General features: G+C 35.3%; 1 protein-coding gene across 1 annotated transcript; it reads left to right on the forward strand.

Annotated features, from left to right (window-relative positions):
* Nucleotides 1-6,406: 6,406 nt before the first annotated feature.
* Nucleotides 6,407-55,181, forward strand: SP3 (Sp3 transcription factor). Its single transcript, XM_074215688.1, has 7 exons — nt 6,407-6,642; nt 7,104-7,243; nt 7,586-7,699; nt 15,145-16,519; nt 46,882-47,074; nt 50,525-50,721; nt 53,433-55,181. The coding sequence occupies exons 1-7, from the start codon at nt 6,636-6,638 to the stop codon at nt 53,747-53,749; spliced, it is 2,343 nt and encodes a 780-aa protein (XP_074071789.1). The 5' UTR covers nt 6,407-6,635; the 3' UTR covers nt 53,750-55,181.
* Nucleotides 55,182-72,089: the final 16,908 nt, after the last annotated feature.

Genomic DNA, 72,089 nt, shown 5'->3' on the forward strand with positions numbered 1-72,089 from the left:
GCATACTGGTACATTATATTAGATACTGTGAGGAAAAGCAGCAAGTGACATGATATCTGCTCTCAATATCTACAATACAGTTGGGAAGAAAAAAAAGCACAATATGCATGAGATCACATAACAATAATAATAATAAGCAAATCATTGTTAAATTGTGTAGTACAGAGGGTAAATAATGTAGAAGTTCAGAGCAAGGGAGATTGGTGAGGACTGGAATAACTCAGGCAAATCTTCAAGGTTGAAGGGTGAAATCTTCAAGGGGTGAAGGAAGTATATTTCAGGAGAGAAAAAATGGTTCAGAGGCTCAAATTATTTTTTGTGGGAAATCAGGAACTTGGTTTTTGGAAGTTAGGAGCAAGGTAAGTTGGCATTGAATTATAGAGGGCCTTTAAAGTCAGGTACAATCCCAGAATAGGGTAAAAGAATCATGTTCTAACATGAAAAATTACTTCTGGGCCCACAGAGAATAGGGTTCTGCTCCCACTCCCTACTCTGTCCTTAAGCACATGGTTTGGACCAAGTTCAAGTCACTGAAAATTGATCTCTAATGTGGATAGGGTGGAGCTGGTTCCCTATTTTCAAACTCTTAAGCTCATTAAATCATGAACTCTGATGCCAATTTTATTTATAACCTAGGTTTTGGTTCATGTCCAGGGATTTCCCCCCCCAAGTAGGGAGGAAAAAAGTGGTGCTCAATGCATAGTTTGAATTAGGTATGAACAGATGTTTTATTCCAAATACAAAAGAAATGTTAAACATAAAATTGCACATTAATAGAACAACTTAAAAATAGTATTGAGTAAATTAACTTTTAACTTACCCTTCAATCTTCTGGGAGGCTAGATACTTAAACCTTATGCCAATTGGGCATTTTACATTGGCTTCTAAGAGATCAATGAACTTTTTAATGCAAATGATTCTTACACCTTTCTACCACCAATTACCTCTTGGACACCTCAAACTGGATGTCCTGTGGTCATCTCAAAATTGACCATGCCCCAAACAGAGTTCATTATTATTTTTCTCCCTAGCCCTTCCCTGTTCCCAACTTTCTTCTTCCTATTGAAGGCACAACCATTCTTCCAGCCACTCAGTCTCAGTCACTCTATTTGAACTCATTTTACATAATCAATCTGTTGCCATCTTATCTTTTCAACCTTTATAACCTCTCTTCAGTACATTTCCTCCCTACTTATCCAACTGCCACCTGACTTCAGGTTCTTATCACCTCATCCCTGGATATTTGCAAGTTTCCTTGCCCCAAGTTTCTCCCCACTGATTTGCCTCCCCATTCAGCTCCCAAAGTGATTTTTCCTCAGTCAATATAGTCAATTTATTAAAGACCTTGTAGGAGTCAGGCACTGTGCATTGGGGACTAAAAACAAAAAAAAGGCAAGACAGACTCAGCCCTAATGAAGTAGACAATAAATAAACATCACTATAAACTTTATACAGAATAAGAAATCATTTTTTTTTTAGGTTTTTGCAAGGCAAATGGGATTAAGTGGCTTGCCCAAGGCCACACAGCTAGGTAATTATTAAGTGTCTGAGACATAAGAAATCATTAAAAGAGGGAAAATATCAGAATGAAGAGGGCCTGAGAAAGGATTTTTGTGGGACTTAAAGGAAACCACAAAGTCAAAAGGTGGAGATGAAGAGAGAGAACATTCCAGATAAGGGGGACAAGCAAAGAAAATGCTTGAAGTAGAGTCAGAAGTGTCTTGTTCAAGGAATCTCTAGGAGGCCATTGCTACCTACCGGATTGAAGTAAGGTGTAAGGCAGAAAAGGTAGGAGAGTGGTTGGATTATGAAGGGCTTTGAATGCTAGAGTTTAGAGATGAGCAGAGAGAGACTAGAGGCTGGTCGACCTACTAGTAGGCTATTTAATAGTCCAGTCAAGAGGTGAGAAAAGGGGCTGTATTTGAGAGATGTTGCAAAGTAACAACAGACCAGATAGATAAATATATGTGGATGGAGAGTGAGAAACAGTGAAGAGTAAAGCATGAGAGCTAGATAGTGAGCCTGAGGAAGGGTGGTAGTACCTTTGATAGTAATAGGGAAGTTTGAAAGGGGAAAGAGGAGTTCTGTTTTGGCTATGTTGAATTAAAGAAGTCTATTGGACATTTGGAAAGGCAGTTGGAGATTTGAAACTGCCTCACTATCTTCAATTATAAAAGGGGATACAAATGTCGGTGAAGATTTTATCAGGCATTTTTAAAAGTGTATAGCAAAGCATCTGAGACATAGTAGGTACTTAATGTATTTTTCTTTTCTCTTTCTCCACTACTCAATAAACTTAAGTGGCTCCCTCTGACTTTCAGGGTCAGATATAACATACCATTTACCCATATAAAATCCTTCATAACCTGACCTTTCTACTTTTCCAGTCTTTATACTTTACAGACCTCCACATATCCTAGAATTCCTCCAGGATTGGCCTATTTGCAGTTCCTTACATACAACATTCCATTGTCTTTTAATAGGCTGTCACCCATTTCTGGAATGCTTTCCTGTCTTACCTGGTTTCCTTGGCCTCCTTTTAAGACCAATTCAACTATGTCCAAAGAGCATTAAAACTGATCAAACTCTTTGACCCAGTAATACCAATATTAGGTTTATAAAAGAAATCATAAAAAGTGGGTAAAATCTCACATGTTTAAAATTATTTAAAGCAGCTCTATTTTACAGAGGCAAAGAATTGGAAATTGAGGGGGGGGGAACAAGTTATGGCATATGAGTATTATTAAGTACTAGTTTTCTATGAGAAACCATGGTCTGAATTCAGAGAAGAATAGAAAGAATTACATGAACCGATGTTGATTGAAGGGAGCAGAACCAAGGGAACATTGTTATACATTTACACACTGTGAGTTGACCAACTATGATGAATGCAGCTCCTCTCAGCAGTTCAGACCTAGGATAGTCCTGGGACACCTGTTATGGACAATGCTATCCACATCCAAAGGAAAAGACAAAACCAAACCACAGAATCTGAATGTATATTATGCTCACTTTTAAAAAATGTCTCGTTTTTCCTTCCTATCCCCTGGTTTTCTTCCTAATTCTTCATTCAATGACTAATATGTAAATATGCCAAACAAATGTTACATGTACAACTCTTACTTGACTTTACTCCACTGGGGGGTGGTAGTGGAAAAAAATGTTTAACCTATTATTATGCAAGTGGATGAATGTTGAAAAACTTCCACAGCATAAAACTGGAAAAATAAAGTATCAGTTAAAAAAAGACTTTGTTCAAATCTAATGCTAGATGCCTTTTCCAGATTCTCTCCCCCTATCCATTGCTGATGATTGAGATTACTTTGCATTCATACCATATACATCCTGCATATGTATACTACCGTCCCTCCATTTGAATATAAGCTCTTTGAGGCCAAAGACTTTTTTTTTTTTGCCTTTATAGCTGCAGTACAGTGGAACAGAAAGTACTTAACTGTTAACCTACTGATGGGGTGACTGTTCATCGTGGGAGGCCTAGGGAGATGGAAGGAGAAAAGGTAAAGAAAGTTCAACTTTTTTCAGCAAGGAACTAGAATGCTTGTAGGTGATTGCAAGATTAATGATAGATGAAGTAGAGTGGAGGGTCATAGAAAATAACTAGACTGGAGAATTTGGAAGTTAGGATATTTGAGGTGCATTATCCACTGCGCCACCTAGCCGCCCCAATATTTTCTTTTCTTGATAGACTTGACTACTGACTTGATATCAATAGATATTAGCTACTAGAAGAGATGAAGGATTGAAAGATACTGGTTATAGTGAGACCTAAGAGAAAGATATAGTTAAGAGATATAGGGGAATCATTAATCCTAGATAAAATTATTTTAGGATGGGGGTGGATTTAAAGTTGTTGTGCGCCCCCCTCCCCCATGAAGAGAAATAATTAAGGGAAGCTGATGGGGGGGGGCTGACAATTGCTGTTTTGGACAGGTATTAGCCACCTCCCCAGGCAGCCAAGAATTCAATGTAATTATGTAGCTGAAGCTCTAAGGCCACTTGGTAAATTATATATATATTTAAGAGTCATGTGAACAGAAGTGATATCTGAGGCCATGAGAACAGATAAGCAAACAAGAATGTAAAAAGGCAACCAAGACTTCAACTATCAGCATACAGAGAAAAAGGGTTGATGAAGGAGCACCATTATTTTGGGACTTTCTATTTGGGAAGATGAAGATTATGCTAATATTCCAAATCAGAAGGACTTGAGAGCAAATCTTTTCTCTGAACCTCTAATAGTAACTAGCAGAGAGCATTCCTTCAATGTTTTAAATGTGTATTGCAGCAATTATAATTGAAACAGCAGTTTTTTAAAACCACTTGCTATGATTTAACCAGGGTTCTAGAATACTTAATACTTCCAAGGAAAATATATTCTATTCCACACCCTCATTTTCACAGATGAGGAAACTGAAGTTGGGAGAAGTAACTTGCCCTAGGCTGAACAATTGCAATGAGTATTTGAAGTCTGCTCTTCCTGGCACCAGGGCCAGGCACAGAGATATGTTACCTAGCTATTCCAACTGAGTTAGTCTTTGGGACAAACATTCTGGATTCATACAGAGGTACAAGGAGCTCAGCCTAGAAATCTGCAGTTTAGGTTGCATTAGAGAAACTATCCAATTGAATTCAGTTGAACAAGCATTTATTGTCTATTACGTGCCAAGCAAATGCTAAGCACTTGGACTACAATACAAAAACAAAAAAAAGGAAGTCTGTCTTCAAGTTTACATTTGACTCGGTGGGAAAAGAAAAAGACGACTTGTATAAAGATACTAAACAAAAAATAATTTCTGGGGAGAGCATCAAATAACTGAAGGGAATCAGTCTTTATGTATATATTGTACTTTTACTATGCCACTTGTGTTGAAAGCATAAATATCTTTACTTCCTGAAACATGAAAATGAAACCAAAGAAGATAATTCTTCATGCAAAGATGAAAACTCTAACCAGGAAGTCACATTTCAAATGATCATTTCTGTATGCTCATGTTTTTTTTTTAGTGAGGGAGCCATTGAGCCAAGGGAGTGAATCAACTTCCTGTCAGTTGCAGTTTAATGCAACTAAAAAGTCAAGAAGTTAAGACTCCCTTGCTAAATGACAAGTGTTTTGGCGATGAGATGTTCTTTTTAGGAGGGCTCTTTCACCAGTGAAATTAGTGCTTTTGCTAGTCAAATATTATTGAGTTCAGTGCTAATGGCTCTGCGACTTCACAGCCTGGAAGTTTTCTATTGCAGAACTTGATAGTTGGAGCAATAAAGTTTTAGTGCTTCAAAAAAAAAGTGATGGACAGCATTTTTACCTCTTCTAAACCGCTTTTTTTGGGGCAACCAAATGTGGCAGTAATAGGCAGAGACATTTCTTCCAATTGGCACACAAGTTCCCCTCCAGTGACTGAACAAGAGTCAAAGAAGCCAAGTAAGCTACAGCTGGACAAGAATTTAAACTTAAGCACAAAATTCAAAATATTTCAAGGAAACCATCTATTACTGTATGTCACTGACTTAGAAATGTGACTGTTGGAAGATAAGCTTATTTTTAAAAACTCTTTGGCTCAGCACCGAGTGCGGATTAGGAAGCTGGGAAAAACGCGACTTGGTGCAACTAGAGCGCTCCTTGGCTGGGGGCTGGGGGCTGGGCGGCCCGGCACAGGCCGAGGTCTCTGCGCCGCTCCGGATGCCGGACGGGCCGGAGCAGCCCGAGCCCGCGGGGGCCGGGATGCTCCGGGTGGCCATCGCCGCCTCCAGGCAGAGGCGGGCGGCAAAGCCTGAGGAGCACGAGGAGCCCGGGGGCTGGAACAGGCGGAGAGCGGGCGGGCGGGCGGGCACGAGAAGTCCTCCTCCAGCCTCGGAGGGGGTGTCTCCCCCAACACCAGCGCCCTCCCCCCGGGCTCGCGGGGCGGGTCTGGCGGGTGCGGCGGCGGCGGCGGTGGCGGCGACGCGGCGGCGGCAGCAGCGGCCCCGGGGCTCGGCCGCGGCCTCTTGGCAGAGGGACGGCGGAGGCTCGGGCCGAGCGAGGCCCAGGGGAGATCCGGCCGCCGCCAGGATGGAGGCATCGCCGAGCGGGAGCCCGAGCCGCGGGGGGAACGGATTTCCTCTCCAGCTTGCCCTCCCCCCCCCTCCTCCCTCGTCCCGGCGCGGCCCGCGCGGGACCGGCTCCCAGCGCCGGCGAGGCGGGACCCTCGGCCCGGGGAGCGGCAGCCGGCGAGCGAGGCGGGCGCAGCGGGGTAACGGGCGAGCCGGAGCCGCCGCCGCGGCCGCCCATTGTCTCTCCCCTTCCACCCGGGGGGGCAAACAGGAAGCGAGGCGCCCGGGCGAGCGAGCGACGGGCGTCCCGACCAATGAGAGCGTCCGGCGGGGAGCGTGGCGGCGAATGAGCGGGGAGAAGAGGGGCGGGACTTCCGGGCGGGCTGTCACCCTCTTCCCCCCTCTCGGGCTAGAGGCTCCACCTTTTGTGTTTCCCGCACAGTCAATCAAAATAGGAAAAAAAATCCCCCGGACCGCTCCGGCCGTGTCCGCCGCCGCTTCCCGCATCCTCTCCCGCCGCCGCCGCCTCGGCTCCTCGCCATGTGTAAGGCGGCGGGGAGTCCCGCCTGAGGTGCCCTAAACACACTATGACCGGTACGTAGAGCCGAGGGAGCGAGCGCTCCCGCAGCCGGTCCCAGCCCCCGGGGCCGCCGCCGCCGAGCGTGTGTGTGAGTGTGTGCGGCCCGGGCCGCGGCGCAGCCTCCCGCCCCGCCGGCGGCCGCTCCGCACGACCCCGCGTCCCGCCAGCCCCCGAGCGCCGCGCCGAGCCCGGGCCCCGGCTCCCGCCGGGAGCGCGTCCCTGCCGTGTGCGTGTGGGTGGCCGAGCGTGCGAGCGCGAGTGCGAGCGGCGAGGAGGGAAAGGGGAGGAGAGGAGAGGAGAGGGGGCAGGGGCAGCGGGAGGAGGGGGAGGAGGAGGAGGAGGGCGGCGGGCGGCCCCGGCGGGCGGGGGAGCGGGCGGGGGAGGGGAGGCCCGGCCGCCGGGCCCGCGGAGGGCTTCCCAGCGCTCACCGCCCGGCCCCCTCCTTCCCCTCCCCGCCCCCCCGCGGCGCCCACAGCTCCCGAAAAGCCCGTGAAACAGGAGGAAATGGCGGCCTTGGACGTGGACAGCGGCGGCGGCGGCGGCGGCGGCGGCCACGGCGAGTATCTGCAGCACGGGAACGGCGCGGCGGCGGCGGCGGCGGCGGCGGCGGCCCAGGTAAGCAGCGTCTCCGGCCCCGCCGCGCGCCCCGCGCCGCGCTTCTCTCCTCCCCTCGCCTCTCCCCTCCCGCCCCCGCCCCCGCCCGGCCCCCCCCGCCCCGCTCCCCTCCCCTCCCCCTCCCCTCCGCGCGGCCTCCCGGGGGGGGGGGGTCCGGAAGGTGAGGCCCGGGCGCGCGGCTCGCAGCTGGCGGGGTGTGTGCGCGCCCAGAGCGAGAGCGAGAGCGAGAGGGCGGGCGGCCGCCGAGGGGAGGAGGCGCACTTCCTGTGCGAGCCGCGCTCGGCCGTAACCGCCACCCCCCTCCCCTCCTCTCTCCTCTCTGAACCCGCCCACTGGGGGTAGGACACTCAGCCGTCACCGCTCGCTCTGCTGGCCGCTACCTGCAGCAAGATAGGGCCGCCATTGCCCGACGACGAGGAGGAGCCGGCCGCCGCCGGGAATCACCCCGCCGGGGCGGTAAGTCGGGCGCGCTCGGCCCTGCCCCTCCCCCTCCCCGCCCCCCCCCCCCCCCCCCCCGCCCCGGCCCGCCCGGGGCCCCGCCGGCCGGAGGCGCGGAGCCGAGCCGGGCCCGCCGCCGCGCCGCCTCCCGCCCTCCGCCCTCCTCCCTCCATTGTCACCGCGGCACCTCGCCGAGGAGAGCTCCACAAAATGAAGCCCGGCCTCGCTCCAAAATGGATGTGGGAGCCGCGGGCCCGGCCTTTGTTGTGGAGCCGCATTTTTAGCCTTCGGAGCTTTCCCCGCCGGAGATCGGGCCTCTCTCTCAGCGTTGTAATTCCCGAAGGACGGAGAAAGTTAGGGCTTGTTCTTTGTGAGCATTTAGCCAGATTTTTTTTGCCCCCGGGGAGGATCGCCGATTGCTGCTTGGTGATCCAGCCCCTCGTTTAATCCTGCTGTTTACATCCCTGAAACCTCTAAATGAATATTCCCGTGTGAAGGAATGATGAAACCCAAGCCCCGACTCACCAAGAGGATGTGTCCAAAGAGATTTACCTCGGATATCAACAATAAAAGCCAGTTACCACGATCGAGAGTTTTCGCACACATGTTCACGTATAGGTAGCTACGATTTTGTCTGCAAAAACAAATGACCTGTCTAAACCTGGCATTACACTGATCCTTGCGTAGGATCATTCAGATTGCCAGTCTGACAGAGTTGGTTGGACTATTGTAATGTTTTTATAGTATTAGGGAGATGTAAACTGCTAAGTTTAAAATGAAGGCCCACGGTACATACATAGTATTTGAGTTACAACTTTTAAGATCCATGTTGCTACTTTAGTAACTTCTCAGTGTACTCTACTTATTAACATACTGGTATCATCCAATATCTTTCTTTGGCTATATAGTGAGTGTGGCAGCCAGCTTATTTCTTCTTTTTAAAGATATTTTCATTATCCAAATTGCCAATAAATATTTATTTTCTAACATGTTCCTATTTAAGTAAACTGTAAATTTTCAAGTTGAGCTTATGACTTCTGATGATTGAATAGTTTTTAATGTTACCAATTTGCAAACCTATACATTAGAGAGACTTTGAAATACTTGACCAAAGTGAAACAAAGGATTCCATTGTTCTTAAAAAAAAACCACCTACTTCATTTTAATCCAATTAAAGTGAAATTTAAGGGTTTTGCTTTTTTTTTTTAATTATTACAAGAAAAATATTAGATAAATTCTAGCAATACATGTTCTGGCAAACCTAAATGTTATGTGACAAGTTAAATATCAAAAAGCTTCTTTTTGATCAATTTCTAAATACCAATAACTTTGTTCCGTTCTACCATGCCTTTCCAAATGCTAGAAATAAGCGTCCCATGGCTAACAGAAGGTTGTTGTAAAAGTAAAATTGTGAAGTAGATTCTTCTTTTTAATGCACTTTTTTTTTGGGCTGAAACTTAACAAACTTAGTTCACCGACAGGAGGAAGTGAGTGTAAACATAGATATATGTCAGCCATACAAGAAGAGTGCCTGCCAGCCAGTTGTGTCAGGAAAAAAACTGAGTTGCAACCTCTCTTGCTTTAAGTCTTTAAGCTCCTCCCTTGGGCTTCTTGGTGGTGTACTAAACTAAACTTCCCGCCAGGTGAACATAAGACAGCATAGTTTTTGGCACATGGGCCTAAGTTAAATTTTGAGTTAAATTTAAGATTGGTTAGGAAAACTGCTTTTCTAGTTCAGGAATGAACTTCAGACTTTTTTTTTTGTCATAGGAAATAAAAGACTGGTCCATTGGACAGATACATTTTTTTCATTTAACACTTTTATTGTTTAAATACTTTAGTTAATTTCTGTTAGAGCAAAAAGAGCTTATTAATCTATTTTATATATCCATTTGCATAATTTAATTTTCTGTTAAGTTTAGTATTAAACATTTTTTTAGGAGGGGAGGAAGGCATGTAAAAAGCCAGATGGCTAAAGTAGAACTTTGTTTCTGTAGTTTTGTGAAGTTCAGTATAACTTAAAACTCCTGGATTTTCTCCAAAGGATTTAATTACTCATAAATTCTGACTAGAAAATATTGATAGGATCACAAATGTAGAGTTAGAAAGGACCTTGAAAATCCTCTAGTTTCTTCCTTCATTTACTAGATGATGAAAATGAGACCCAGGGAGGAGGGGAGGACTTGGCCAAGGTCACATAGGTGGTAAGTGGCAGAGCTGGGATGAGAACTTGGTATGTCTCATTCAGGATCTGTTGATCCTTATAAAAGTGACCTACAAGTCTCAAAGAAACCACCATAGCAAGAATATGGGATACTTGCATTTTTACTTTGGTACTTCGTTTGAAGCCTTTATTAAAGCTTATAAATCAGAAAGTGGCAAATGTACTCTATAGCTGTGTGTGTGTGTGAAATTTGGGGTTTAACCTCACCTATACTCTATATACATTCAGTACTCTGGACAAGTAAATACTCTAAAGGTTTCCAATTCAATCTTGTTAGCACAGAATTTAGTTCTTCTCTTTGAGTGAAAGCTGGCTAAAGATGCATTTTTAGATAGTTGCTATAAGGCAAGAACTCCAGTACTATCCTGTTAAAAGAGTAGTGATTTTATTATTTAATCATTATAAATTAATATTAAACCAAGCATTTGCATACTCCAATCAGTCCAGGCATTCAGAAGCCAATAAATGAACAAACATTTTATCATGTACTGCTTATTATTCTGTGCCAGGCATTGTGCTTTGGCTGTAGAGAAGCAAAACACCAAAATAGTCACTGACCCCCAGTAGTTTACATTTTGATGGAGACAATATTTCAATTAATATTACATAGGGGATATATCTGATGAAGGAAGGTGATCTTTCTGGGGGAACTGGGAAGACTTCCTGTACAAAGTGGCATTGGCCTCGAAAGAAACCAGAGAATTTTTTGAAAGAATTTCTAAGATTGTAGTTGAATGGAATATATGAAAAATATTTCTCCAATATAACATCTTGCAGATCTAACTTAGGTTTTCATATCCAATTCACCCCCTTTTGTTCTGCTCTTAGCAACTTTTCTAAATCAGTGTGAATGGACAGAGAAGTTAAAACAGTGATTCATTGTAATAGATATTGTAGATAATCCCAGGAGACCGAATACTTACCTACTTACAAATAGTCTATGAGACTTCTCTTGTCTGCAGGGAGAAAATCCATCCCCCATCCCATCTTTTAATGCCTGGTTGCTCTGGAGAATGCAGCTGCAATGAATTGCCATAGCAACCAACCTAACGTTGGTGCCACCTCTGGGCTATCCTAAGCAATGGGTGTCTGGCTGGCTGAGTATTTATGTATTGTGGAAGGATGGATTCCTCATTTAGAATGTTATGAATTGATAGGGTTTCAGAAGTACTACTTTTGAGATATGGCATCTTTCATTGTAGAATTCATTTAAAATTGCTGAAACCCATTTATTGACACAAAACTAGCTGGGAAAGTATATGATAACTTTCCTTTTCAGGCCTTAAAATTGGTAGTTTGGGTTGACCAGCAAGTACATTTTGTGCTTGTGGAGTTCAAAATGCATCCTTTGAAAGTAAACCGAAAAACTACTATTTCTTCCTTTGCCTGGGCATTCTTGAACCTATATCCATTCCCCCCCCCCCCTTCTTTTTTGGCTTATTTCTTATAGTATTTATGTCAGTTTATAAAGCATTACACAAGGATTTGCCAGATGCAATTGGTTTTTCTTCTCTATCTACAAGATAAAGGAATTCTTGGAACAGTAACATTTCCCTTTACCTAGGCTATGACTTAAGTGAATTCCTAGAGCTTGGAGTATGTAGAGGTTAAGTGATCTGTACCTGATTAAGTTGCTAGCAGTATAGTATTACCTTTTAGAGGTATGCATCTTCTAATAAGATTCCTTTTTAAAATGCTTTTAGACTAATACAATTGTATAGTTGCTTTTAAATGCCAAGAGAATTCAATTGATGTATCCAGAAAGTAAACTAATAGTGTTTCATTTTCACAATTTTATGGGATGTTTAATCTCAGTTTGTAGGAAAAGAAATTGAGGTTTAGAGATGTAAGTGACTTGCCTAGGGTTTCATAACCTTGTATTTGAGGAAGATTTGAATCTCCAGGTATTATTGACTTCATTGACTTCAAGGCTATTCTATATGCAATACACTGAATTGATTTAGATTTTTTTTTCTTTTAGGCTGAATCTAAAAAAGCTAAATTTAATAGGAATAAACGAAAAATTTGGGTTCAGAAAAATCAGCTCTCTGAGGTTGAAAAAGTTAGACTATCTCCTTTTAAAAAAAATTAGAGACTTTTAGTGAAGTATTAAGTTCAATAGGAGTAAATAATATGGAAGCTGAGAAAACTAAGCTTCATTAAGAAAAACATAGTGTGAAGGTGAGGGATGGGGATGTGCCTTAAACCACATCTGGAGATTTATATCACGTGTTAAGAAGAACATGCATTTGTTGTTTATTTTGTATGTGTTTTGTATTTACGACTATGCATAGGTATCACTTTCAGTAGAAAGTGAACTTCTTGAGAGCTGGTATTGTTTCATCTGTATTGTGAGTGCCGGGTTTTGCACATGAGAAGACTTGTTAAGTGTTGGATTGATAAACTAGAGAGATCCAGAGAGGTAATCTTGGGAGAAGGGTTTCCTCTTGAGTGCTCTTCTCTAAGCATCTGGGCAGGATTATCTGAGGAGGGGACAATCAGTGGATCCATGCAGAAGAGAAATCAAGCATTTTCTGCTTGGTCCTAAAAGGTCAAGTTAGGAACTATGGGAAGAAGTGATAAGGGACAGATTTAAGTTATCTTAATAAGAAAACCTTGGTAACAATGAGAGCTGTCCAGAAGTGAAGGAGACTTCCTGAAGTGGGTAGTAGGTGGTGAGCTCTCTCTTAACTGCAAATTGGTTGGATGGCCTTTGGTTGGTTGTACTATAGAGAACAATTCTTGTGCAAAGAGATGGTTTGATAATTTTCCAAAGTTGACTTATCAGCATTCTTTGTCTGATTTGTTTCTCATAGTCTCATTTGGAAAAATATATCTATCTTCTCTCCCTGCCCCCCCCCATATGACAGTTGATTTAGTTTTCGAGAAATCTCTTTTTCATCATCATTCTGATGCCAGTGTAAGTTGACATGGGAATAGAATTGGATTATTTGTGTTTATGAGATGGTAAATCTGTAAAAAGAAACACCTCCAATAAGGATGTCCATATTTTTCTCCCACAGAAAAGGAGCAAAAGGAAAGATTTCATAATCAGTAATTTAAAACTACCTTGTTTTTAATAGAATTATTGATGCCCATAATAAATTCTTAAAATTGTATATAAATTTCTTTTGATAAGTGAGGGTAAACTTTGAACATTTGGATTGAAACTGTTCTTCTATAAGTACATTTCATTAAAGCTTTAAAAATTTTCAGTTTATTTAAAACAATTAAAATGAAATATAAACCTGGTATTGCTACAGTAGCATTTGGGAAAAAAGGGAAAGGTAAGTTATATTTGCCATTTAGATACCACATATAAAGTCTGTAGTCTGATACTTCATTTAATTGTTGTCTAAAGGTCTGTATTTTTTGTTTATATCTTTTTAAAATATTTCATGACTTATATTTTTTTATATAATGCATATTCATGTCATAACCCTCACTACTAGACCATGAAAATCATACATGCAAGGATGCCATATCTTAATCTGAACTTGGTACTTCTATAGTACTTAACATAATATTTTGAGTAGAGTGTTTAATAAATGTTTGAATTGATTTTAGAGATCATTGAAAAATATATAATATAATAAATTAGACTCCCTTATGCCAGTTATAAAGATATTCAGATTGATTTTAAGAAATATACTAAACATACATGGGTTCCCTGACTTTCTTTTACTAGTAATCATCAAGTAGTTTGTATTGGGGAAACTGAATAGATGCAAATTCAGTTATTTTAATTTTATGGGAAGCTGTTTCTGACAGGATGATATAGGAATGAGGACACATTAATGTGGATAGGGAGCAATTTTTATGTGTATATATATATAAAATACATACATATATTTGTTTTTTTTCCTCAGGGCCAGGAGATGTCTTCCTTTGCGCTGTTTAGGCTTTCTTTGCTTTTTTTTTTTTTTTTTTTTTTTTGGTTACCACCCTTAAAACTCAGACATCCTTTGGAAAGAAACAAGACTGCCATAGCTCAGATTTTTGTAATATTGTTGCAGATCACTAGTTTTATCATGTGTATTTGGTAATCTACTATAGTCTGCTTTTTATTTTGAAAAACAGGTTATTTATAAAGCAGTAGCCATGTTCCTTATATTCCCTTGGCTTCTTTGGAAACCCTTTGGGGGGAGATGTGTGACTACTATGCAGTAACCTTCTTAATTAATTAAATGGAGTAACTCTAGGTCATTCATACTCTAAATTTGAAAACCCAGTGGAAAAGAAGGTATTTTTATGGATTTCTATTAGAGGAGTTAAGTATGCATTTACTCTAGAACATCATAACACAAATTGTCTTATAGAACTTTGAATCGCATAATATGATTTGGTGACCTATGAGGGAATTTTGATGCCACTGATACTATTCCTTATTCGGTATGAAATTATGTGTGTGTGTGTGTTATTTTCCTCCATAATTACCCCAACCTTTCTATCTTGGGTGTTCTACACATGATTTATGGGCTTGTTTACTTTAGTTAAAAGCTTAAGGTGTATGGCTAGTTAGTTTGGGAAATACTTCTCCACATGTGTGGTACTTTAAAATGAACTTTTATTTTCAAATTTAATCAATTGATAGACTCGAAGGCAAAATTGCAGTAGTACTTTTAATTGTATTACATGTTCAAAAAAAAGTTAGACAGTGAACATTTATTAAATGCTTACTATGTTCTAGACACTCTGCTAAGATTGGGCATACAAAGAAAGGCAAAAAAAAAAAGATAGTCCTGCCCTTCCCAAGCTCTGTCTAATAGAGGAGATGCCATAAACCATGTTCATGTAAAGCTATGTACAGGATTAAATAGGATATAATTAATAGAGGAAAGTTAACACTAGTGATGTTATTAGGGAGATTTGTATTACGAAATTTTTTTTTTCATTATTGATGATAGGCTTTGGGGTTGAATTATTCTTACAGCCCCTCTTTTGATCAGCAGCATGTGATAACATAGACTGGGGATGGGAGATCAGTTTATGGGACACTTTTTTACCCTTGTTGTGCTATTTGTGAAAATTAAGCCTGTGACCTTGGCTTTATTAACACTTCTGGCAGTGGCAATTAAATATCTCACATGTTACTATAATTGATTTTATGTTTTATTGGGATAATGGCATAATAATTTTAATTTCAAGTAGTAGAATTACTACATGTGCTTTAAAGAGTATTGTTTAGATTATTTGATTATATGTGCCATAAAACTTTTTTTTTTTTTTGGGTCCACAGACAGGTGACTTGACTTCTGTACAACTAGGAGAAACTCCAAACAGATGGGAAGTTTTGCCTGCAACATCCACCAATATAAAGGATGAAGCTGGTAATATAGTACAAATTCCAGGTACTACTACAGTAACTTCAAGTGGGCAATATGTCCTTCCCCTTCAGAGTTTGCAGAACCAGCAGATATTTTCAGTTGCATCAGGATCAGATTCATCTAATGGTACAGTGTCCAACGTTCAGTATCAAGTCATACCTCAGATTCAAACAACAGATGGTCAACAGGTCCAAATTGGTTTCACAGGCTCATCAGATAATGGGAGTATAAATCAAGAAAGTGGTCAAATTCAGATCATTCCTGGATCTAATCAAACATTACTTGCTTCTGGAACACCATCTTCTAATATTCAGAATATTTTATCACAGACTGGACAAGTCCAGGTTCAGGGAGTTACAATTGGTGGTTCATCTTTTCCTGGACAAACCCAAGTAGTTGCTAATGTGCCTCTTGGTCTGCCAGGAAATATTACCTTTGTACCGATCAATAGTGTTGATCTAGATTCTTTGGGACTTTCCAGCAGTTCTCAGACAATGACTGCAGGCATTAATGCTGATGGACATTTGATAAATACCGGACAAGCTATGGATAGTTCAGATAATTCAGAAAGGACTGGAGATCGAGTTTCTCCTGAAATTAGTGAAACTAATACTGATACAGATTTATTTGTGCCAACATCCTCTTCATCACAGTTGCCTGTTACTATAGATAGTTCAGGTATATTACCACAGAACACCAATAGCTTGACCACTTCTGGTAGTCAGGTGCACTCTTCTGATCTTCAGGGAAACTACATCCAGTCATCTGTCTCTGATGAGACACAGACTCAGAATATTCAGGTCTCTACAGCACAGCCTATTGTACAACATCTGCAACTCCAAGAGTCTCAGCAGCCAACTAGTCAAGCTCAGATTGTGCAAGGCCTCACACCCCAGACAATCCATGGTGTGCAAGCAGGTGGCCAGAGTATATCCCAACAGGCCTTGCAAAATCTTCAATTGCAGCTGAATCCTGGAACCTTTTTAATTCAGGCACAGACAGTGACCCCTTCTGGACAGATAACCTGGCAGACATTTCAAGTGCAGGGGGTCCAGAACTTACAGAATTTACAGAACTTACAAATACAGAATACTTCTGCCCAACAAATAACTTTGACACCTGTTCAGACTCTCACCCTTGGTCAAGTTGCAGCAGGTGGAGCCTTGACTTCAACTCCAGTTAGTCTAAGCACTGGTCAGTTGCCAAATCTACAGACAGTTACAGTAAATTCTATAGATTCAACTGGCATACAGCTACACTCAGGAGAGAACGCTGATAGCCCTGCAGGTATGTATAATTTAACATTTGAGCAGAATAATTAAAAATGTTGAGACACATTAAAAGCTGTAGTATTTGAATTAATAGACTTGTATTATTATGTTATGCCTAGATATGAGGCAAGTGAGTTGTAGTTTATAGAAAAATTATTTTTGACTTAAATATAATGCTTTTTTAAAAAAAGTTATTTTTTGTACACTTATAAGGAAAATCAATAATTTTCATTTTGTTTTCTGCTTTTTTTTTTTAAGTTTAAAATTTTTTCTCCCTGGGGAAATTTTTAAATAGTTTGCTACTGACATCAACAGTTTTCAGCTTTAATCTGGACTGAAAAGTCTTCACTGTTTTCCTTTATACTTCTGTTGGATACCTTGGAATTGGGTTAGGTATTTTTATGAATTACTCTGTTTTTCATAGAGATAACTGTGGAACCAGTGTGGTATTGGGGAAAGAACATAGGAATGATTGTCAGACACCTGGGTTCTGACCCTATCCCAGTCACTACATAGCAAGCTGTTCACTTCCCAAATGCGCCTCTTTCTTCTAAATTCGGCAAGGTAAAATTAATAGGGATAAGTGTCATGCCCTTAGACTAAAAAGACCATTGTAGAAGTATTATTTGGGGGAACACATGGCCTGAGAATAGTTTTTTTGGTGAAGAGACAGATTTTAGGAATAATCACAAATTTGGTATAAAAAATGCATGACTGTTCAGAAAGTTAATAAACTTTTATATTGATGGAAGTATCATGACCTGAACAAGGTGTATTCTATGCTGGTCACATTATGTTTGTAGGATTATTTTCATTTCTGGGTCACATTTTAAGAAAAGCGATGATGATAATTTGAATGTCTGAAGGAATTGGGATGGTAAGCAGATGCAAGCCCTGTTATGTGAGAAACTGCTGAAGAAATGGGGTGTTTCTAATCTAAAGAAGGATGCTCAATTCAGTGATGTAATTCAGTAAACATTTATTGAATGCCTATTACAGGCAAAGCGCTGGTCTCGGGGTGGCTAGGTGGCACAGTGGATAGAGCACCCGCCCTGGAGTCAGGAGTACCTGAGTTCAAATCCGGCCTCAGACACTTAATAATTACCTAGCTGTGTGGCCTTGGGCAAGCCACTTAACCCCATTTGCCTTGCAAAAAACCTAAAAAAAAAATAAAAAAAAACACTGGTCTCGATGGTGGGGATACAGAAAGAAGCAAAAGACTGTCACTGCTGCATTGAGGTTTGATTTATTTTGGGGGGGGACTTCTGAAGACAAAAACCTAATATATTGTGTAGGAGGCAGATTTCGGAATAACAGAACTATCCGAAAAGAAAATGAACTGCATTGTTAGGTTTCAAGTTCTCCATTCCTGGAGGTGTACTTACAGAGACTGGTCATTTCCCCAGAGATGATCTCAATAAGGTTCATCTGTTAGGCAGAAGAGTGGACTTTTTTTTTTTTTAGTTTTTTTACAAGGCAAATGGGGTTAAGTGGCTTGCCCAAGGCCACACAGCTAGGTAATTATTAAGTGTCTGAGGCTCGGATTTGAACTCAGGTACTCTTGACTCCAGGGTCGGTGCTCTACCCACTGGACCACCTAGCTGCCCCCAAGAGTGGACTTTTTTGACTCTTAAGATTTCAGACGATTAACATTTTATATAAGTGGACTGTTCTGCAGACCTCTACTTAAAGCACATTTGCCCATGAAAGTGGGGAAAGAAGGAATGGAAGGGGCAGGAAGGGAACTGCACTTGTGAAGGGAGGAGGCTGGCCTGGTTTAAGGATATATGGGGGTTGGATATGGACATAGGTGGGACAGGACTAACTATGTGGGGACAGTACCCGAATTTGAAGACAGACATCTATGAACAGGTGGGTAGAATGGAGCAAAGATCTTCAGTGCTTCAAATGCTGGTGTTTCAAACTGAAATTTGGCCTGCTGGTAGTTTCAAGTCAAATCTCCTAACCTTATGTTTTTCAGATTTCACTTGGAGTTTTTAGGATATTTTTTCCAGCGATTTTTTTGAGGGAGTGTGAAACCTTGGAGAATCGTGGGGGGGGTGGGGGAGAGTGAGTGTACAAGTTAGGTGTTTTTTTTGTAATACAGGTTTCTTTCTGAATTCTTAATTTTTTAAAGTCTAATTTGTATAAAGTGAGAACTGTTTACATTGAGTTCTGTGACTTACTACTAAGCTGAGCTTTAATTTTCTCAGGAAGGAGCTGGAATATATTATCTCTAAGGTCTGTCCCAATTTTATGATCTATAATGTCTTATAAACTTGAATTGTGGGGATTATATCTTGATATCTGTTCACTCTAATTGTAATTAATAAATAAGTCACAAAACAAAGTTAAATATTAGCAATGTTATTCTGTCATTTGGATAAAGAATTCTTTTGCCAAGTGTTTTTGAAGCATTACTATCAAGTTCTATACTTTGACTAACCTTCATTGCTTCCACTTCCACTTTGTATTTAAACCTTTATAATAATTGTAATATGATATCCTACTTGTACAGATCAGTGATGATTTTCAGTCATTATCAAAATTAGGGTGACATTAATTTTGATTTAATGGTGGTGCTATATATCATCATTAGAGTGCTGGGGTTATTCTTTTAAATTTTAAATTAATTTTGTTTTGGGAAAAGATTCTTTTGATAATCAGGCACCCTATGGCGGCAGAAGAACTAGGACTAGGATTCATTATTTTACACAAAACACCTTTATTCATTTCAACTGTACCTGGTTAAAAGGGCTTTTAAAGAAATGTAATATGTAATTTTAATATGTAATTTTAATACATAGTTCTTGAAGTCTGTCTTACAAAGTGAGTTCTTTAAGCCTGTCAGAGGAAACTAATCAGTTGTGATCATCTCAGGAGAATTTACTTAAGACTTTATGTATTTATGTTGGTTCTGTAATTGGATTGATACAAAGAACCAAGGCTTTCAGTAAAGTCAGATAATATAGTGGAAGTGCTTTCAGGGTAGTATGATATGAATTGAGTGAAGGGTAGAATTATTTTAGAATAGTAATTCAATAGCTTGAAGAAAAATGGCAATAAAGGTAAAGAACCCTTCTAGCATGCTATTTAAAAAGAGCATGCTGGAATTTGTTTTCTATTTCAAAGGACTGTTGAAAGGATGAGGTTAAAAAATAAATTGATAAAATTCAGATTAAAAAAGAATAGGGATCATACCTATGTTGTCACTGATAGAGGGAACTCCTGAATAATAAAACTCAACTAAGTGACATAATGGGTAAAATACCTATAGTCGGATTTAGGATGACCTGAGTTTGATACTTAATATCCTGCCTTTGACTCTTAGTACTGGATAATCCTTGGCAGGTTATTTGATGTCATTACTTCAATTTATCTATAAAATGAGGGTTAGGAATTGATGACCTCTATTTTAACAAATTTAAATCTGTGTTCCTATGATACCAATGCAAATGGGAAAATTTTTAGAAACTTGGAGTCATGAAGAGTACTAGGAGGTTAAGAACTTAGAGTCAGCTACCTGGTCTCTGAATTGGAGCTTGAATGCTGGTCTTCCTAGTGCCAAAGCCCGCCCTGGAGTCATGAAACAGGGCTTCTGGGGTGATCAAGACTAGTCAATAGAGAGAATTTTCAGTGATATAGGCAACGTGGGATCTTTTAATTTTGAGATTATTTGGAAAATGTTGGAAGGGTGTGTGTGTGTTGTGTGCATGCATGTATATACATAATAGACCTTCACCCAAAAATCGCAAGATAAGATTTTTTTCAGCTGTGATAATAAGACCCAATAAACCACTAAGCATGAGCTACTAAAAACAATATAATACATTATTGGTTTGCGTTTTAATATTTTACAAGTACAGAATTAATGTGAAAATTCTTATTCCAACTCTTGTAGATTTGGGAATTTCTTTGATTTGAAGTTTAACTGCCATCATTTTGCCTATGAGATGTTTTATCAAATAATGTGTCATTTTTTAAAGACTAGACAGATCTGGAATTTGAATATTACAGTTTGAGGCGTGGGGGAGGTGTTTTAAGGTTACCTTTTCTTTTTTTAAGAATTGTATTTTTTAAAAAAAGATAATTTAATCTCTAATTCTTTGCCTATGCAGAATTAAAAGTGAAAACAAGTAGATCTTTAAGTGTATTTACTTGAATTTAACATTTTGAATACTTGATGGTAGTTCTGCTATTCATCTTCCAATCAATTTTTCCCCTATGCCATTTTTGTGTTCCTCCTAGCCTACTTTACTTTGACATCTTCCACTGTAATCAGAGTATCTTTCAAGGTATCTTATTTACATTGAAAAATGGCAGCACGTGTTGATTTTATAAGCTAGACATCCATACCACAGAACTAAGTTGGTTGTGAAAATAAATGATATTTGAGACTGATTTAATTTTTTAAAAAAGAAAACAAAGAGGTGAAGCAAAATAACCATGCATTTGACAGAAAAACAGGGAGTTTGACTCAAGTAGATAGACTCTTTTGTGGTGTTGAGGAAGGAATAAGAAAATGCAAACGGCTTCATGATCAGTAAATCTTGGCAAAAACCCTGGTATACAAAAAAGGGAAACATTTTGGCTTTTGCTTTGCCATATGGAATCTAACTTTTGGTTTTTCTAACACCCCAAAGCCTTGGGGTGTTCTCCTAAACATTTTCTGGAGAATTTTATTTAGAATTGATGAATTGTAATTAGTTATGATTTTTATTATTTGAATCCTTTGTTTCCCTGCATTATGAACTAAAATATTTGCATGTATTCAGGAATAGGTCAGTAAATTTTAAGTGATCACTCTTAATTATTTTGACAAAAATACATCCTAAGGATTCAGATAAGAGCTCTACAAATTTCTTTTCATTCATCTTAGCTTTTACCCCAGTACCTTGCATAATAGTGGGCAACTAAGCAGCACAGTAGGTAGAGAACCTAACCTGGAGTCAAGAATGTGATCTCAGACACTTAATAGTTGTGTAACCCTGGGCAAGTCATGTAAAGTTGGTTATCTCAATTTTCCTTATGTAAAGTCAGTCGGAGATCACTTGAATATCCTTGCTAAGAAACCCCAAAGAGAGGGACACAGACACTGAACAACAACTGGCATATACTTTTAATATTTGATTAATTGATTGGGCCTGTTCTTCTCAGAATGAATTCTTGGGAATTTTCAGATAAACTGAAAAGTTTATTAGCATCCTCTGTGAATCTTTTTTAATTCCTGAGAGATCATCCTAAGTAGCTTTTTTTTTTTAATTTAGATTTTTTTTCCAAGACAATGGGGTTGAGTGGCTTGCCCAGGATCACCCAGCTAGGCAATTATTAAGTGTTTAAGGCCGATTTGAACTCAGATACTCTTGACTCCAGGGCTGGTGCTCTATCCACTGCAGCCACCTAGCAGGCCCCATCCTAAGTAACTTAAAGGGATTTGGGGTCAACTCATACCAGTTTCTCTAGGTTAGATAGATTTTTTTCTCAAATCATTCTAAATAATCAATTCAGAAGGTTCTCTGCAGTCTATATCCTTTTTGTTCTTTTTTAGTTAGACTAATCTTCTAATATCCTTATTTATTTAATGAACTAATTATTATTGTTCCCCCTGACTTTGGTGGTTCTTACTCCTCCAACCCCCATTTCAAAAAGAAAGGAAGGGGGAGAAATGCAAAGAGATTTTTTTTGTGATTAATTTTTTTAAATTTTAAAATAACTTTATTTTTCACAATCTTTATAGACTAATGATTCTTAGGATTTTTGTAACTCATTACCAACAGAATTGTGTGTGTGGGTCTTTTCCTTTCCCTGGTTTCCTCTATGGTCTTAAACTGCCTGAGGAAAGATTGAGTATAAGTGGGACTTAGTATTTTGTTAGTGCTCAAATGTTTATCTTGTGGGTGGATAAAGATCAACTCTTCTTATAAAAAAGATTTCATTTGAACAGATAAAACATTTAAACATAAATAGAAAAACCTATCTGCAGGAAGTCATATTTTAGTTAAATCTTGAGAAATAAATGAATATGAATTATTTCTATTATCTTTTGAATGTTATTTTATTTTTCCCATTTGTATGCAAAGATAGTTTTCAGCATTCATCTTTTTGTAAGCTTTTGATTCTACATTTTCCTACCTGTTTCTTCTCTCCTGCCTCCCTATGACAGTGTGTAATCTGACATAGGTTATACACGTACAATTATGTTTAACATATTTCTGTATTAGTCATATTGTGAAAAGAAGAATCAGTATTTTCTGATAAAGGGAAGAAAAACCATAAAAAAACTTTTAAAAAGAGAAAATAGTATGCTTTAGTCTGCACTTAGACTGCAGTTTTTTCCTTTTGGATATAGAAGGCATTTTCCATCACAGATCTTTTAGAGGAGTCCTTGATCACTGTTGAGAGGAGCTGCATTCATCACAGTTGATCATCACACAATGTTGATGTTAATGTATGGTCCTGCTCACTTCACTCAGCATCACTTCATTCAAGTCTTTCCAGCCTTTTCTGAAGTCTGCTAATGATTTCTTTATTTTTATTTTTGTTTGTGTGTTTTCTGGTTTTTGTGAGGGAATGGGGTTCAGTGGCTTGCCCAAAGTTCCAAGTGAGGTCGGATTTGAATTCAGAACTTCCTACTTCAGGACTGGTGCTCCAGCCACTGTGCCACCTAGCTTACCCTGCTCATGATTTCTTACAGAACACTAGTACTCCATAACATTTATATACCATAACTTGTCCATCCATTCCCCATTTGATGGACCTCTCCTCAATTTCCAGTTCTTTGCCACTACAAAAAAAGCAGCTATAAATATTTTATTACATATAGATCATTTCCCTTTTTTTTTAATGATCTCTTTGGGATACAGGTTTTTTTTTTTTTTTTTGGTTAGGTTTTTTGCAAGGCAAATGGGTTAAGTGGCTTGCCCAAGGCCACACAGCTAGGGTTAGGGTTAGTGTCTGAGGCTGGATACCAGGTACTCCTGACTCCAGGGCCTGTGCTTTATCCACTGTGCCACCTAGCCACCCCAGGATACAGTTTTAAGTAGTGGCATCTAAAATCCTTTTGATAACTCCTTTGTGTTCTTTTTTAGGAAATCTTTATAAATAGCACATAGCAAATCTGTGAATTATTAGAAGATTAGTCTAATTGAGAAGGACAAGGAGGATATAGGAATTCAAAGTACATTCTGAATTGGTTATTTAGAATGATTTGAGAAAATCTATTTAATCTATTGGCAATTATTGAGTCTAGTAGACTAACTTAAGCTTAATAAGATGATATATGTTCTTTTCTTTAATTTTCTTTATTTAAGGCAATGGGTTTAAGTGACTTGCCCAGGGTCTCATAGTTAGGGAATTATTTAAAGTGTCTGAGGTCAGATCTGAATTCAGATCCTCTTGACTCCAGGGTCAGTGCTCTATCCACTGTGCAGTTTTAAGTTTTTCCTGATTTCCATTGATTTGCAGTCTAATAAAGGCAAATGACTCTAAAAGAAACTTTTACTGAAGTTCTTTAACTTGTGAAAAAATAGCCATAAAACATGAACTTCCTCAATTTTATTTAAATGAAGTTATTTTTTTCAAATATAGAACTAATTTTGCTACTATATATTTTGGATTAAATGTATCTAAAATGTTTTATTAGTTTGTTGATTTGAGAGAATTTTCTCCCCACTGACTTACCTAATAAAATTGAAAAAAGCATCAGAATTTAGATTCAGAGACCACCTTTGAAAACTTAATAACTTATGTGACCTTGGGTACAGCATTTAAAATGCTTCGGGACCTCCATTTTCTCATCTGTGAAATGAAGGGGTTAGACAAAAAGACCTCTGAGAGATCTTTTAGCACTAGGTTCTATATGAAATTTGGTAAAAAAAAAAAAATGACAAAATCAACATTTGTTTCACTGCAGTCATACAAGTAGTCTGAAATCACAATAAAGCATTGATGCTGAATATATAAATTGTAATTCTGAAAATGAAATCTATAGTTAGGTTGTGAAGGCAAATATAATTTTACCAAAATAATAATAATACTGCTAAAAAATTTGAATCATTTGTACTACTAGTTTTAAACACTTAGCTAAAATAAAACCCATCTTTTACAGTAAAATAAAAATAATGATAATGCAATTACAGAATGACAATTAAGATATTAAGGAAGTTAAGACCAAATCTTCATTTTCTTTAATCTACCTATTTTTGTTAGTGAAATATGCAGTAGTAATAAAAGCACTGACTTTAGCATTACAAAGGCCCAGAGTCATAGGTCAACTCTACCACTTAGTAGCAACTGTATGACATAGTTTGCCTATCTGTAAAATGAAAGAGTAGTATGATCTTTAAGGTCTCTTTGTGCTATGGCATTCTATGAATCCATGAGTTCTGTCAATCATGGTCCAACGGAGAACTAGGACAACCTTGGGAGACCTAGTGTGGACATTGCCATCCACATCCAGACCAAGGGAAAAAAAAGCAAGCAATGGAATCTGAATAAACATTATGTTCACTTTTAAAAAATATCTCAATTTTTTTCTAGTGGTTTTTCTTTTCCCTTAGTCCTAATTCCTCATAATAAAATGACTAATATGTAAACATGTTAAACACATGTACATGTACAGTGTTTGCTAGATGGTTTGCTGCTGAAGGGAAGGAGGGTGGGAAGGGAGGGTGGAAGAAAATTATCTAACATAAATATTCATGTGGCTGAATTTTAAAACTACTATCAAAATGTAATTGGAAAAATAAAAGATAAGGAAAAAATATCTTGACCCATGTTAGAAATTTTGTGTAGCTTCATTCTCTAAGGTACTTAGTTGCCTACTTGATCTTTACATTATGTTCTTGAAATTATCAATTTGTGCAGCAAATTTTTGCACTTTTGACCCTATCTTTGTATGTGGTTGAGATAATGGTTTGTCTAGTTTCTGCCCTACTATCTTCCAGTTTTCCCAGTAGTTTTTGTCAAATAATGAGTTCTTGTCCCAGAAGCTGGAATCTTTGGGTTTATCAAATAGAGTAGTATCATTATTTACTACTGTGTCTTGTGAGCCTAACTTATTCCACTGATCCACCTCATTCTTTCTTAGCCAGTACCAAATATCTTTGAAAACTACTGTTTTACAACATAGTTTTAGGAAAATGCCATCTTCCTTGGCTTTTTTTCCCCCCATTAATTCCCTTGATGTTAAGACATAGACCTAACTTTAAAAAGCCACGGTCTCACTGCTTCCAGGGCCATCTGCAATTGTCCAGATCCATATCTGGTCACTGGACCCAGATGGCTCTGGAGGATAAAGTGAGACTAGTAACTTTGCACTTAGATCCAGTTGCATGTTGTGCATCATGACCTACCCAATATCTTGGCCTTTTTCGAGAATGAAAGGTAGACATCAACAATATGCAACAAACCTAAATTTACTGCTCTTGTAATACAGGGCTCTATATCATGCTAGAATTCAGATGAAAACATGTTACCTTTGCCCTCATAATGTATGTCATGTCTAAATTTTATATCTCCTCAGCAAATAGCATTGTACTTTGTATTCAGTAAATAATGTTTGAGTGTTTTTGAATGTTGATTACCATTGTAATTCTTGTTTTGTCCTATTGCCTCTCATTCTTGCTCCTGTACTCTCATTACTTCTTTATATTGCTCTTTGATCCTTTTATATTGCTCTCTTTGATCCTTTCCTTTATATTGATCTTTGATTGTCTCTTCCCTCATGACTACTAATGCTCAAATTGATCTTTGGTAATATGCCTCAGCCTACTCAGAACCTACATCTTTATAGTGCCTTCACTATTCCATGTTTTGAAATATACCAGCACTACGAAAGTTTTGATGAACTTTTGGTTTTGGGATCATCCCAAAAATGGGATAATGAGGGAGCTGAAAAAAAATTTGCTTGTAAGCTATTTTATCTAATTAGTTGACTGATCTACTTTTCTACTTTTATGTATTGCCAGAATTTTCTAAATACGTCTTGGAAATTGAGATCTGGTGATGCCAAACTCTTTATTTCATTCATTTTTGATTTTATTTCTACTTTCTTATTGTATATTCTTAGTACCATATTAAAATAGTATTGGAGGTTGTAGATATCTTTGCTTTACCCCTGTCTTTAATGAGAAAACTTCTAAGTGTTTTTCCATTAGAAATATTACTGATTATCTTTTTTTTACACATTATTTGCTTTTATACTTTTAAGTTTTTTTAAACATAACTGAGTGTTGTATTTTGTGAAGACCCTTTATCAGTAAATATGTTATGATTTTTTTATTCTTGTTATTAATATAAATTGTACTAATCTTTCTGATGTTGAGTTCCCATATTCAGCCCTGATTTCTGGTATAAATACAAATTAGTCATAATGAATAATTTTTGGATCTATTGCTTTATTCTCTTTATCTAGTTTTTATTGAATATTTTTGCATCTGTATTCATTAGCATATAAATTCTTTGTCTTGTTTTACTTAATCCTTCCTAGTTTGGATATCAGGATTTTTCTTAGAGAAGAAATAGTAAAGTCTTTGTTTTTGAGAACAGTTTATGTACTGTGGTTATTTATTTTTTGCATGCTTGATCTGATTCACATACTTATTTTTTGGATCATATTTTTTGAGGGAATTAATTTATAGTACTTTCATTTTTCCCTTTCTGAGAATGAGTGGTATACTTTCTCTTTCTATTGTTGGAGTATATTTTTGTAGATATTTAAGGTGTGTCAATTCCATCTCCTCAATATCTCTTGTATTTGTCCCTTTCTTTCTACTCATACCATAACTCTGTTAGTCCAGGCTCTCCTCATCTCTAGCCTCAGTTATTGCAATAGCTTCGTAATAGATCTCCCTCAATTCTTCTTTCTCTAATCCATCCTATATAAAAATTCCTAAAGTGCATGTCTGTCCACGTTAGGGGATAACTATTACTGCTTTTAGGATAAACTATAAACTCCTCATTTGACTTTTAAAGCCCCTTGCCACCTAGCTTCAGCCTACATTTCCCACATTGATTACATGAAACTATATATTTCAGTCAGACTATCTTCATTCCATCTTCTACTTCTGATCCTTTCAAAGTCTAGTGGAACTCGAACGTCTTACTTAATGGATCAACTCAAGCATCATTTGATGAAAATTTTCTTCCTGATTCCTCCATTTATCCCCTCTCCCTTCTCTAAATCACTTTATATACTATACTTTGAACCTATTGTTTTCTCCATTAGAAAGTAAATTTCTTGAGGGCAGGTAATGTTTCACTTCTGTTTTTAACTCTAGTACACAGCATGTAATAGGAGTTAAAAAATAGTTATTTGATATTCATTTTATTGCTATATACAATCAAGTATAGTTATGATTTTCTTAATTTTTGTTTTTGCTGTCTAATGATCTTTTTTCTTTTAAAAGACTAGTTCTTTATTGGTTCATCTAGTTATCATTTTTATATTTTGATTTTCAGAATTTTTACTTCTGTGCTTGCTTTAGAGTTAATGATTTTTCTAGAATTTAAAATTGTAAGCTTATGTATCTTTTTCTTTCCTTTGGTTATTATCACTAATTGAGAGTTTTCTTCTCCCAACACTTGTAGATGCATCTCATAAATTTATGTATGTTTTATCATTTTCCTTAATATAATTATCGTATTTGTGTTTTATTAGTCTGCATCTTTTTTCACATCTTTTCATTGATTATACTTTTTAATGGAGGCATTTTTTTAATATCCTAGTTTATGATCAGCTTTTGTAAATGTAGCTGAAAAATAGATATACCCAGGTTCAATTAAATAAATAATTTCCAGAAATATATGTAATCTATTTATTTGAACATTGTTTAGCTTGATAATTTTCTTTTTTGTTTCCTTCTGTTAAACAAGATCTGAGAGAGACACTTTCAGGTTATAGTTTACTTGGTTTTGTTTCTTTTTATAATTGAAATGAATTTTCCTTTTAAATATTTAGATACTGGGGTGGGTAACTAGGAGGCACAGTGGATAGAGCATTAACCCTGGAGTCAGAAGGACCTCAGTTCAAATCCTGCCTCAGACACTTAATAATTACCTGTGTGACCTTGGGCAAGTAACTTAACTCCATTGCCTTAAATAAATACAATTATAAAAAATATTTAGATATTATACTATTTTAAATATATTGATCTCTCATGATAGTATCAATTTTTCTGTCTATGATCATATTTTATCCAGTATCATGAGCATCATTTCTACTCTTTTGGATTCAGGTGAAGATAAGTTTTTTTACATCTCATTTTTAAATGTTTTTATTTTCTAAGTATTTTTCCTTAGTGTCACTAAATGTTGGCTTATATTTTCAAATTCATTTAGCACCTCTTATTTTTTTTGAACTATTTTAGCCTCATTACATTCTACATTATAATTATTTTCTTTACCCTTTATCAAGTCTCAGTTCTTTAACTTATTTTGTTTGAAATTACCAGTTCTCATTCTCTTCCCTTAGACGTAGATCCCTTCTTCCTTTATCATTGTACCCAGACAACTGGTTCTAACATGTACTGATAGAATCTTTTAAAATTTGCTTTGCTCAGTTCAGGCAGGGCTGTGATTTACTCCATAAGAGCCCCTGTCTTTCTTCTTCATTGTCTCTACCTCAGTATACCTCTTTGAGTAAATTTTACATCTTGCTATTGAATTTTAACAAAAAAGTATCTTTTTTCCCCTTCTTTGGCATATTTCTGTTATTTATAGCTTTTTTTTTTATAAAAAATTTTGTTCTTCAAAGCCCATTGGACAAGGTGAGGGGCGATATAATCTTTCCTTTTAAAGAATATGTAAAATTGAATCATTACTACTCAGATTTTCTTGTAATATGAATTGGAGAACTTTGTGAGTTTTTTCTGCTATATTTTCATTTTAAAGACCCTGCTCATCATTAACTTTCTTTAATGATCGAAAGCTAGCGATTTATGTTGAAGATCAATCATTTTTAGTAAATGTAAGATTAGATTCAGTCTTTCAGAATTTATTATCCTTGGATGCTAGTTCTTACACTTTTCAACATATCACATTTCAGTCTTTTTAAATATTGCTTTTTAATGAGTAATCTCCATTTAGCACCAGTATTCCTTGGTAAGGGGTAGTAGTGGTAGTGGTTGTAATAATAATAGTTGACTTTTAAATTTTGCTTTTAAATTTTTTGCTAAGTACTTGGCATATTCTGTCTCATTTGAGTCTCATAACCTTGTCAGGTAAGTACTAAATATATTATTAGTCACATGATGCTACAACTGATAGTTTCTATTTTTGGAGGCAAAATTTAATCCAGATTTTTTTTCTGTCTCCAATCTAATATTCTGTTTGCTACCTCTATTATATTAATAACAGCAACACCAGCAATAAAAAAGCTAGCATTTATATAGTTCCAGGTGCTGGGATCATCCTTTACAGCCATTATCTCTCTCTTTTTTAAAGGTTTTTGCAAGGCAAATGGGGTTAAGTGGCTTGTCTGAGGCTGGTTTTGAACTCAGGTACTCCTGACTCCAGGGCCAGTGCTCTATCCACTGTGTCACCTAGCTGCCCTGTTATCTCTTTTGATAATATTATTTCACCTGGATGAATTACTTCTTTCTGGCATCTTTTGATATTTTATTTGACAGTATAGATATGAAAGCTCATTCTCTTTTGGGAGTCATTAAACTGGTAGTTCTTCTGAGTTTTTTTGGTAGAAACTTTTCACCTCCATTTTGTCCTCTTAATTCTAAAAGTTTTTAAGCAGTTTTTTTAAGGATGGGTCATGATTTTCTGAAGAAATGATATTCAGGATTATGGTTTTATTTTGTTCTGGAACACCTATGATTGTTAGATTTTATTGTTAGGCCAGGTCTGTTACTTTGTTAGTAGAATATTCTTCCAGGTTTGCTGCCTAAAATTTTTTTGCATCTTGCATTTTATGTCAATCAGTATACAGGGATTTATTGCTATTAAAGAAAAATCTTACTATATATTTTAAAATCATTAATTCTCATTTAAGTACTTGTTCACTAATTCAATTCCTTTTAAACATTTTATTTGAAATTTAAAACAAATAAAATGAATATTTCTGTATACGAAGCAATAGAAAAAGAGTTATATTTGAAATTATGAATTTCTGTAACAAATAGTTTACTTTTAGGGTATGTAATTAATTTGATTTGTGACTTTGCAAGATGTGTTTACTTCTAATGTTTAATCTGTTCTATTCTGTGTATTTTCTTTATTTTTATTTTTATTTTTTTAGGTTTTTGCAAAGCAGATAGGGTTTAAGTGGCTTGCCCAAGGCTGTACAGCTAGGTAATTATTAAGTGTCTGAGACCGGATTTGAACCCAGGTACTTCTGACTCCAGGGCCAGTGCTTTATCTACTGTGCCACCTAGCAGCCCTATTCTGTGTATTTTTAAAAATGCTTCATTGCCCCTTGTTTCTTTTTGAGGGTTGGGGTGACTGCAGTTGCTCGTACCCCTTCTTCCCTCCTACTTTCTTCCCACTTAGCGAAAGTGACATAGGCAGAGCTAAGTCAGTAACAGACTTGTCCTTGTTTTAATTAACTGTAAGTAGAAATTGACTTTGGTTGACTGCGACTAAAAATGTTTGTCCCTTCCCCACCTTGATTCTCTTCCTGCTGTGTCAGAAGGGAAACATGCTTCATTATCATCCCTCTGGAATCGTGATTGGTCATTGCATTCAGAGTTTTTAAAGTCTTTCAAAGTTGTTTCACTATAAGGTTGATGTGATTGTTTAGGCTGTTCCCAGGATCTGTGTCAGTTTGTAGACTTCCTTGATTTATATGAAGCTATTTAATTTCTTATTATATAATAATATTCCATTACACGTATTTACCATAATTTGTTTAGCCATTTGTCAATCAGTGAATATACTCCTTGGTTTCTAGTTCTTTGGTACTACACAAAAAAGCTACTAAATATGTTTTGCTTAGAGGTTCTTTTCTTCTTTCTTTGATCTCTTTGGGCTATGGGTATAGAACTAATAATAGTATCATTGGGTAAAAGATAAGATACAATTGAGGGACTTTTGAGGCATAATTACAAATTAATTTTTTAGTATAGCAATTGGTTGGACCAATTCACAGTGCCACAGACAGTACATTAGTTTGCCTTTACTTCTGTATAACTAGAAAGTGCCAAGTACTGTATTAGGCAGTGAGTCTATAGATTACATAAGCATGCATAATAGTACCTGCTCTCATAAAACCTTTATCCTGAGGAAGGAGGTGGAACAGGGCCTGGGTTAGATGGTCAGTGAATGAAAGTGGAAGACTATGTGCTTGCAGAGAATTATATTCTCATAAAGATTTAAAGATATAAGAAACAGGCAATATAGTCAATTTTTTTTACAAGTACCTTTATTAATGCTTTTGCAGCTTTCTTCTCTTTGAAATATCTTGAAAATTGGTCCTTAGATGCGATTCCTTCATCTCTATGTACTGGTTCCCAAGTAGCGCTTTAAAACAGTCCTAGGAATCTGTGTCAAAAATTCTTTAATGATATGTTAACTAGTAAATAATTGTCCACTTATTAAAAATATATTTTTCCTTTGTAACAACAAAGATCATGTACATGTTTTAAATATTATAAATCTTTTTTTACAGTGATTCCAAACTTATGATCACACACATAATGATTTTGATGTTTGTGCTGCAGTTTCACCAAATACTGATGACTTCTAAGTACAGCATATTCTTGTACTTTCTCAACCTGTTATCAGCTTGTTTCCAAACCAGTATGTTTGACATTTGAGAGCAGACTGATTAGCTTACTCTCTTTTCATCCTGTACATTGACTGTGCTAGAGTAATACTCCCTAGTATTCCTTTGTTACTCTGTATCTCATCATTTGTGAATCACATGATAAAGCTGTGAGGAAATTTTGCATTCTTGTAGCACAAAAGTTAGACTGTTTGGAAACCATAGTTATTAGGCATGTATTTCTTAAGACCATCATAGGCCATCACAAAAATTCTTCAGAAATTAGCTATATAGAATCTTTTCATGTTCTGCTATGTATTTGGTAACTTTTTTTCTCCTTATTTTGTATTTAAGTTTAAATAAATTTTTTTAAAAAGAAATTAACCTATGTATAATTGTCTCATTTTAGTATTAAGATGTTTCCTGTTTTTAAGCCTTTCCTTTCTATTTGTTGCTACTCTTTTAAGCAACTGTGTCTGTGGTAGAAAGGAAGAAAAAAACAATTGAAGAAATTCTTTTCTTACAATGGTGAATTTACCTATAAACATTGATCTAAAAAAAGGGAATGTATATAATTGAATTTTAAGTATCTTTTAAGTATCTGTATGTAAGAATAAGGGATAGCTTTAGATAGATGGTTCAGTGTAATAGAGTTTTGGGTCTGGAGTCAGGAAGACTTATCTTCCTGAGTTCAAATCTGGCCTCAGGCCCTTACTAGTTATGTGACCCTGGGCAAATTATTTAACAGAATTTGTCTCAGTTTCCTCATTTGTAAAAGGAGTGGAGAAGGAAATGACAAATCACTTCAGTATCTTTACTAAGAAAACCCCCAGTAGGGTCATGAAGAATCAGACAGGACCAAAACTACTGAACAACAATCTCTTAAGGCAGCTCTTGTCATTAACCAGTAGAAAAGTAAAATACTTTATTTTCTCACTCACTAGTTAGGTAGTTCAAAATAAAAAAAAAAGCAACTTGCACCTCAGCTAGAGTTTGTAAATTTTTCCTTCTATTTTCTTTCACATTTGTTTGAGCGAACATATTTCCTTTTTTTTTTTGTTTTGAATCAAACTATAAAAGTAAATAATGTGGAACCACATTTAAGGCTGTTTGTTGTATTTGATTATGGAGTAAAATATTGTAAAACTTTCTTAAAAATAAAAAAATTAAAGTTGAAATTAGTTTTATATATCATTAAAACATCTGGGTTGTGACTTATTTAATTAAAAATGTTATATTGGACAAAATTTGAGAAATAAATTTAATATGAAGTTTTTCAGATAACAGTATGCTTATAAAAGCTTCCTTGGATCACTTCCTATGATTCTTCTTATGTTACACATGAAATAGTTTATAATTTCATATTAGAATTTCACACATAATAGGTAGAATAAAATTCTGTATTTTATTATAATTATAGAATGTAAATTTTAATTTCGAGCTGTAGTCTGTTATTCTGAGGCTTCACAACACATTTTTGTTGTAATTATTGTTCTTAAAAAGGATTCACAAAAAAAATTGGAAACCACTGTGCTGTGCCCTTCTGTCCTGTGTAACTTGGTTACCTCAGTTCCGTTGAACATTTATTACTTTGTGCAGGGAGCTGTGTTAGATTTTGAGGGTTCAAAGATAGAAATAGTTTCTGCTTTCAAGAATTCCTAATTCTGTTGATGTGAAGATGTGGGGCAAAGATGAGAAACAATCTATATCCAAAAATAAATTAAAAGTAAGCTTAATGAGTAAGAAATTACTAATAACTTGGGAGTGAGAGGATGGTTAGGGTTGAACTTGAGTTGAACTTTGACCATCAAGATTCTGAGAGGCAGAGGTAAGCAGAAATTGTATGCTGGATGTGTGAAGGCATAGAGGCATAGAGATGAAATACTGAGTTTGGGAATCAGCAGTTAAAGTTTGACTGGAATATAGATAGAATGTGTAAAGGAGAGTAATGTGAAATACTGGAAAGGAATGATGGAGCCAATTTATAAAATCTTTACATGAGAGGAGAGGGATAGAAAAATAGTACCTGTGCCCTAGAAAATTTGAGGGTAGCACTTAGCAGCATTATCAACAAAGTAGATGTTTAATATATACTTATTGACTGACTGGCAACTATATTGGACATATTGAAAAGGAGAGACTAAAAATCTTGATGGCAATTAAGAGGCCCCTATAATAATCTAAGAAATAGTGATGGGGTGGCTAGGTGGTACAGTGGATAGAGTACCAGCCCTGGAGTCAGGAATTACCTGAGTTCAAATTTGACTTCAGACACTTAATTGCCTAGCTGTGTGACCTTGGGCGAGTCACTTTACTCCATTGCCTTGCAACCCCCCCTCCAAAAAAAAAGTAAGAAATAGTGAGGCCCTTAACTTGAATAGGACCTGTCTTGAGTGGGGAGAAGAGAACAGATGCCAATCCAATAAATATTGAGTTCCTACTATGGGACACTGATGATACAAAAGACCAAAAAAACAAAATCCAGACATTCTCCTTCCTTAAGGAGGCATGGAGCAGAACCACAAATAATATACAAAAGGCACATATCTAAAATATATACTAAGTAAATACAATGTAATTTCAAATCAGGTGAAGGAGAGTACTAACATTTCTATGGCATTAAGAAAAGCTTCCTCTAAGAGGTGAGTCACCCCTAAGTTGTGCTTTAAAGGAAGGTAGTGAATTCTGTGAACCTGAGGTGTTTCAGACTTAGAATATTTTTTATCCAAAGGCAAAGCTGTGGGACAGTGACATGGGCAAGCTTGTGCTTTAGGAATATCAATTTTGGCAGTTTGTGAACCTTGGTTAATGGGAGAAGAACAAGAGACTGAGAAACCAGTTAGGAAGCCATTGTAGCATCCTAGGGCAGAGGTGATCAGGATCTGAACAATGGTGATAGGAAAAGATATGAGAACGAGAAGAAGACAAGAAAAAAGATCATTTAGTTTAATAGTAGGGATATTATTGGTAACATTAGAAAAGTTTGTTTTAACTGAGTTGTGGTTTTGGAAGCTGAAGTTGAATTGTAAAGCATTTAGAAGTAAGTCAATCAGTAAACATTTATTAAGTGCCTTCTATGTGTGAGGTGCTAAGTTCTGAGGTTACAACCAACCTCTTGCCCTCTGGGATCTTATAGTCTTATCTGGGTAAGACCACAAAAAAAACAAGCTGAAAAGAGGTGGGTGGGTAGGTATCCAGTGCCTTGCTGCTGAGGGGATCGGAAATATCCAGATCTGTCTAGAAGCAGTGTAACTGGTGGGAAAAGAGAAGAAAAACTGTGCTGTTCCTTGTCTTTAAATAGAGGCCCTGGGGCCCCTGGCCCATATTGGTCAGATTCAGTCTTAAACCTGATGAATTTTCAGGGGAAGGGAGACAAAATGAAGAGATCCAGAGAAGTTTCAAAGCATTGTAACTGGTGGTCATTGGAGAAAGCAGTAGCAATGACCTCTCAGGGTTGTTGTTGCAAATAAAATGATAGAATATTTTCAGTGTTTGCTTTGCAAACCTTAAAGTATTCTATAAATGTTAGCTGCTATCATTATTATTATTATTGCACTAATAATTTTTGTTATTGGTTCCTTAATGTTTTATAGTTATCTTTGTATAGCTCCTGTGTATATATATTAGTAGGTAGACTCTTTAAGTATATATACACAGTAGTCATTTTTTTTTTTTTTATTTTCTTAGGTTTTTGCAAGGCAAATGGGGTTAAGTGGCTTGCCCAAGGCCACACAGCTAGGTAATTATTAAGTGTCTGAGACCGTATTTGAACCCAGGTACTCCTGACTCCAGGGCCAGTGCTTTATCCACTGCGCCACCTAGCTGCCCCCTACAGTAGTCATTTCAAATGGAATTTCTGCCTCTTGTGAATTTTGTTGGTAACAGAAAAATACTAATTATGTGGATTTTTGCTACTTATATATTGCTTCTTTGTTGAAGCTGCTGTTTCAGTTAATTTTTGGTTGTTTTTTTTTTAACAAGGCAATGGGGTTAAAGTGACATGCTCATGGTCTTGTAGCTAGGTAATGAAATCCAGGTAGGTTGGATTTGAACTCAGGTCTTCCTGACTCCAGACCCGGTACTCTATGTACTGTGCCACCTAGCTGTCCATTAGTTGATTCCTTAGGGTTCTCTAAATATGCAATATGCAAAAAGTGAAAAAATAATTCCTTTGCCTTTTTCCATTTCAACCTTTTTTAAATAAAAGCTAACATTTACAATATGATATTTAGTAGTGGTGACAGTGGACATCTTTGCTTTATCTTGATTTTATTAGAATGACCACTAGTTTATTTTCATTCTATGTAATGCTGGTTGTTTTATATACATATTGCTTATTTTTACAAGGAAGTGCAGTGTCTTAACCATTTTTCCCATGTTTTCTATTTTTTTTAACTTTTTTTTTAAAAAGCAGAAATGGATAGTGTTTTTAAATCTTTTAAAAAATTCATACACTGAAATTGGAATGATTCAGCAAAGATTAACATGGACTCATTCAGAGAAGACAAATTTGAAGTATTTCATAGTTTTGTATGATTTATTATGTAGAATGGGATGGGAGAGAATACTGGAGACATCAGTGATGTAAAATAAAAACTAATTAATATTTTAAAAATGCTGAAAGCATCTGTTGATAGTCATGATTTTTGATTTTCTTGTTAGTATTGTGATCTTTTAGGTTTATCTTATTCCTAATATTGAAAAAAAAACCCTTTTTTTCCTGTAAATCTTATACCTGGTTATAAAATAAGATTCCTTCTTGTATTTTGGCAACTATATTGTATAATATTGGAAGTAATTCTTATTTGACTATTCAGTAGAATTTTTTTGCATTTTATAATTTAGAGAGTTTAGACAGGAGGATTCAAGTCTGTCTTAGATGACAGCTAGCATTAGAGTGCAACACATAAGTGGTACTTCAGGAGAGGAGACTGAGACTAGAAGTGCTCATGTAAGTAGGAGGTCACCTACCTAGAGAAAACAAAAGAATATTTTTATCAGCAATTGCGGAACTTTAGCTAAGAAGAGACTGAAATTAAAGATTAGGTAGGAAAGGAGAATGTTAAGGAGTCAAGAAGGGATGGACTCAAGGGTAGAGTTAGGTGGACTGCCCTTGGCAAGAAGAAAACCTTTTCTTATGAGACTGAAGCACAGTAGAAGAGAAGTGAGAATGAGGTAGAAGTTTTTTGAGGCATGGTTGTATGGAAAAGGGTGTGTTCAAGGTAGATGGCCAGTATTTTCGAAATCACTTAAATCCTTGATGTAAGTGAAGACTTTTGAGAGAAAGGGGGTATTATCACAAGCTCTGTTTCAGGCTTCCTCATCTTAATGGGCCTTTACCACTTTCTCACAAAGGACATTGAGTATATTGGTGTGGTATTCTAATGTAGTGATTCTGGTGGTGGTAATAATATTAATAGGTAACTCATACTATATACCATACTTTATGCTTCGACTTGCTCAAGATTTTGAACTCAAGTCTTCTTTAGTCATTCCATTGTTTTATTTGTAAGGTCCTACTACATCTTGTGTGTGTGTGTGTGTGTGTGTGTGTGTGTGTGTGTGTGTGTGTGTGTTTAGTTTTTGCAAGGCAATGGAGTTAAGTGGCTTGCCCAAGGCCACACAGCTAGGTAATTATTAAAGTGTCTGAGGCCAGATTTAAACTCAGGTACTCCTGACTCCAGGGCTGGTGCTCTATCCACTGTGCCACCTAGCCACCCCTATCTGTATATTTTCTCAAATGTTTTCAAATTACTGTGTTCCTTGGTGTGATGCAAATGCTATTTTTCTCTGCTTGGAAAGATTATTTTTGTTGCTGAAGTTATTTTGGGACTTTCATTGCTGAAATTGAGTCCATTCAGCTTTCCTAAGGTTATGGCAGCTAGTCAGTCTGAGTGTACTAAAGTTTATCAATCAAATATTTTCTTTTATCAAAACCAACTCAATTTTTTATTACTTTTAGATCCTATCCTTATCAGTTATTTTTTTAAACTTCTTAAACAAAATAGTTATATTATAAACTAGGGAGTTACTTTTTGGTCCTCAACTGTGTTTTTAATAAGGTTGTTCACTGTGCCTATTCTCAGAGTCACTTCAAGGTATATTTTTTTATTATGGAGAATTTTGTGAGAATTTATTTATTTTATAGAATTTTATTTCTTTACCCACTTCAACATAAGTTAGCATGCAATGTCATTAGTTTCATTGTGTTCTTTAAGTGTCTTATGTTCATTGTGAGCAGCGAAGTAATACCTCACTACATGAGGTTTCTTGTTGCCATTGGCCATTATATGATGAATCCAATTCCACTTATCTCTAGTTTTATTCATATTGAGAATATAAAATTGCTTAAGGTTTGGTCCTTCTAGTAGAGTCACTATGTTGGGAAAAAATATTTTGCATGTTTAAAGGTATCAGTGGTTAAATGATTAAATGTATAGTTTTAAAATTGTCTTCTGACTCCATTTCCATTATTCAAGACATTGAAGAAATTGAAGGAGGCCAGATCTATTGTTGGCTATTTTAAAATGTTTTCTTTGATTCCATGGTCAAAAAAATTCATTACCATATAGCAACCTAGTTGATCCTTGGAGAAGATGGCCAGTCACTAGATTCTACTCTGTAAAATATTGCATGTTACTTAGCCTATTTATTCTTCATATGGAGATTGTGAAGATTAAGAATATATTTGTGAATTGCAGTTATTAAAAATTTATTGCCATTGCTTCATCCTTTGTTTTGGGTAATGATGTAAAATAAAAAAAAAACTAGTTGCTATTTAAATTATGTTAATATGACCATCATGTATTCTGAATTTCCTTAATTACTACCTGTGCAACCTTAATTTGGATTAAATAATCTCTCAGGTCTCTTTCAGAGATAAAACTCTTGATAAATAGTTTTTTTAAAATGTCGTTTTGATTTTAACTAACATGAAAATAACATTTTTATATAGAATAAAACAGGAAAAGATTATATGTGAAATATAATAAAAGTGTATAATGCCTTCATGTTAGTTTGAAACCTGTCTGTTGTTTTCTTTGAACTTTAAATGAAGGTTTAGTGGTCAGATTTATTTTTTATCCTTTTTTTGGACAATGATTATTTAATATCTTTTACTCATGAAATTCCCTCTGAATAAAAAAAAGATATTCCTTGTAAGAAATAAACATTATTAAGCAAAACTACATTTTTCAAAAATGTTAGTCTGCCCCTTTTATTCATTCTCTGCCAGGATATGGATAGCATGCTTCAGTGGTCTTTTTAGTTGGGGTTGGTCACTGCATTATTCAGCATTTTTTCCCCCTTACAGTTATTGTTGTAAATTTTCCTCCCACCCCACACACATACTTCACTCACTTCACTCAATATCAGTTCATACAAATTTTTCCAGATTTTTCTTTAACTTTAAAATTTCTTTATAGTTTAATATCAAATGTGTTTCTCTATATTGTTGTACCATCAAAAATTATTTTGTTTCATAGCTTTAGAACTTTTAATATATTCTAATTGGAAGATTGACTTTGGGGTCTTATAATTTGAAGCATGATGAATGTAAAGAGCATAGTTATTTCTTCTAAAACGATTGAATCATTTGGTTAAAGGTAAAACACAGGAATCTTAATCACAACATTATTGAGTTGTCTTTTTACCTGTGTGAATAGGTCCAACAAAGATATTTAAAATACACGAAGAAGTGTTTGAGTTAGGCTTTATTTTATAAAGCCTCTGAAGGAGAAAAGAACATGCTGAAAGAAATTACAATTATTATGGCTGATTACCACTGTCATTGATCTTTGTGGAAGCAGTGGTAAACAGATGTGTGGCACAGCAAGAGATAGGCAAATGCTATCCCAGTTTTCATAAAAATGGAAGTAAATTGTTACTTTAGGCAGGTTGACTTTCATTTTTGGTAAAATTTTCAAATATTAGAAGGTTGGTTTTTGAAAAATTAAGGAAGGAGGAAATCATTAAGATGGAATTTGTGATTTGAGTAGCAATTGTACATAGCTGGACTAGGAGCTGAGTTTACAGATAAGCAAAGCAGTTCCTGCTCTTAGGAGTTCACATTTCTTTTTTATTCTGAATGGACAATTTTTTATACATATTAGAAAGGATTATACATAAAACTGAATATTATACCTAGAACTTTTCAAATATATAATAAATTCAATATGTAACTTTGGAAGATATCGTCCTTGTTTCTAATACTGACTGGTCTTATATCTGTTCTGAAGTCTCTTCTCTTATGAATCTACTAAAAAAATGGATTCCTCATCCTTACCTCCCCTTCCCTTCCTCTGGAGATTTTTAATGGAAAGAAAAAGTGTTCTTTTCAGTTGTTTAATAAGTTGCAATTTTGCATGGCGACAAAAGAATGGCCTAGATGACTCTTTGGCATTCCAACTAGATGGCGAAGTGGGTAGAGCATTGGTCCTGAAGTCAGGAGGACCTGAGGTAAAATCTGACCCCATAAGTTTACTAGCTCTGATTTTGGGATGCCTTGCATCCAGGACTATTTTCTTGTCATCTTGACTGATATCTGGCCACTGGACTCAGATGACTCCAGAGGAGAAAGTGGGCCCAGTACCCCTCCCCCACTTAAATCCAATTCATGTCCCTGATGACCCTTCAAAAACAAAGGACAAATATCATGATGATGATGATCATCATCATTATGATTTTTTTGCAAATTTCAATGCTTAAAACCAGTCAGTAAATTACAGAAAAATCTAACGACTAAGCAATAATGAATTTTGTGTATGCATGCATGTGCATAAATATTGAGAAAATGCATAATTTGTGATTTTTATTAGTCTTGTTTAGTTCAAAACTGAATAAAAGAACATTACTTCTGACTTTACACAATGAAATCCCTTAGCTTTACTTGGATATAGTGGAAGTCAAGTTAGTATTCTGTATGAGTGGGAATTTCTCTAGTTTGGGCAGGGTGACTATAGTTGTTATAGCTTACATTTAAATGTTGCAAAACTCTTTCCTCATATGGAGTTGGGGAAATAGATAATATCATTATCCCCAATTCACAAAGAGGATGATAGATGTAAAAATGTACTATGTGGTAGGAAGTACAAAACTTGAAAGTGATATAATATATAATGATGATCATGGACCTGTTTAGATCATTCATTGTCTTATGACATGAGATAAATGAGACTTATTTTTAAAACAAGTCAGAACATAGTCTTCCTTCTAAGTTTTTGCCTTTCAAGGTATCTTGCCTTCCTTTGTGGGGGGAGGGAATGGGTTAAAAATAATATAAAGATTTTGGGAAAATGTGAGTAGATCTGAGTGGACAAGAGGTCCTTGATTGTGAAAGAATTCTGTTTTGCCAAAGTTCGTCTTACCCTTATTCTTTAGCTGGAAAGAAATCACTGATGACTAATAGTGTCCTGACAGCAACTAGGACCTCCCAGTTCATTGAGGAGAAATCTACTTTTAATTCTTTTTTTTTATTTGAAATAGTCTTTTTTAATCTAGTAAAATTTTGGGGTGAAAGACATAGGCTTCTGAATAAGGTGTTGTTACATCAAGGAGAGAGATAAAGTTATACCAGTAAGTTTATAGACCAGCTACTGTTTTTGGCAAAATTCATTGGTTCTCAGACATTTCCCCTATGAATTGGTTCATTTTCCAATTAGAGAATTGAAACTAAGGATCTATGTGAGTTAGAGTTATGTAGGAGGTTAAATAATAGGAAAACCTTCAGTTAGGAATGGTGCTGGAAATAAGGAAGAGCCTAAAAACTGTATGTCAATAAGCCCATCATACCCAGCTTGAAGCTAGAATATATCTTTTAAGTCTTGGCTACCTGGAAGTTTTTTGAAATATTGTTTGACTTTTAGGATTATTTCTTATGATTTGGTCATCTAGAATTTATTTTTATATAGACAATGCTTTCATATACCTCCCTTAATTAAAAGGCAGAATAATGAGCAAATGAAGCAAAATGGACAGGAGGAAAAGGTGTGGTCTTGGTAGAAATTTTGGACTTCTTTATAGGTTTAAGGAAAAAAATAGAAGTTAACCTTGGGAAACAATCACTCTTCACTACATCCCTTTCTCATCAAATAAGGATAAATAGATTTCAAATGCACAATTCAGAAATAAAACTTTTTTTTTTTTTAGATTTTTCAAGTCAATGGGGTTAAGTGGCTTGCCCAAGGCCACGCGGCTCGGTAATTATCAAGTGTGTGAGGTCGGATTTGAACCCAGGTACTCCAGACTCCAAGGCTGGTGCTCTATCTGCTGCGCCACCTAGCCGCCCCTAAATAAAACTTTTTAAAAATGAAGAGAGTTATAGAATAGAAATGATCCAAATACAGGTAAATTTTGAGGGGGAAAAGGGAATTAACTTGATTTTTATTATAGATTTAAGTGGTAGCAAATTAATTTTTTATTGATATTTTATTCCTTTCCATATAAATGAAGACAAACTATTAGGTACATTAATTAAATTTTTTTTTACTAGGAAATTTAGACCTATCATTGAGTCAGAAAGGACAAACTTTTGGTATCTTAATATTCATAGGAAGCTTAGCTGTTATGAACTAATTAGGAAGTTCTAATTAGAACAAAAATCATTTATTTACAAAAAGAGAATATTAGGGATTTTAAAAATATTGTGTCTAATTCTGTTTGTTTCATGACAGGTGGAAACCTGTTAAATGGAAACTATAAATAAAAAAACTTTGACTGAAATGAAGCAAATTCATCAGCATTCTAAAAAAAATTTGAAAGCAGAGAAAATTAGACTTTGACAAGAACAACAAAATCCTAGTGATATGCTATTGATAACAGAGAATGTCTCATTTTATCCAAAGTACCTTAATTCATATTTATCTAGTATTATCCAAATTAAATATGAATGCCCGATTTAGTTAATAAATCAGAAAATTATAGTATACTATTAGCTTTCTTGGTATGTTAGTAATAGGAAGATATAGAACTTTTATTTTGATATCATACTAATCTTTTTAATAGTAAAGGCTTAGTTTGAGTTACAGTCTATGCTACTGACTAGTGAACTTCTTTTGCCTACAAACGCTATTGCATAAGTCCCTCTTGAGCAATCAGGTGTCTTTGAATAAGAATACCTCCTTTTTTCATTCTTGGAATCATACATTGCGCATACCCTCCTTTTTCAAATTTTTTTTCCTCATTAAGTGAACCATCTGAAAACAGCAAAAGTAATATTCCTATTATTGATACTAGTGAGTTTGTGAGTGTTAAATATTATATGCATACATCTCTTTAATTCTTTGCTTGCTTTTTCTGGTTTTACCACTCTTGTGTTTCAGAAAGGTTTCATTTTCTGCCCTCTCATCTCCCATTTTTTTCCTTTTCAACATTCCATCTGTAAACTCCTAACCATAATCAGGACTCCAAAAGGAAAGTCTTAAATTCTGAAATGAAATTAGATATAAGCATCTAGAGGAAAAGTACCCAGAAATATGGATAATCTATGTAAGTTTCCATCTGCCTACTCTAAATTGTTTCTTCTTGAATCCTAGTATTTGGCATTAAATGTTCACTATGAGGTTGTGTACTATACCAGGTGCTAGGGACATAAACAAAAAGCAAAATAGTTTTTGCCTTTGAGGATCTTTTTAAGTTTTTTTGGTAAGGGGGATTGCAGGAGTTGAAGGTAGAATCAGATAACATACCATATACATAAAAATAAGTAAGCACAAGATAGATGAGTGAAGATAACAATATTAACAAACAGAGGATTAGGGAAGACTGGACCAGCCTTTGACCAGGTGGCACCTGGGCTGATCTTGCAAAAGAAGACAAAAGATTTTGAAAAAGATAGAGGGCTGAGGAAGGACGAGCTGCCCCCCCCCCCCCCCCCCCCCCCCCCGGCCGTGGGAACCAGTACGTTAATATAATCCTTATTTTTTGTTTTCTGTTTTGTTTAGTATTATAAAATACAGCATTTGGTTTAGCATAGTATTTGTTAGCATTGGTATCATTGAACCTGTGATTGATTGCAGAATGTTTCAGTTACATTGACTTATGGGTTAGGGTGGGAAATGCAAGAAGCATTCACTACTTTTTTTTTTTAATGAAAATTTAGTCCAAGGCCCAAATTACTGATTTGAAATAATTATTTCTAGTTTGGGAGTACACAGGGAAAAGCTAAATGAATGAAGTTTGGAGAGATGTAACTTTTAGTTATAAAAATAAGTACACTTCATTCAGATATCTACATTTTGAGAGAGATTCTTTATGAATAGTAATGCATTTTGTGAAAGTCATACTGATAAAAGAAATAGAAAATTGAAGCTGTGATTGAACTTAATGTTAACTGGTCCATATTTAATTGCTTTTTTAACCTTCCCCCCCATCTTTATTCATTTACTATAAATGATATCAAAATAATCAGAAAAGAAAGTAATAAAAACAATGTACAACAGCAAAATGAATACTTGAAAAAATCATTTGACAAAATTATTTTCTTACAGTTTTTTTCGATAGGGCTTTTTCAGTTTTTTGATGCTAGTAAATTATGTTTTTGTTTAAATTTTGTATAGGGCTATGTGTGCAAGTACTTAGAGATTTTTGTGATTTTGGATAATGGTACAGCAGAACAGAATCTTTTATGCTGTCATCTGTCAAAGTTGCTTCCATATTTGACCATCACATAAAGTAATTTTTTGAACCTCATATTCAACTTGTGAGCATTGAAACAGGAATGTATTAATTTATCTTTTAAAGCATGATATGTATAAAGCTTATTTTGACTGATGTTAACTTATTTTGTATCCAAGGATAGGAATGAAGAGAGACCTATAAAAATACTTTGGAAATTGATCTTTGAGTTACTATGTAGGTCATTTTTAGTTAACTTCTGTTATATATCTTGTCCTGTAAAGCATTTGTAAGTGATAAAATTTTCTAATTTTTGACCTTTAGTCGTTTTCCTTTGTAATGCTTTTTTATTTTTTATGTTGCTTATCATTTCTTAATAGTAACTGAGCTGGTGAGGTTACATATCTTCTCCATGTAATTAAGAAAGACAGTTAAAGTAAAACCTATGACTATTTCAGTGTGTCTGAAAGGTAATATTTTCTCTAGCCCTCTAATTGAAGGAAGGGAAGCAGCAAGATTAGTCATTAAATTAAATCTGAGTTTAACTGTTTTAGCACTGTTCCTTGCTTATTTCATTATAATTATTGTGTATGCTTTTCTAAAGGTTTTGCTTTTTTCACTGCATCATTTTCACAAACCATCACATGTTTTTCTGTATACCTTCTAATCATTATTTCTTCAAGTATTATTTATATACCACAATCTGTTCTTGTTTCCAAATCCATGGGTACTTACTTTGTTTCCAGTTTTATCATTACCACAAAAAAGTGCTGTAATGAATATATCTATACTTAGGAGACTTTTGTTTCTCTTCATTCTCCTTGGAGTTCTGACAGTTGAAACACTTGGTCAAAAAGCATATGAAGAATTTAGCAACTTAAATTATTCTAAGTTGTATTTTCAAACAAACCAATTCACAGTTTTCACCAGTAGTATATTTATTTGTGGGTATGAGTTTCCTCAACTAACATCAACTAAGTGATTTCTTAAAATAAACTTTCCCAATTTGATAGCTGTGATAGTTGTGATAGGAGTTGTTTTATATTTCTTTTTAGTGAGTTGGGGCATTTATTTCCCTGTTGTTGATAGTTTGCATTTTTTTGACAATTATAATTTTATGTATTTTGATCACTCATCTGTGTGTATTTTCTCCTGTGGTAATGCAGTGTTTAATAAATACATAAATAATAATAGTTGATCTCTAAAGCTAAACACATTTATTTTTTAAAAGATTATAAATTTGAATGCATCATTTTTTGTTTTTGCATCCTTTCCTACTGTGTCCTTTTCTCCATTTTCTTCTCCCCTCTCCTCCAAGAAAAACAATTATGCAAAGAAGCATGGAAGAGAAGAGGTTTTTTTCTCTCCCTCACATCTTTTCTTTGGGACCAGGCATAAAATAAATAGAATTATAAGGGAAATCAGTTATATATATATATATATATATAATGGATTTATCAAGATTATTTTTTAAAAAGAACTCCTACTTTATAGTCCCGTCTTTTTTTTTTTTATCAGCACATTTTCTTACTGCTTCCAACCTTATTGCCTACTACAGTGGTTTCCCCATTTCCTGAATCTAACCCTTAGACCAAATTCTGCACAATCTGGCACTTACTTGCTGTGTTTTTCACCCTACTTAAATTGTAAGGCCCTTGAGGATAGGGACCATGTCTTAAAACTTAAAACTTCTTCCCCAGTGAAAATAGTATTTACCTCATAATCCATAGATTTTATACTTATATTTATAGCACAGTCTAAAATTTGAAACCTTCCCTCTTTATATTTCCATGTAGTGCTTGAAAATAGAAGGTTTTAGAAGTTAAGTTAATGTGTTAGAATTTGCCCTAGACAAATTAGCTGTTTAAATTAGCTGTATTAGCTGTTTAAACCAACCATTTAAAAGTTATATTGTAGATTTTATAGCTAGATAAGGTTCAAGGCCAATGGCTACATATTCTAAAAATTGTTTTTTTGATTATATAACAATTGACATGCTATCCTACTTTCTGTGCAGTGAACTACTTCTGATTCCCATCCATTCTTTTCTTTAGATATCAGGATCAAGGAAGAAGAGCCTGATCCAGAAGAGTGGCAGCTCAGTGGTGATTCTACGTTGAATACCAGTGATTTAACACATTTGAGAGTACAAGTGGTAGATGAAGAAGGGGACCAACCACATCAAGAAGGAAAAAGACTTCGGCGAGTAGCCTGCACCTGTCCTAACTGTAAAGAAGGTGGTGGGAGGTATGCAGATATAAAAATCCCCATATTTACATATGTTGAAGATGGTTTTTAAGAAACGAGAAATTGCTATAAATGTCTCATCTGCATTTGCAAAAGCTCAAATATTAATCTACATTTTATTTGTTTAAAAAAGACAAATATAGGTGATTTTTAATAACCAATCATTTAAAGAGACTTGATCTGTTTTTTTTCCAAACCTTCCTGAATTATTTTCTAAGTATTTAATACCATTTTCTCTACTGTCATTTATCATGTCTAAGATGTAAAATGTTTCTTTTAAAACATTTTAACTGTAACCAATTCAAAGACCTTGTGTTAGTGTATGCTCTTTCTTAAGTCCTAAATCAAAAACTTGCGCAATAGGGAAGCTAAATTCAGAATACTTTTGTGTTAAAAAAAAATTCAGAAATAGGTAAGTTTTCGTTAAAGAATTTTTTAAGAGGTTGAAAATAACCAATTATTTTATGTACAACCGATTATTTTAAATCTAGTAATGAAAGTTTGTTTTTCATCCTGGTATATTTAAGATAAACTTGATATCAAACTTAACTACTTTTAGACTAGTTCTGTTAGTGAATTTTTTTGTGTGTGTATATGTGTGTGCATATATATATATATATATATATATATATATATATATATATGAATCTCATCATATTACTATATATATAAATATCATACCAATCACAAATTTCCAAGGATGTTATTGAGATTATGTAGTTTCAGTTACTGGATAATTTTATGAGTTAGGATTGTTTTTCTAAGGTTGCTATGTCTAAGTTTTTAAATTGGTGTGTGTGGGAGAGAGAGAGAGAGAGAGAGAGAGAGACAGAGAGAGAGACAGAGACAGAGACAGAGACAGAGACAGAAAATGTGTGAGTGTGTGAGAGAGAGCAGAGAGATCTGAGTCAAATTCCATTAAGTATAAAGCATAGCAAATGGTCCAAATATTTCAAATTGTTAAAATCACAACATGTCAGTAGGACTTACATCCTTTGGTTAATTGTAGCAAAATTTGATCTGAATATAAAATATCACAATTGGGTTATTTCTATATAAATGATATTGGTGATTGCACTAGGTAGTGAAAAAACAATGAGTGGTTTACATCAATAAACAAGACACAACATGTGAAATATATTTCGAATATAAAGCAAGTATTCCATGATTCAGGCTATTTATTAAGGGTGCTATTTATTTCTTTACTATAGAAGTCTGAACTAGTATTACTCTTGAATACTGGGGTTTAGTATAAGAACAGTTTGGGAGCACTACAATTCACTGCTGCTACTTAGTGACTAACATGGATGTTATATGTAACACAGACATAGCTATATGATTTGAACATCAATCTATAATTTTCAAAGGAAGTGAAATAATTTTGCTTTAATAAAGTTCTCTTTTGTCTGCTTTTTACATTATTGTCTTATCTCATCTCTTCTGTCTTCATCTGAAGAAAAACTGATTATCAAAAGGGTTACTTTTTGTTTTCCATACCCCTAAACTTAATTTTATAAGAAATCTTAATATTTTTGTTTATGGTAGTTAATAGCTCTCATTTGCTCATTGGCATACTGAATTAAACTACTGAAGGACAAAGTAGATACAAAAGGACACAAAGCAAATACCTAAAGTTATCAGTTGATAATAAAATTGGGGCTAGAAAATGTTCATGGATGTTATAATTCTGGAAAAATTTATATTGCTAAGAAAGACATATCAGTTCTGGTGTTTTAACTCTTCACAATACTTATTCCATATTAATTCTTTGTTGTCCTGGCAGGATAAATTTTCCTGTTATTGAAGTTTTCTTTATTAGCAAAATGGTAAATTCAGATTTAGACAAGACATTTAGTTGCCTATAAATGTTTTTTTTTTATTTTTTCCTAATCTGAGTATGCTTTCTCCAGGGAAATATTCTTTGGAAAGTCCAGATTGATTCCTGTATTCAGAAATCAGAAATTTCTTATTCTTTTGTACTGCTTCTTACTTTGTTGCAAAAAAAAAAGCACATTTAGTAGGATCCACAGATTTAGAACATAGAGATATACAAAATCATTAGAACAGTAGTTACTATATAGATTTTCTGTTGAAGGTAATGGAGTTAATTGAGAAATTTTGGATGACAAGAGTGAGAATCCAAAATCTCCACAAGCTAGAATAATGAGTAAAATGTAATACAATAAAAATTTACAGGAATAAACATAAAATTGTATACTTAGGTTAAAAATAACTTCAAATATAGGTTGGTTTGCCAATAATTTGCGTGAAAAATATGAAAATATAATTAAGAGAGTTTTTCCAATCTAAGATATTTTCTTCTCTACTTTCCTGTGTTCAGACCGATGATAGTTCTTCTGTACTGTTCTGTGTTCAGACCAACTCTGCAGTATAGTGTCAGTGCTGGACACCATAGTTTAGAAATGATATAGACAGTTTGTAGCATGCCAGAAGATAATTACGGTGGTGAAAAGACTGAAGACCAAGCCATATATGAAGATTGATTGAAGGAACTGGGTAGGATATTTAGCCTGAAAATAGAAAAGTGTCTATATTGGACATGATTATAGAACTTTGAAGTATCTAAAGGACTATTATGTGGCATTGTTTAGATTAGTTTTTTTTTTTTGGACTGACTTTAGAAAGCAAAGCTCTCAACTTGATGGAAGATGCACACATATACATTTAGGAAAAACTTACTAGCATATTAGTCCATATTTCTTTCCCCTTCAAAACTTGCTTCCAATTCAAAGTAAGTAGATTCAGAATGTGGGCACAAAGTTCATTCAAGTAACAAGCTACTTCTTCAATACATGTTTTCACTATTAGGCAGTTTTATAGTCTGTAAAAGTTAAACAAAAATCTTAGTAGTTTAAAAATGACCTGTATAAAATATTATAAAGTTACAGTAATTCCCAACAGCTAACTTAATTATACTGTAACTATAAAAAAAGACTTGAATTTAAAAATATTAATATTGAGAGCCATTTTATAATCTTTAAAAAATTATGAATAACTTTTTTTTTTTAAGTTTTTGCAAGGCAAATGGGGTTAAGTGGCTTGCCCAAGGCCACACAGCTAGGTAATTATTAAGTGTCTGAGACCGTATTTGAACCCAGGTACTCCTGACTCCAAGGCTGGTGCTTTATCCACTATGCCACCTAGCCACCCCAAATTATAAATAACTCCTTAAAAAAAACCAGTGGAGGATATTTTGAGGTTTTTGGACAGTAGACAAACTTATTATTGAATATGGTTTTTATTCATATATTTTATACACTGAAATTGAAATTTTTTCAAAAATGTGGAATTAATGAATCGCCAGTTTCTGATTTCTTTCATAGTCTTGAATTTTGCATGAAATTGAATGTGATAAACTATGAATATAAGCTTTGGTTCTATTTTTTTTTCTATAACTTATATATGTGTGTATATCTTTTTTTTTTTTAGAGGCGCCAATCTGGGTAAAAAGAAACAACATATATGTCACATACCAGGATGTGGTAAAGTGTATGGGAAGACATCACACTTAAGAGCTCACCTTCGTTGGCATTCTGGGGAACGTCCTTTTGTATGTAACTGGATGTTCTGTGGGAAAAGATTTACTCGAAGTGATGAATTACAACGGCACAGAAGAACACATACAGGTTGCTAACATTTGTTTTTAATGAATTAAAGTGTAGAATATAAGGCTACTTATCCTTAAGAATTGAGATCTTTTTAAAGGCAGTAAACATCTTAAAAATCTGGGTGTTTTTTTTAATTTGTTTGTTTTTTGGTGAAATTTAAGTGTCTGCTAGTGATAGAAAAATATAGTTTTATTTTCAGTGGTGCCAATGTAGGAGACATCCTTTGAATTGATCATTGAACATTTTAAATCCAATGAATTTTACTAATTTTATTCATATCTTAAAATAAAGTTTATAGTTAGGATCTCTTAAAATAAAGTTTATAGTTAGGATCTCTTAAAATCATTCAAGATTTAGTCCTATTTCTTTTACCATTGTGATCATGCCTTCTATTAGTTTTCACAATTAATTTTCTTCAGTTATTCATGACACTTTTTCCTGAATAGGTAATGTTCACCATTCTTGTTTACAATCCTCATCTTTATCATGGTAGAGTAGTCATGGGCAACATATCATTTTATTGATGATAGGAAAGGAAGAGGCAAAAATTACATAATGGTTACCAAGATTTTAGTATTTTTTAACCTAGATCTCAGGATTTTTTTCTGTCATCATATGATGATAAAATTGGGGTTCCCCGACTTACTGCTTCTGAGGAGAAAGTTTCTGATTTTTTCATTTGACAGTGACAATAAATGCTTGCAGTATATTTGTATTAGGATACAGTGTGAGAATAAAAAAATAGGATGGTGTTTCTACCCTTAGAACTTAGTTATCTATTAATAGTGAATATGAAAAAGCATATGAACAGTATTTGCTCTGGTGTGGATAGAAGTTAGAATGTTATGAATGAACACACATGAAACAACAGTGAAATATGGAAGACAGTATCCAATTGAATACTTCAATAATAGGGATTATTTGGGATATATGGGAAGGAGAAATGAGATTGTTTCATGTGAAGGGAAGCATACGTGAGCCAAGACCAGAAATGAGAATGAATCCTCAGGACATAAGATACTTGTCTCAAAAAAAACACACATTGAGTCTTTGGGCTATGGTAGGATCATAATGGTGCAATCACATTGCAGACAGATTTGAAAGTTAGTAGAAAGAAGATTGATCTAAATTGTGAGACTCCTTTATCTTCTCTCAATCTATTGCTACTTCTGCTTCCCCTCCCTCCAAAGCAAAACAAAATCCCCCTAAACTGGACTGAGATTGATTTTTATTTTTTTTAGCAGGACTGTATTAAGTTGTATTAAGGGTGATTCATTTGGCATTAATTTGTAGAATGAATGAGAGGAAAACTTAGTTTTTTAATAATGGATATTGGAAGGATATAAATTCTACAGAAAAGTAACTTAATAAAAATGAAAGGGACCAAGTGGAAGGTCCATGTCTTTCTAAAGAAAAAGAAACAGGATTTTTTGACAACTGAATTCTCTTTCGACTCTTTGTAACCCCTGTAAATCTTTTGTCTTTATTTCTACTGTACCAAGATATTGAAGTTTTGCACATGACACAAGCTCAGGTATCAACTTATGTAAAAAAAATATGCTTTATAAAGAAAATACAAAGGCTGTCCTGGCAGATAAATCATAAATTCACAGTCTTGTTGCTCTTACCTGGACCCATGTGTTGGAGTCCTAGTCCTACTAGATCAGACTGGCTAGCTCTTCTGTATTTTGTGGTTGTTCTTCCTTTCACTGCCTGGAAGGTTCCACTTCAAACTTTTTTTCCAGAGGTACCTGAAATCTTGATTTGGTAGTTTTTCTTCCCTGAAGTTGCTCGGCACTTCCTTATTAGAGGGAGTTAGTGGCACAGAGGACAGATTATGTGACCCTGGGCAGATCACTTTTCACCATCTGCCTCAATTGCCTTTTGCTTTGTAAATGCTTATATTCCTTTCTCTCCTCAGCGCCTAATAAATATTTGTCAATTTCTTGGCAATCTAATATTTTATGATGTTGTTATTCTTTGTGAATATTTTTCATATTCTTCCTTTCTGAACTCAGGTTTCCTTATTTTGAAAAAATCCCTCTAAGGTTTTCACTGACTTCACATATTTATGTCACTTATAAATTAACCAAACCCCATAATTATGTATAATGTATAACTTAATTTTGGGTGTAAAGAGCACTTAAATAAGAACATGAAATGCGATAAAAAAAAATTAGTATAGGTATACTGTAAAATAAATATAAATATAAAATTTCAGTAGCATCTCTGATGGTAGCCAAAAAACCACTTGGATTCAATTCCTACTTTAGTGATACTCATTTGAATGTCAAGAGGCAAGACTGTGAAGGGGTCATCTGGCAATAGGAATCACAACTCTGGAACCTAAAGCAAATTATTACTTTCCTTTAGATCTGCTTGAGGGAGGAGGCAGCATTCTATTGGGACAATTTGTTTGCATCTTGCATGAGAAGTTTCTAGTAATAGCTTATTGGGGATGAGGGATATATGGGAAGGAGAAATGAGATTGTTTCATGTGAAGGGAAGCATACGTGAGCCAAGACCAGAAATGAGAATGACTCCTCAGGACATAAGATACTTGTCTCAAAAAAAACACACATTGAGTCTTTGGGCTATGGTAGGATCATAATGGTGCACTAGTCTTAATGTTTTTCAAAACATGATTCACAGAAAATAATATTTTCTTCATTTCATTTATTTGTTTGCATTAGGATAATGTTTTTAAAGAAATATTTTTTTCTTGGCAGGTGAAAAGAAGTTTGTTTGTCCAGAATGTTCAAAACGCTTTATGAGAAGTGACCATCTTGCCAAACATATTAAAACACATCAGAATAAAAAAGGTATTCACTCTAGTAGTACAGTGCTGGCATCAGTAGAAGCTTCACGAGATGATACTTTGATTACTGCAGGAGGAACGACACTTATCCTTGCAAATATTCAACAAGGTTCGGTTTCAGGGATAGGAACTGTTAATACTTCTGCCACCAGCAATCAAGATATCCTTACCAACACTGAAATACCTTTACAGCTTGTCACAGTTTCTGGAAATGAGACAATGGAGTAAATATTACACAAATACTTATTCATTGTGGTTATTTTTATACAGTAGTGAGAAGAATATTGTTCCTAAGTTCTTAGATATCTTTTTATTGATGTGCAAAAATTTTTGGATTGACAGTAACTTGGTTATACATGACACTGAAATGCCTTACTTTGTATGATATTCCATAGTATATTAAAATGGTAAAATTGCATGGGTTTTGTAGGTACTTTTGGAATCTAGAAGAGATGAAATTTTACCAAGTTATATAAAGAGAAAATGAATTTAACAATGGGAATGGTAGTCTAACCAAATGCATCAATCCTGTGTGGTTTAGTGTAAAAATGAGAACATGTTGGTATTTATCTATTGTAAGATAAAGAAGTTGGTGGATGAAAGAAATCATGTTATGATAAAAAGAAATTTTGTAATTTTCTTGATGACTGGAATTTTTATTATGCATAACTGACAAATCAAGTTTCCAAGCAAATGTTACCTAGTGTAGGCTTTACTTAGCTCATCAATTTGTCATTTTGAAGCTAATTATTTTAATTAGGTTAACTATGTACAATATTTTAAGCATTACTCTTGTAAGATTTTGAAAAACTACATTTTAACATGGAACTCTAGGGATAGTCACCTTTTAAATCCTGTTGAAAAGCCATGTTTAGGATTTAATTTGCCAAAATGATGTCTTGTTAATATTATTCTTTCAATAACGAAGTTGGGCAATATAACCAATGTTTAAAAAAAGCTTAAAAATGTATAGGTTGAGGCATTTGGGTGGTAAAGAACAATGTTGTGAATTATCCCTTTTCTTGAACATTGGAGGACCAAAAATAAGGTGTATTGCGTCTTAGCAGTGATTTTTTTTTTTTAAATCAAATCTTGTTTCCAAAAACCATCTGTCTGCCAGGGCCTTAAAAGCCATCATGTAAGTTACCAGTAAAGTATAACATATGCAAACATAACAAAAATCACTTCCAGAGTGACAATACTCCAGCCACATGGATATTAGTCATAGAAAACTAGAGGTTTTATGAGTTTTTTTTTAAAGAAGTTTTTTGGCTAGGTAGTCAGTCTGCACTTAAAATATCAATGATTTTCCTTTTTTTTTTGCTTTTTCCCTTAAAATTTATATGTATCCAATACACTTAACTGAAAAGCATATATGTTTTTTTTATTACGCTGTATTTTCTTTTTATAATTATTGTTTATATTTTCAATTATAGAAAAAAATGTACAAAATAAAGTTACATTGCTGGTCTGTAAGTGCTATACCATTTTCCTAAAATGTACACCAATAACTGCAGCAGTTCACCTATTTACAAAAATTTGAATTTCTGTTCATTTGTTATTCTTAAGACCACCTCAGATTTAAAGGCTACCTTATTGTACGTTTAAAGTGTATTATAACAGTGTGGTAGTTAATAAAACACTATTTTTTTTCTTTTGAGTTGCTGTATTCCTCCTATGCCTTTAAAGTACTGCAGTGGTAAGATATGTAAAAATTTTGTGGCTTTGGTTTTATTTCAATATAGATTATGAGGAACTCATTTATTTTTAGATTCCTGATAGAGACTGTAATAGATGATGAAATTATTCTGTTGGAAGTGTATTTTAATTTGGGAAATCTGTAGAAGCATTTTCTAGGCATTTGACAAATTTGTTTTTGCTTGCCAGTAAATTTTTCAGTATTGGCAGATTTAAGTTGGGATGGTTTGTATATGTTGAAGATGAAGGAGAATCTGCCAGCCCACCCACCAGCCCTACACCAGGTTGATCAATGACAATTTGTAACCTTTATTGCTGTGACCTCTTTTACTAGGTTAAGGGAGCACAAGCACCTTGAGAGTTCACTGACAATCATGAATTTGTGTGAAGGTCCAATAAAAAGGTAATAATGCCTTTAACACCTACCTCACAGGGTTGTTGTGAGGGTCCAATGAGCTGATGTATGTAAAGCATTTTGCAAACCTTAAAGCACTATATAAAAGACAATTATTTCTATAAAAGGTTATGTTTCAAAGAGATATACTTCAGCAATGTTGAATGAGAGGTAAGATAGGAAAAGAATGCAAAAAGTTAAATTTAATCTGTTCTTATAGGAAATCACATTTCTTTCGTGTAAAGGGAATATGGAAGGAACTTCTGATTTTACATTAGGTACATACATATAAACATTGTTCACTGAGGACAATACTGCCTGCAGAATCAACTCCCTTCCCCACCAAAAATACCATGTAAACAAGCTTGAGTTTGTAAAAAAGTAAAAAAATCTGTTTGAATCTGGGTTTATGGGGTTTAACCACTAGTCAACATCATTTAGAAATGTATTTCAGAGAAATATCATTGGAGAACCCAATTATTGACCTTGTGAGGAGAATAGTCATTGGAAAAGAATTTTTAAAAATCAGTTAAATGCAACTTTAAAGTTGTGTGAATTATTTTATAAGTAAAATGAAAACATTGTTATCATCATGTCTCTTTTTGCCTATACATCTATACAGTCTCCATAGCACGGGTACTTCAAGGAAGGTAAGTAGTTAGGAATCTTAATGCTGTCTATATTAGATGTTTGCTGTTTGAGAGCCCTTTGGAGTGCATAGATCTGATGAACTATATATAATTCTTTCATTTAAAAGATCAAAGCAAGAATTTAAAAATTAGATATTGTTCAATCACAAACCAGATGCTACATGTTCCCTAGCTCTTGTACTTTAATGAGATAAAAGTTTTTTTTCACCCACTAAATCACACTGGTCTGAATATATAGGTTGTCACCCAACATAGGCCACACTCCTAAAAGACTCCTTTTGAAAAGAAATACATGGACAGGGTCACACAGAAAAGAGATTGATTAGTCTATATGATTTGGATCTCTTAATTTCATTGGTGTAAGGAATCTGTTGGAGGGAGCTCCCACCACTGCAAATAATCATACTATTTGCAGCTGTTCAACTAATGATTGGAGAGTTGCCTGGGACACTAGAAGTGGTGATGTGCCTAATATCCCTCCAAGAGTGGGCATGGGTATCAGACAGATTTTGAACCATATCTTCCTGACTTCAAGACTGGCCCTGTATCCACTAGAATTACCACATATTAGACTTTGGAGAAAAGTACTTCTATTTGCACACAAATAGTAAATTACTCCTTTAAAGAAAAATAAAGGCCTTGAATTTTGTTCTGAGAGCAAGCTGTAGTTCAGGTGTTTCTAGTACAAAATCTGTTTTGTTTGGAGTCATACATATATATATGTATATATATATGTATATTTTTAATATTTTTTGATAAAATAGCTTGTTTCTGAACCCTTTTCACTTTTTTTATTACAAGATTCATTTGTCTTCCCTTCATTTTATTTGCTTTTTATTAGCTTAAGATTTATTTTATGTAACTTTTATTGGCGGGTAACTGTCCTTTCTAACATAGGGAAATAGCAAAGACAAATGTGCCTCAGTTTAAGGAAACACTAAACCATCCATTTTTACCTAAAAGGAATCAAAGGGAGGTTATTTTCTTCTAGCAAAATTTCTTTATAAAAGAATTTGAACTCCTTTAAAAATAGATTCTGTTTATAAAATATTTAAATACAACTTTCCAGGTTTATATCTGTGGATAAAGTGTGAGGTAAGTAACTTTAGTCCTTGGGAAATACAGCATAACATTTGAGATTTTTGAAAAATTAACTCTGACCTAAGTCCATAAACATTACAGAGTGTGAAGTTATTGTATAAACGAATAAGTGATCAACTGAGATCTAAGAGATCCAGGATTCTAGCCCCTCATCTCTTGACTGCTTTGGTTTGGTTTGTGACCAAATCACAATAATATTTTTCATCCATAAAATTACCTGGTTGTTCTAGGTGATCTCTGCAATTCCCTCCAGTTCTGATAATCTATCAGCCTTCCTACACTAGTTTGGAAATATATCTACAGGCCAAATTTCAGAACTCAAAGACATAAGTGTGATGGCATTGCTTTCATAAATATCATGTCAAATTAATGGAATCCTGAGTCAGAAGCATTGCAGATGTCTTAAAACTAATAACCACTCTAAATGATGTCCATGTAGGACAAAAGTTCAAACACTATTGAACTAAATTTTAAGTGTATATTACTTGAAACAAATAGGTCACTGACCAGGTCTTAAGAGATCTTTTTGCTACAGAAATAATTTTCAACATTTGCCCTAAGGTATTTGTTATTGTGCAACTATATCTAGAAAGGATAATATATAGAAGATGCTTTGATTTTCAGTTGTTGGCTGCATGAATTTGGAAAGATTCATTTTTAGTGTGCAATTGTTTGTTTTCCTAAGTAATATATTTAGGGCTAATCATGAATGATTAATATCTATTGTCAGTCAACAAAAAAATCTAAAATGAAATAGAAAAGTTATTTTGGAACTGATTTTACTAAAATGTTAATTTATCCTGTATAAAAAGTAAACGTAATATTCTGATATTGGTTAATCTGATTTGTGTTAATATCATGTGTTGATACAATGTGTTTTGATCTTATCTACGAAGTCTTAAAATATAATTGTTCAATGAATAGTTTTGAACTAATGGCTCCAGGGAGAGAGACTTAGAGTGATTCTATATTAGGTTAAAAAGCTAAGTAGATTTTGACCTTGCTTCAGTTAAAACACTTAATTGGTTGTTCTAAGTCTCTTAAAATGGTTTATTAGAGAACAAATCAATACAAACTTATTTTGCAACTGTTCACATTTAAATAAATGAGATTTATCCCCATAATATGTCAACTTTTCATTCACTCAAGCCTTCATCAGGATTCTTTTTCATTTCCATTCATTTTTCTTGTATGTACATAGTATACTTTTCTGATTCTGCTTTGTTTTACATTTCATAAAGGTTTTTGCCATATTTCCTTTTCATTATTGAGAAAATTATTCTCTACCCAAATATACCTAATCCTGTATAATTCCTCCCCCCCCCCCTCCATTTACCATCATTTCTTGCCCCTGACTAAGCAGGAAAGTAAAGATATAGCAACTGTTAAATAGCAGGTATGTCCTTTACACTTTTAGCTTTTGAGGATACCTTGAAGAAGTAGGACTAATATCCTCTTTCTCTGCTGTCTAAGAAACCTAAAATCTAAAACAGAAAGCCTCAGTTGTGAAGATCTGGAATCAAGTTATGTCTCTTCTGTTGTCTCTGATCCCTTGCAAGGAAGACCTTAATCCCTCCCTCCATCCTTCAACTCAGGCAATTCTCTTATAGGTCTATTAATAAAAGATTTCTAATCCAAATACATACTAATGAAATTGCAGATGTGGCCAATCCCCTCCCTTATCCCCCCCCCCCCCAAATGTGGGGAGAATATCTTGAAAAAGCTTGGAGGGTGACATCTGAGCTGGGTCTTAGAACTGGGGCAAGGTTAGGGTAAAGTTTAATCTTGGCATGTTGAATTTGAGATGATGACAACCTGATATCTAGCAAGCATTTGGAAAGATGAGCTTTGTGTCTGAAGATAGATTTAGAAGCCATCTTCATAACAGTGATAACTGAAGCAATGGTAAGGCTGCCAAGTGAGAGAATTAGAATGAAGAGATTTCTTTGGAAAAAAAGCAATAAAGGAGAGTACTTGGTTATTTAAATCAAAAGGAAAATAGGGAAGAGGATGGTTAAATAGGACCAAATGCAGAGAAGTTGAGGGAAATGAAGTGGTTAACAAAGGAGGCTACAAGGTAAAAGTTTAGCACCAAGGGACAGGTAAAGAATTAGTAGATGTCTTTGTTTTTTAATATGCAAGGGGAAATTTGTAGGAAGAAAGGAAGTCGTAGACAGGGAAAATTTGAGGATAAGGATGAATGAAGAAGCTAGGTGAGAATGGATAAGGGTGCAAAAGGGTTCCCCTTGAAAAGACCGACTTAGAAAAGATCAAGTTAATTGAATACAGTTGCTAAGGTATAATGTGTTAGGTAACTTGGTTTGGATGCCATTAATCCTTTAGCTCCTGTAGCATTTAGATCCCAGTTGCATTTAGAAAGCATAAATGTTTTGGATCCACCAAGCAGTTTGTAGACTTCCTCTGTTATCATTTGGTTATTAGGACTAGGCTCTGAGGTGGATTAGTAGGTGCGAAGGTGAATGACTTTCTACTCAAGACTGGATAGGGAGGACAGTGATAGAATGATAGTAATGGACTGGGAGAACAAAGATCAAGAAATGGAATTATGTGAAGATAAGGATCAGAATTAGGTAGATGACAAAAGCTGAGTCAGAAAAGGGTATTTTAGTTCAAGATCTTGAATATGCTATTTCGAATGATGGTTAAGTTCTAGTGTGGCTACCCCAGAGAGTAAGTGTAATGGAAAGGAAGATAAAGAGTCTGAGGCAAGAATATTAGGCTATTCATGTGAGTACTGAAGGATGGCTACTACTGAATTAAAGAAGATAGAAGCATGTTTTGGAGGTCAGCATATGACACAGGGGTAAAGGGGATGGTGTAATGACTTTTTTTTGAGTAAATTTATCAGGAAAAAAAGTTTGAAAGGGGGGTGGAAATAAGGATAATTTCAAGAAGGGCTGTTAGGATCTATTGAAATTATGTGAAGTACATTGCAAACTAAAAGCGGTATAAAAATACCAGTTCTACCAACAATTCCTGGCCTGTCATGCAGAGACAGAAGTGATTCCCCAATGGGGAGAGCATTTTGTTGGATTATAGTATGTAGGTCCCAAGATTTAGAACAATCAGGGATCCAAGATCATCTAGGGCAACCCTCTTCATTTTACAGATAAAAAAATTGAAGCCCAGCCATACTTTCTATGTTTATGTAGGTAGCTACAGAACTCAGATCCAAAACCAGATCTTTTGTCGACAAAAATAACTCTTTCCACTTCACAGTATCTAATCTAGATTACCAGGCTAAGGAATTGGAATTTTACAATAAAGGCAATAAGAAATATTACAGTGTTTTGAGCAGAGGAGTGATATGATCAGATGTGAGTACAATAGAGATTAATTTTAGGTTACTGTAAAGGATCACTTTGAAGGAGAGAAATATTAGGAAGTCATTGCAGTCATCCAAGACTGATAGGGCTTATACTGTGATGGAAAATAAAATAGAAGAATAAGAGATATTGCAGAGATAGGATCATTTGAGATTGGTAATTGACTGGATTTGGGAGAAGAAGATGAAGAGAATTAGGTAGATGTTGAGAGGAGAAACTGAGTGAACTTGAAAGAAAGTGGTCAGGAGAAATGGTTTGAGAATGGGGAGAGGGAGAGGCATAGGTCTGATATTGGACAAATCTCTTAGCCTCCATTTGCTGTAAAATAAAGATAATGGCAGTAGCTACCTTGTTAGGTGGTGAATGTCCATTGAGATATCTTTATAAAACACAGCAGTCAATATAAAAATGCTTATTCTTCAATCCCCTCAATTGTGAATGAATTTTAGGTGGGGGATACTAATATTTTATCGAAAGAATTCCTTTAGGTAGTTAGAGATATTTGTTCAGGAGCTTGAAAAAAGTTTAGGGCTGAAGAATTCTAGATTTAGGAGTTGTTTTTTTGAGAGACAGTAATTGAAAATGTGAGTATGAATGAAAGGGAAGTTGGAGTTAGACTGAAAGGCTTTAAATATCAGCCTGAATTAGGGAACCACTGAAGCTTCTTGAGTAGGGGAGAGACAGGATCAAATCTATGCCTTTAGGAAGATTATTTTTGTAGATTTGTATAGAAATAGAGGGGGGAGAGATTCTAAGTGGAGAGGCCAATTAGGAGACCATTGGAAGGAAGGAAAGGAAGTACATTAAATACCTACTATGGGCCAGGTACTGTGAGTACTGACCTTGAAGTCAGGAGGGGAGTTCAAATCCAACCTCAGACAATTGACACTTGGGTAAATCACTTAACCATGATTGCCTTGCATCTAGGATCATCTCCAGTCATCTTGATTCATATCTGGCCACTGGATTCGGAAGACTGGAGGAGAAAGTGAGGATGGTGACTCAGCACAGCCCCCCTCACTCAAATCCAATTCATGTGCTTGTCATGGCATCACCTCCCTGATGTCATGGTCATCTCTGAGAGGAAAGGACATTTACCCATGATAAAAATCTCATTTGATCCTCACAAAAACTGTCCATTCTCAAAGAGAGCCAATGTCATCAGGAGAATATTATCGCCATTTTTTCATTTGAGTAAACTGAGGCAGGTAAAAGTTAGTTGACTTGCCCAAGATCACAGAACTAGTAGGTGTCTGAGGTGGATTTGAATTCAGGTCTTGTATCAACTACCTGCCTAAGATGAAAAGGCCCTGAACTAGAATGGTGGTCAAATGAGTGAAAAGAAGGAAACAGAAGTGAGATATTTCTTGAAGATAAATTAGATTTAGCAACTGATTGGAGAGGAGAGGTGAGGGCAGTTGAAGAGTTGAGGTAGTTGACTAGAATGGTGGTAATGCCCTCTAGAGAAAAAGGGGAGTTTAAAGAAAGGGGGAAAGATAATGAGTTCCATTTTGGACTTCTTGATTTTGGAAAATCTATGGGACATCCAGATGAAAATATTGATCAGTCAGAACTGAAAGTCAGGGAATTAAAAGTGGAAATATAATCTTAATGAGGTTAGTTTAAGCCAGTGGACATTAGGGATACTATTTAGTCAAAAAGAGTATAGAGGAGAATGCTCTACTTAGGAAGCAGGACATGATTGGCTGCTGAATGATCCAGCCAAAGGGACTGAGTACTCAGGTTGGAATGGTTTTCCTGGAGAACCTGGAAAGGACAAAGTCTAGTCTGAACATTAGAAAAGTTGTCAGTGTGAAAATTAGGAAGAAATTTTTACAGTGACCTGGAGTTTGTAGTTGACAGCAACAAGATTAGGGAAAAGGGCTTTAAAGGAGAAAATATTGAAGGGATGGTGGTAAGAGATTGTAAGAAATAGTGGTTAGAAGGATCAAGGATATAGAATTCTTGCCTTTTAAATTTATACCTTTGCTTTTTCATTGCATTCATTTATAAATATAGCCCATTCATGCTTTCCTATCCTGACCTGTTTTCCCTTGTAATTGAAAAAAAGCCAAACAAAAACAGTTCAGCAAAATGAGTAAGCACAATAAAGACTGAAAGCATACATAACATTCTACAACCACAGTGTCCCATCTTTTTTATGAAAGGAAGGAGGTGTATATATATATATATGTATGTGTGTGTGTGTACATATATGTATATATTTAAATATCTTATTGGTATCCAGTGTTTAATTTTGTTTTTATTATTTTGTTTTTTGTATATGTATTTTTATATGTGCTATTTTATAGTTTTCCTGGTTATGCTACCCTCTGTATCAGAACATATATCTTCCCATATTACTTTGAATTCTTCATGATTATCATTTCTTTGGGAATAATAATATAGAAATTAGAGGTGCAGTGCTCACTTAATCTGGAAAATCCATGTAAAATTTTGTGACTCTACAAGAGGTCTGAATTATTATAGTATTAAAAAATAAAATGTTATTATATAGTATTACACATATTTTATGTGTTTCAAAGTTTCTAACCTTTTTCTGTGTCATTTGTAACTTCCACAAAACTCCTCTAAAATTCCAGATTAATTTTTTATGCCCAGCTATGTTATATTGAAACTGCAATGACAAAAGTTTATTCATTTGTTTAGTCATTCCTCATTCATTGGGCGTGTCTGCTTTTTCCAGTTCTTTGCTACTACAGAAATGAGGTTATGAATACCTCAGTATCAATTGGATATTTATTTCTGTCTTTGATATTCTAAGAGTATATATATATATATATATATATATATATATATATATGTATATATATGTATATATATATCAGTGGAATCTCTGGTTTCAAACATTAACTTTCAAGCAGTTTCTTCTAGTTGGAGAAAGTTTTGGCATCTGTCTTTTGTGCTTAAAACTAAGGTGAAAAGAGCTTTAGAGGAAAAATTTAAGGTTATAAAGGAGTCTAAGAATAGAATGGAAGTTCAGAAGGGCGCAAGAAAGGAGTAAAACATTTTGGGAGGGCCTGAAGAGAGATAGTATTGATCAGAATGGGGATAAGACTATCTTTAGATGATTCATTTATAACTTGTTTTCTTTTTCCTAAGATAGAGTTAAAAATTCTATTTCCTCTTCTGTTAAACTGAGCAATTGATGTTTTTCTAAATTTTTATATTTTTATGTTTTTTTTATGTTAGGGCTGTGAATAGAGTACTGGGCCTGGAGTCAAGAAGACTCATCTTTGTGAGTTCAAATCCAGTCTCAGATAATTGATTAGCTAATATGATCTTGGACAAGTCACTTCATCCTGTTTGCTTCAGTTTCCTCATCTGTAAAATGAGCTGGAGAAGGAGATGACAAACCACTCCAATATCTTTGCCAAATAGTGTAACAAAGAGTTGGATGTAACTGAAATGACTAAACACCAATCCTCATTTAAATTGTCAGTTTTGTTGGCATATAGTTGGGCAAAATAACTCCCAATAATTTCTTATTTTCATCTCCATTGATTTTGTAATCATCTTTTTCATATTTGATATTGAAAATTTGGTTTTCATTTTTTAACATCAAATTAGCCAATGGTTTATCTATCTTATTGTTTTGTATCTGTCTTATTCTTCCTCATAAAATCAACCTTTACTTTTATCTATATTTTTAAGCTTTTAATTTTACTAACCTTTCATTTGATTTTCAGGATTTCTATTTTAGTATTTAATTTAATTAGTATTTAATAATAATCTAGTATTTAATAAATGAGTTTATTTTTCCTAGTGTTTTTGTCATTGCATGCCAAGTTGATATGATTCATTGATCTTTTCTTTTTTATTGACACATTTAGAGACACAGAATTTCCCCTAAGAATTGCTTTAGCTATATCTCAGAAATTTTGATTTGTTGACTCATTGTTGTCATTATCTTTAATTAAATGATTGATTTTTATCATTTATTCTTTGACCCACTCACTCATGTTTTAGGATTAGATTATTTAGTGTCCAATTAATTTTTAATCTGTACTTCAAAGACTCTATATTAATATAATTTTAATTTCATTATAATTTGAAAGGATATATTTAATATTTCTGCTTTTCCACATTTGTTTATGAGACTTTTAAAACTCTTAAGTCAATTTTTGTGAAGGTGCCATATGTAAAATAGGTGTTACTATTATCTATTCCTATTTAATATACTCCAGAGTTATCATATCTTATTTTTCTAAAATTCTATTTATCTCCTTAACTTTTCTTGTTTATTTTTATGGTTAGATTTATCTAGTTCTGAGAGAGGTAATAATACCTCTTTCTTTTTTTTTTATTTCAGTTGAAGAATGATAGATTCTTCTCCAACTCCTTATTTGAACACAGTTTTTCTATTTCAAATATCAAACAGCAAATTGTTGGTTTGTGATTTCTAATCCATTCTTCTGTTTGTTTCCATTTTATGGGTGAGCTCATTCTATTCACATTTCTTAGTTAAGATTGCTGTTTATTTCCCCTCCATCTCATTTTCCTCTTTTTTTTTCCCCCACCCTGTCAAAAGTTTGTTTTGTTTCTGACTGCTGCCTCCCTTAATCTAACATCTTTTATCATTTTCCCTCCCTCAATCTTTTTCAGTTCCTTCCCCTCCCCCAACCTTTTTCAGTTCCTTCCCCTCCTATCTTGTTGGATAAGATGAATTTCTCCAAGTGTAGAAATGCATTTATACATACACACACAAATAGGCACACATATATTCCTCCCTCCTTGAACCAGTTCAGATGAGAGTGAGGTTCAAGAATTGCTTGTCTCTCCCCCCTCCACACCTTCCTTCCATTTTCCCCTCCTTTTTAAAAACTCTTTACGTAATGAGATGGTTTCCCCTATTCTTCAACTTCCTTTCTTATCCTGCCAGTACATTCTTCTTTCTTATTCTTCTGTTTTTTTGCAATCATTCCAACATAATACAATCACACTCATTCCTTCTAAGTAGATTCTTTTTTAAAATCTAAGTAGATTCTTAACTGCCACAATAATGGAAAAAGTTCTTAGAGATTATAGGAATTATCTTCTAATATAGCAGTGTAAGCAATTTGACCCCTTATGATATCTCGCTTTTTTACCTTTTTATACTTTTCTTGACTCTTGTGTTTGAATGTTAAATTTTCTATTTACCTTTAGTCTTTTCAGAGAAATGCCTGTTAGTCCATTTCCATTTTTAAAAAAAAATATTTTTTACTTGTAGGATTAAACTCAGTTTTGCTAGGTTTTTCTTTAGAAACTGCCATTCAATGAATAAATATGAACTGGTAATAGTTCTATCTAATCAAAGTGATTATTTGGCTTTCAATGTGAACCTGTCCCTAATCTGCCAGTGAAGATTCCCCACAGTAACATTTCATTTGAAATGCCAACATCCTCTTTCAATTTCAGCTTGTTTGGGTTAAGTTTTAGAGGTTTGTATAGTTCATTACCTGACAAATGTAGTGACAACTAGGGTCGTGAGATTACTTCTAATATCTAGAGATTGTAGGATTCCATCTTTTGACTGATTATTTCTTCTTCTAATACCTTTTTCACAACTTCAAGCTGGCCTGGCAAGATTTTGAGTTTGAGTGAACAAGATCTGAGGCTTAAACACCACAGAGTAACGATTAGATCTTCTCTTTAATTTGAAATTCAAGAGAACAAAGCTTAAATAGATCCAGATGTCATTTCATAGTCTGTGGTTACCCATTTATTTGAGTATTATGTCAATCAGTACCTTTAAATTATGTTACTGATTTTGTCATCCTTATATCATTGACAGTCACTAAATAGTCTTTCCAGAACTTTGCATGAAAGTCCTAGAATTGTTAGAAAAACCTGAATTCAAGTCTTGCCTCAATATACTTAGTGATTATGTTCAGCCAGTTTTCAGTTTTGTCTGACTCTTCATGACCCCACTTGTGTTTTTCTTGGTAAAGATACTGGAATGGTTTGCCATTTCCTTTGCTAGCTCATTTGAGAGATGAAGAAACTGAGATAAACCCAGAGTCACATGGTTAGTGCCTGAGAGCAGATTTGAACTCAAGAAGATGAGTCTTTCTGACTCCAGGTCTGGTGCTCTATCCGCTATGGTGCCCCATCTGCTATGGTGTCCCTTAAGCAAGTATAAACCTTAGCAACCTTTGCTGGTCTTAGCTTTTTTTTTACCTGTAAGTGACCTCTAAGATATCTTCAATCTAAATCTATGAGCCTTGGGCAAGTCACTTAATCTCTCTGAACCTCAGTTTCCTCATTTGTAAAATGAAGATGATACCAAACTATTTGACAGGGCTGTTGGGAGCAAAGTGTTTTGTAAACCTAAAAGAATACATACAAATATAATTTATGATATGATAATGATATAATTTATGAATTCCTGATTCAAGCCAGGAATCTAGAATCGAACTATTAATGTCAAATAGGTATTACAAGACAAACTAACTCAGGTTTTCAATCTTTTTTTTGGTGCCTAGGTTGATCATAATAGTGTTCTTTTATGATTCATAACTTTATAACTTTTATTATCCAGTGCTGACTTTTCAATGCCCCTTTCTGCAAAATCCTCATCTATGGGAAGTGATTATCTATAAATAATTAATTAAAAATTACTTTAATTTCTATTAATGAAGAGATCCTACTCAGATACCCTCAGTCATCAAGAATTTTTTTAGAAGCCATGGGGTTTGTGGAATTCAACTAAGTCCTTAGGTTTGTCTTCCTTCTTTGAGTTTTCTGATTTTTTAACTGTTCTTTCCAACTTTTGCCATTTAATGAGTTCCGGTGTCTCACAGGGACAAGAATTTTAAAATGAATGCTTTCATTGGCAGTAGACACCTTATTTCCCTATTCACTACATTGTTCTACCTAGAAAATAGTCACTATTTATTAAATAATGCTTTCTTGGAGATGATGAAATCTTAGCATAAGAAAACATGATGTGATAGGTGTACTTTAGGAATGAAGTATTTTTAGAGAAGCAAAGATTTCTGATTAATATAGGGTTAAATTGAAAATCCATTTTGTTTCACCTCTGTTGAAACTTTCTAAATCTATTGATCAACTTCCTGCCTGAGTGGAGTATGCTAATGACAACTTTCTAAGATCTTATTTTGTTCATCCAACAAAATTTGTCACATATAACACTGACATTCTCTTTAACACATAACTAAATAGTTTTTTAAAGAATGAAAGTCTTCAGATCACAATATCTCTGGGAATTAGGCAATGCAAACCTTATTTTCCCAATCTATAGATTGATTATAAGATCATAGATTTAGACCAGGATGGAAATCCTAGAGGTCAGACTAACTTCCTCCTTTTAAAAATAAGGAAACTGAGGCCTACATTAATGAGATTATGAATCCAATTGAGTATTTTATAGAATGAAGGAACTGAAACCCAGAAAAGTTAAGCAATGATGAATCTATGACCTCATAGACAGTAAAAAGCAGAACTAAGATTTGAACTCAAGTGATTTAACTCAAAATCCAATACTCTTTTTGTACCACATTGCTTTCAAGCTTCTGGACTGAGACTGTACTATATGATGCTATTGTTCAAGGTGCAGGCATCATAGATGTGGAGGGTACAGATAATTGGTTTGAATATTTGCAGAGTTGGGATGTCCCCAGTATCCAAATCTCCTAGTTACTTAACTTGTTCATTTCCAATGACCTACTCCTCTACTCTACCATAGCAACACACAGAGATGGTTGTCCTCTAGATTTTGCCATCTCACATAAATGTTTGCCATCTCACTTCCATATTTGTGAATTCAGAAATTCCTTTAACTGATTGCAAATTTGACATTCCACCTCTCCCTCTGCCTTGCCACTTCAAACCCTACTGAAGACCTCCAATCTGTAGACCCCCTCAGTTTTTGTTTTTTTCCCCAGATCATCACCTTTGCACTGACTACATTCTCCTCTCTTCCCTATCTTCAGTCTTTAACTTTACATTGTTTTCTTGAGTTCCTTACTACCACAAAGTAATTTTTTAATACCTCAATATTTGACTCATTATCTCAACCCACTTAATGGCTTTTTCAAATCTCTCATCCTTGTTAACAAGCTTCTCAGAGCACTTCCTCCCTTTCCCCCAGGCTCTCAGTTGACAACCATGTTTTATAATCTCACTTAAAAACCTTGAGTTCATTCACCAATAACTTACTCTTTCTCACTGTCTTTTTGCTGTATTCTCATAAAACTATGGCTAGGTCCCCCATCTTCAAAACACCATGCATCCCTACTAGCTATTGTCCCATCCCTTTCTTTTTGTGGCTAACTTCCTCAAGAAACTCTACATTTGATGTCCTGACTTCCCTTTTCTGATTCTCTTCTTAATCTTCCATACTCTGGTTTCTTTCAATGATCAAATCTAAAATCCTTTTCTCTCCTTATCCTTCTTGACCTCTTTACAGCTTTTGACATAGTTGATGGATCACACTCTTGTTGCTGATACTTTCCTCTCCTTAAGTTTCTGTGACATCTTACATCTTACTGACTGATCATTCCTTTTCAGTTTTCTCTGCTGAATCTTAATCCAGGTTATGACTATTAATGGTAGATTACATCCAGAACTCTATCCTGAGTCTTTTTTTCTCTCAATCTTGTTTCACTTGGTGGTTTCAACAGCTCAAAGAAAAATTATCTCAATGCTGATAATTCTCATATTCACTTTTCCAGCTGGAACTTGTCTCAGCTTATAAACTTGCATCCCCAACAGGCTATTGTATATCTTGATGTTCTGTAGATCTTTAAAACTCAAATTGTCCTGCCCTGAGCTCATTATCTTTTCCCCCAACCACTTCTACACTTCATTTTACTGTCTAAGGCACCATCATCCTCTGTCACCTAGGCTCAAAACTTAGGTGTCATCTTTGACTCCTCACTCTCATCTCCCATATCCAATCTGTTGCCAAATCCTACCCAATATCTCTTGAATATTCCTCTTTTATGCCCTCTTTGCTGCCTGCTTGGACATTTCACAATTGCATTCTGGTTGGGCTCACTGCCTCTAGGCTCTCCTCACTCGAATAAGTCCTCTTCTACTAATTGATCTTTCTAAAACACATTTATCATGTCGCTCCTATATTTGATAAATGCCAGTGACTCCCAATTATCTCCAAGTTGAAATATAAAATCCTCCTTTTGGTTTTCAGAGCCTTTCATAACCTAACCCTTTCTAGCCTTCTAGGCCTCTACACCTTCCTTCCTCTCACTTCCCGATTGTGAAATCTAGTTACACTGGTCTCTTTGCTGTTTCTTGAAAAAAGACATTCCATCTCCTGACTGTTTATTTTCACTGGTTATCCTCTGTATCTGAAATTTTCTCACTTCTCGTCTCTGCCTTCTGGCTTCCTTCAAGTCCGAATTAAACCCTGCTCTCTACAAGAAGCCTTTCCAGATCCTTCTTTAATATTAATACTTTCCCTCTGTTGATTATCTGCAACTTATTCTGTGTATATCTTGTTTATACGTAATTGGTTGCATATTGTCCTCTGCATTTGACTGTGAGCTCCTTGAGAGCAGGGACTGCCTTGTATCCTCACTGCTTATTACATTGAAAGTGAAGGCTCTTGTTCAATAAATCCAAGCTATGTTTGACTTTTTCCTCTTAAAAGTGCAGGGACAAATGGCTCATTGATGGTTCTAATTCATTTAGTTTTTGCTATACTGGTTGATCTGTGTCGTTTGTGACAAAGACTTGACCAATTATCAATATGACTGAATTCTTTGGTTTCCCATACTCAGAGAATAATATATTCTTTTGATTTAAAAATTATAGGAGACCTGAAATGGTATTCTTCCCTCCTTCCCACCATAAAACAAGCTTTTCTCAAAGTTACAACCCAATCTTGCAAAATATCAACAGATGTAACATCTGGAACTATCATTCAAACCAGCATGTGAGATTCTAGAGTGCAGGACCTGCAACTGCTTGACTTGATGTCTTCTACAGAAGGCAAATAATAAACATTTGATTATATTCAGAAAAGTAACACATGGGCTTTCTTGTGTGTGCTCTAGTTTTCAACTCACTGCCAACTGGCTACACCAAATCCAGGAAAGGGGAAAAAAAACCAAAGAATTTTAAAAAAATATTGCTGCCCCCCCACCTTAGTCAGAAACTGACCTCTGGCAGATTCTTTAACAAATTTACCAACATGTTGAAATCTGAATTATTTGACATGGATCTGGGAATCTATACAACTTCTATAGAGGTAGAAGTGCTGTAATCACTGAAAGAGGAGAGGATGAATCATACTACAAGGTAGGGCTTTTCACAGAGAGGGAAAACACTGCTTAATGCTTTCAAAGACTCCATCATTCAACTGGGAACAACCCAAAAGTCATTGTGGATTCAGTACCAGTAAGATCTGGACCGACCAGGAAGACTTTCATCAATATATATGAACTCTGAATGGAGGTAAGTTGCTTAGCTCTCGGCACCTCTGTTTCTTCAGTTTTAAACTGAATATAAAACACTTGTGGCAAGTACGTCAGAGGATTATTGTGAGGATCAAATGAGATAATCATGGTAAATCTTGTAAAACTGGATGCAGTATCAAAATGTCAGCTACTATATATAATTATAAGGAAGTATGCTTTGTGGGACAGAAGGGTTAGCTTTGGAGTTAAGGAAATCTGAATTCAAATCCTATTTCTGACATAATAGCTGAGTGACCATGGACACATCAGGACCATTCAGGGCCACAGGTATCTTTTTAAGACTGTAAGTTATATATGAACTGCTAATCCATATTGATGGAGAGAGGAATTTCTATTCTAGGAGTTCTCTACACATATATAATTATGTATGTAGGTATATAAAGTATATATATACATATTTATAAACAAACATATGCAAATTTATGTATATATATGTATATGTATATGTATATATCTGTGTTCATGTGAAGGCACACTTTAGGACTCTAAAAGGGCACTGATCTTCAGAACCCAGTAGGGAATTATACCTAAGGGGAACTTCATAAAGACTGTCTAAAGGTAGAAAAAGACATTCAGTAACTGGGAACACTTTGGTCAGATGTGTTAAGTCTGAACCCACTTTCTTCATAGATCTTGTTTATGCAAAGGAAGAGTATGACCTCAATATATACTTTTTATACCTACTTGGTAAATACTCTTTTAAAAAGTTAATCAATTGATTTATAATCCCTGGGAAGCAGACTAGATTGGGGTACCTGAGCAATAGTTGTAGAAAATTCTACTCCCCTCAAGGTTACTCCTAAAATCCTTAGGAGAGAACTAAGAAGGGAGGAAATTGGGACCTTCTTGGCATCCATCTTATTAAAGTACATAGAAGTTGAGAAAAACCCACAAGGGGAGTTACATTATCAA

This window comes from Macrotis lagotis, chromosome 1 (genome assembly GCF_037893015.1).
Source record: "Macrotis lagotis isolate mMagLag1 chromosome 1, bilby.v1.9.chrom.fasta, whole genome shotgun sequence".
Taxonomy (NCBI): Eukaryota; Metazoa; Chordata; class Mammalia; order Peramelemorphia; family Peramelidae; genus Macrotis; species Macrotis lagotis.

What these genes read in the sequence shown, in the direction of transcription:
- SP3 (XM_074215688.1), top strand. An exon ending in TGTAAAGAAGGTGGTGGGAG is followed by an intron (nt 47,075 to 50,524) that starts GTATGCAGATAT and finishes TTTTTTTTTTAG; the next exon opens with AGGCGCCAATCTGGGTAAAA. An exon ending in GCACAGAAGAACACATACAG is followed by an intron (nt 50,722 to 53,432) that starts GTTGCTAACATT and finishes TTTTCTTGGCAG; the next exon opens with GTGAAAAGAAGTTTGTTTGT.